Consider the following 60948-nt stretch of genomic DNA (forward strand, 5'->3'; position numbering starts at 1 on the left):
CAAACTTGAAGCAATAACTTCGGGTATTGCAAGTCACAGTTTTTTCGAACCAGTGCGCATCGGAAAAGATGAAAAGGAGAAAAGATCTTTCCTTAATTTTTCCTTTGCCAACAAAGGTCTCGATGGCGTAAACTTAGGCAATATTTTTCATCATAAATTAATTCAATCGAAAATAACTCCCTTTTGAAAAACCAGTCTGTACCAATCATTTCTTATACCTATATCAATCGTATTGCAACTAAAATTTTCAATTTCAAACACGTTTTGCAGGATCTCGATATTGACGACTTCAAGTCTAAACCTCATGATTGCACTTGTGCTATTTTCCAATTCACATATAATCGTTTTTACTGGTGAACTCAACATTGTTAATAACACTTCTCTACGACATGTGTTATCGGAAGGTCCGAAATATCGTGAGCCTAAATCCTTCAATTGGAAATACAACTTTCAAATTTTGATGGATTCAGTAGAGGATTATGCCAGGCAATGGGCTAAGTGCAAGAAGGAAGACGTAGACGCTCTTTCCGAATTGATTAAGGCAGTGAGGTAGTTCAGAATCAGAATCAGAATTAAGAAACTGAATGGGTCTATCAATGCCCATGCTACGTCAATCTTTAAAGACCCAAATATTGCAAAACACCTATCGTACCTCCGTAACAAATGTGTTGTTGTCCCCGCAGATAAAGCCAAACAACATCGTGTTTGTGTGTAAAACTCATTACATTAACTGCTTGATAAACGAATTAGGTATTGACAATTCACTAGGAAACTCAACATATACCCCCACGACACTTACCAATGAGGAAATTCTGGATAATCATAGGTCTGTTCTATGTTCCTTTGGAATTTCTAACAAAAATGAAGAACTGGATCTTCCATCACTGTATTGGATACGTAAACTTCATAAGTGTCCTTACAAACAACGATAAATTGCTGGGTCTTCCAAGTGCTGCACGAAATCTCTTTCTAAATAATAAACATCTATTTTTTTAAGCAATCAAAGACGGGCTTCAAAGTTATTGTGAAACTGCCTATCCTAGAGCTAGCGTGAATCAGATGTGGATACTTTAATATTCCAAAGATATTTTAGAGTCCATACAATTTAACTCTTTTTCATCTTGTAACAGTATTAAAACATTTGACTTTTCTACTCTTAACACAAGTATTCCACCTTCCAAACTAAAAGGACAAATTGAAAGAGTTGGTTTTGCTTTGCTTCATAAAAAAGAATTGCCAACGTAGATACAAGTATCTTGTCTGGGGGAGGAATACATTTTACTTTGAAAAGGGATCACTCTGATTCAAAGAAAAAAATCTCTGAAACTGATATTATCAAGATGCTTGATTTCTTGCTTGACGACATATTGTTTACGTTCGGATGACGTGTTTGTCAACAGACTGTCGGCATTCAAATGGGAACAAACTGTGCCCCTCTACTTGCCGACTTATTTCTTTATTATTATGAGGCTGATTTCATGCAGGAACTTCTTAAGGAAGAAAGATAAGAATTTTGAAATATACTTTAACTCTACTTTCCGCTATATAGATGATGTTATTTCCCTAAAAAATTCAAAATTTGGTGACTATGTGAAACGCATCTATCCCTACGAACTAATGATAAAGGATACTACAGATACAGTTAAATTTGCGTTCATATCTTAACTTACATCTAGAAATTGACAATGAGGGTCGGTTGAAAACAAAACCTGAACACCTGAATACGGGGTAATTATCTCCCAATTATTACAATATTCCCGTGCTTGCATTACCTATTATGATTTTCTTGATAAAGGGTTGCTGCTCACAAGGAAGTTATCAAACCAATGTTCCAAATGGTGAAATTGAAATTATCCCTTTGTCAATTTAATGGACGCCATCACAAGTTGGTTGACCGTTATGGAATAGCCATTTCACAAATGATATCGGATATATTCCTTGCGTCGTATCAACTATCTCCTTCCCTTTCATGAATGTGACCTACCGAATTAGAGTATTTACCGGATTTGTGATTATATAAGCAACACGACGGATGCCACATGTTGAGAAGGATCTGATTACCCTTCCGGAGCATCTCAGATCACCCCTTGTTTTTGGCGGGATTCGTGTTGTTTATTCGTTAGTTTTCCATGTTGTGTCATGTGTATTATTGTTTGTCTGTTTGTCTTTTTCATTTTTGGCCATGGCGTTGTCAGTTTATTTTAAATTTATGAGTTTGACTGTCCCTGTGGTATCTTTCGTCCCTCTTTTTTAACTGAACTGCATACGACTCGAATTTTTAATCTCTCAATGGGTCAATCATCTTTTTATAAACCATTAAAAAGGGATATCTTCTATATTATGCTTCCTTAATTCAAACAATTAAGCTAAACCTTTCAACATGGTTTGTGTACGTGTTGCCAGTCAGGAGCCTGCATTTTAGGGATTGTCGTTTGTTTTTATCTATCATCTGTTTATTGCTTTAATATTGTACACAAGTAAGCCCTCTATATTTCTTAGATGTGGTATAAGTGCGAATGAAACAACTCTCTCGTTCATGTCGTAATTTGTAAAGGTCAACTATTATAGGTCAAAGTACGGTCTTGGCTTGGCCTTGGCTCACATACATGTAGCAAGCTTAAAATGGCCCAAATAATTAAATATGTATAATCATTTAAACGGGAAAACCAATCTATATAAAAAAAGAACCGTGAAACACTGATGAACATCATCATCAACGACAACTAATGAAAATTAAATTCCTGACCTAGGACAGGCCAAAACTAATGCAGCAAGTTAAGATGCTTTATTAGGTACACACATTCGCCCTTATCTTAAACAATAGTGTGACATCCCATCACAAACAAAACACACTGTAAAATATAAATTGTAATAGATTTACTCACTAAAAAAAATTTGTTTGAATTGTTTTACATTTCTCATTATGGCGACATAAATTGGTTGTTAAGCGGTTATACATTTTGATGACCTTTGGCGTCTAATGAAAAATTGTGTTATTGGACATTATACCGCTTCGTTATATTTCAAAGTTTAAGTTCACAAATAAAGTCGAGTCAATAAGAAATGATTAACACGTACATGAATATCTGCAATAAATTAGCCTTTTCAGGATCTAAAGCATCATGGGTAATTTCATTGTTCGTTCCCCATAGTGAAAACAACGTTACGTCATTGGTTGAATTTCCATTGTTTATAACTTTTTAAACCAATCAAACCGCTTTGGTGAACTCTTTTGAAAATATTACCCAGGATGTATTAGATTTTGAAATGGCTAATTGGTAGAATGAGAAACTCAATATTGAGTGGATGTTTTATTACATATGAGTCATACAAAAATAAGGCAATATAATAATTCAAAAATTGGATTGACCAGGTTGTCTGCATAGGCAGATGTCGTCACAGAGTAATTTACTAATAAAGAAGAATATAAATCAACCCTTTAATGTCCTTGATTATTACGACAGAGAATATCACAGCCATTAGTTATAACACATTTTGATATCAATAGCTTGATAAAATGCTCAAATTCAGACATTGACATGTCTTTTCCTGTTGCAGATTACCAAACTCCGAAACAGCGGTTACGTCCTCTTTACTACGCTATGTTGACTTTAATGACAGTTAAGCGAAGCAACGTCACTACTGTTTCGGAGTTTGGTAGATTACCTTGCATACATTTCCACATATCATTATTACAAGCTTTTATGGCGTCTCTCGATTTCGCTGTGTTAAAAGTGAAATTGAAGAAAACAACTTTTTCAACTGTATATTTTTCTATTATATTTCTTGACAATGTGTGGTTAGTTAGTAAGTACTAAGTACATTTTATCCGGCATGATATATATACAAACTTACAAATCAAATATTTGACAGAAGACACTTCAAAATAAAACATATGCATACTGTAAAAGTTAAACATTTATGCATACTTTTTTTTTTTTTTTGGTCGGGTTGCTGTCTCTTTTACATATTCCCTATTTCCATTCTCAATTTTATCATAGCAAGCAAGCTAAAAAGAAAATCAAAGCATTTTTTCCTTTAACTAAGCACATAAATAAAACAAAAGCAAACAACAAACAGAACACTGAGGACAAGCAGATTGAACATGTGAGACGACAGGGCTGTAAGGTAATTACTTATGTTTTTTGAAAGGCCCATTGAATTTTGATTAGAAAAATGTTCTTAAAATGGCGGAGTATTACGTCTTGAAAGTCACGCGATGTCTGCATTGCTGTGTTAAAATAAACGTTGCAAAGTATAATGGCATGCAAATAAAAACTTCCTATTTAAAGGTTCACTTGTAATGTGCATGCCTCCCATTCGACAAAAAAACGATCTTTAAAATGGAGTTTAGATTTTGATTTAATTTGTTATTTTTTGTTCTTCGTCTTTATTTGCACAATAACATATACAATAAGCTACGTCAATTGTTGAATAGAAAGTAGTTATGAGTCAGGTGAAAAAAATCGGAAATAAAAAACGCAAAGTTTGTTAGAATTATTGGGATTTAATTCATTCTGATTCTAGAGGTAAAATTCTAGATAATAAATGCAAGACATACACCTGTTGAAAGTTTGAACCTCACATCAAATTGGTTTTTATCATTAGGGGGCAAAGAATATGGCTTTGACCAGTGTGAAAATCTTATCAAATGTATTGCTTGCATAAATGACTTAGCGGTAGTAGTATTAAGATATAAACGTCTTGGTAATCATGTGGTGACATGTGCATTTGTACATGGACAAGATTTACCAAGATTTATGCTTATTTCAATATATGCATAGGGTTTTATAGACAAATTTTACACATTTAAATATTCTAATTTAAATAAAAAGAAAAGTAGAAAACTTCACTTCATGAAGAAGTTAGCGTTGTTTCTTTATATTGATTGGCGTCACGATATTTAAAACTGGGGTCGATATTCACACATATAGGAACACACGTCATCAGGATTGGCATTCAACCAAATGTAGTTCAAATACCGAAACATAAGGATGACGTTAAATTTTCCGCTTGGTTCACCTTGGTGCCACCTGAAAAAAAACATCGTAGTTCCATCGTTGTACTTCCATTTTCCTTGTGTTTTTTTACCTTGTATGCATATTGCACAATTATACACTCTTCCAATGTCAGCTAAAATAAATGTATGACTGTATTAGTTATAGATTAGCAAAATACATTTTTAAGATGTTTTTGTATAACCCATGCAGGACTTAATTCAGTCGATGAAGCGTATTTAAAATATCATGATGATAATAAAAACTAACATGGATATAAATAAACAATATCAAAATGTTCAGGCTTTAATAGAACATGTATTGAGGTACGTTAATCTAAGATACAATATGTGTTGTGTCTTATACTCTTAAAAGCATATAATGTTCAGAAACAATCTTATATTTATGCGTAAACACGTTACAAATAAGCTACGAAGTCACAGTAAGTGCTTTTGTCAGAGTATGATTTAAAACTTCAAAAACAATTTTACTTTACTGCATTTTAGCATCCGTCAGCTGGTACTATCTTTTAGGTTAACAACGGTCGGTTATATTGATAATTTAGAATCTTCGTGGAGGCTAGAGCACAAATGTGGCATTTGTATTAAGGAGTCCAAAAGATTTATCGAATCCGAGCGTTTATTTCTGAACAAGGTCATAGTTTCATCTTTACATTATACTTATTTTATTTAATATTATGACCAGATTAATGAATACAATGGATCATTTTTGTATTAAAGACTTTTTTCTGTTTGTCTTTTTCATTTTTAGCCATGGCGTTGTCAGTTTGTTTTAGATTTACGAGTTTGACTGTCCCTTTGGTGTCTTTCGTCCCTCTTTTAAAAGATATTTTATTTTGAAGTATTAAAAACCAATATATAAAACTTTCAAACATTTATAAATATTTTTTTGTTACATAATAAGATACTTAGTCTGATGACAAAATCTATGTTTGTGAACAGACGGTACATCTGCCTAAAAACTAAACCTCAGTGTGTAATTCTAAAGCCACATTATCGTTAGACATTACATAAAACATGCGACGAATAAACATTTTTATTTTACAATTTCAGTTTTATATTAATCAACCTTTCGTAATTTTGACCTTATACCTAATTGCCTCAAAATGAATTTATGTCATCTCCTATACATTTCTAGGACTATCATTGATTAAACGCAAACGTATGGAGATCATTTATATTTCATATAAGGCTAGTAGGCTTTTAAGGAACGTCGTAAAGGTTTCAGCAGACGATTCATAAAGAACGATTGAAATGTATCATAAACCCATTTGAAGCTTACAAGTTGATATTGTTGGTATTTGTTTATAATGTATAGACCAATGAAGTTATGTTTTCAATGCTAAAGGTATGGAAGACTTGATGTTAAGATAGTCGATAAGACACAATTGTTACATAGTGTGCTTGTGACATAATGTGATATATATGGAGTCAGTAAATTTGATATAGGGACTAGAGCTTCGCAATCACTCCATAGGGAATTCACTGACCCTATATATATATATGCTATATATAGTACAGGTTCGTATATAGATCGTTAGGTTGATTTTTTACGGCGCTTTAAATATATATATATATATATTCATAAGTACGTCTGAGTCAGTGACAACTCTATAACAGATTTATCCATCGGATCGCCATCAATGATGGTGATACATGGCTGTGTACATAATGTACAAATGTATATACAACTCGTATAAACATCAACCCAACAATGTAAGATCTGTAAATTTTCTTTCGCAAATTTTTATATATTTATATACGCATATCGTGTAAGGTCACTAGTTCGATAGTGACTGGTAATAATAAACTAAATATCGTTATCCAAAATCAATTTAAAATATTGTCCCGAGGTAGTTAGTTCTCCGCCATATGAATTACCATTAGGGTTGTTCCACAGTTAAGCGTTGATAAGATGAATGGTTCAGAAGATGTTATTCGAAAGTATTTCCTGCTGCTTAAAATTTTATCCCTCGCTTTTCAATATTAGAATTTGAGCGTTTCTGATGAAGGTAAATTCAGAAAATCGTTGTGGACACACACAAACCTTTAACGTGTAGTTTTCATGCTTAGTTTGTTATTACCTGTAACAAGTTTGATATAATCTTGTCTTTCATCAGAATCGATACGCATGGTCTCACTTCCTTGACACAAATCATTCGTATGAACAATGGATACTTCAATTTGCGCTTCGAATTTATAACACAAGTCCAGTTCTCTATAATAGAAGAAGCTGACCAAACAGCGACCGGAACCTGGTAAAATATTTATTCACTGTAAATATTATAAAATAAAACGAAATAAAATAACACGTATACCTGAAATAATTGTTAAAGCAGCAGATATGTAATAAAAGATATTTATTTAGAAAAAAAAAGAAAATGAACGCCATACTAAACTCCAAATTGTACACACAAGAAACTAAAAGTTAAAATAATACAAGACTTACAAAGTCCAGAGGCTCCTTAATAGGACAGGCGCAAAACTGCGGCGGGGTTAAACATGTTTGTGAGATCTCAACCCTAACCTATACCTCTAGCCAATGCAGCAAAAAAATGTCTTCATCACATCAATATCAGGCAAAATCTTACCCGTGAGGGGTTTAGTATCATGAACAAATGACCTAAATGAGTTTGAACATATTAGTTTTGTATTAAGATTTGATCAATAGGATATCGATATGTTGTTTCCTACAGAGATATATAATAATACAATGTGTATAAATGTCTCTTGTACTGTTTTAGATACACGAATAAGAATTAACATAATGCGTTATGTAATGACCCCGGCGTAGCAAGATAGCAGATGTACTAACGTTGGTTGATATTCATCTCCTTATTATTAAAAAAATCAACTAATTTGTAAAAGATAAACAATTAAAGTTTGTATCTTGTGTCAGATTTTGTTAAAAACAAACAACAAGCTGTGTATTTCTGTTGAGGAAGTTAGAATTAAAAGCATTTACTAAGAATTAGTTTACAAAACCAAATACGCCATTGGCTGGCCGGTTAACAATTAAACAATTATATTCTCATATGGTCGACATCAGCATATGGTCGAACCATTTGAGTATCTGTGCATGGTACATATACTAGTACTCATATCGTCTAGAACATAAACATTGTAAATAGAAGTTCATGTCTGGAGAAGATTTTCCGTCCGTTTTTTGTTGACTATATATATAATACATTAATACCCTTTATAAACAAACTTATCATATATACAAAGATCATGTTATGCTTTACAACACTTGTGCTTTTTGTCTTAAAATAGACTCATCCAGTGTACACTCGAATAAAAAACGTTAAATGGCCAAATAAAGAAAAAAGTCAAAAAAGACCGCAGTGCACATTATTACTTAATATTTCGAAAAAAAACGAATGTTTGCCAACAGTTGATTCTAAATAATCTTAACAAAGATAAGCCATGTCAACACAGAAATGCAGACTACATGGCTCGTGATACACACTGGAAGAAAAATTCAATGCTTGTTGATACACTCAGTACAGTATCAGTAATAGGGTGAAAATTCTGTAAACTATAGAAATTATAGAAGATTACTATTAGACTATTTTCCGGATTTGTAATCACATAAGCAACACGACAGGTGCCACATGTGGAGCAGGATCTGCTTACCCTTCCGGAGCACCTGAGATCACCCCTAATTTTTGGTGGGGTTCGTGTTGTTTATTCATTAGTTTTCTATGTTGTGTCATGTGTACTATTGTTTTTCTGCTTGTCTTTTTCAATTTTAGCCATGGCGTTGTCAGTTTGTTTTAGATTTATCAGTTTGACTGTCCCTTTGGTATCTTTCGTCCCTCTTTTACTAGCTATATGTAGACTTACGTTCCTGTGAAAGGTAAAATTTCCAACCTTTCGATGAAGATGACATCACAGTATAGGTGAATGGATCTGAGTGTAAAAAACACATTCCTGTTATATTGTTGTAGAAAAAAGACAAACAACGCGCATTGGACAAACATTTTATACCGCACAACCCTACAGATCTAACAAGATAGGTTCCAATGGCGTTCTCTTCTTCATACTTGTTGTCATATTCAGGTTTATAGTGCGCTGAGATCAATCTAATTCTTGGTTCGCTAAGGACCGCAACGAACATCGTGTGCATACATAGAAATATGATAGATATATCCATTCTCCTCAGTACGCAAAGCATTCCGATATAATTTCCTCAATTGTTTCTGCTTTACATACTTAGCTGGTTATTATACAATGACGTCATATAATGCGTAGAATGTGTTGATTGGTCTTTTCAACCTAGGAAATAATCGAAGCTTTGTTTCAAGAAGAAGAAACAAATATTGAACGTAATAACAAAGAGATTGATGATGTGTCGTAATCATATGACTGGTAATTCGAGCGACAGATAGTACACATATTGAATGGGAATATTAAATGCTGTTCTTATGAGAATATCGAAGCTTTTTACAAATCAGAGGAAAACTTTCAGGCGACTGACGATTAATGCACTAATTTCAGTGACAATAATTTCTTCTGCAAATCATACATTTGTTGCAATTATTCAAAAATACAGTCAAACCTGCTAAAAAGGCACTCTCTTTTAAGCAAAAAACTACCTTGCAATGTTTCACTCTACAATTGTTCTCATTTTAGATTTTTATTCGCTTATAAGGTCAGTTTTCTCAATTCCAGACACTGAAACTCATAAACAGTTTTGCTTTTTAACAGAGTATTCAAAGCATGTCCTTATTGTTTTTAATTTATTCCTACGAAATCATTTCGTCTAGGATATCATAAGTTAAAAGCGTTGAACGTTCAAATCCACATTACTCATGAAAGTCAGGATGTATGAAGACATGTTACAAGGTTTTCCTAGACATCGGTTCGAACCCAATAAAGATTTGTTCGAAAGACAAAGGATGTCATGTCGGGGCCTTAATGCTGTATGGGTTTTATTCATTGTTTGAGTCCGTACGGTGACCAGGCCTTGTAGTGATAAAACCTATCGAGTCTGTTTTTTGTACTCATACTCCACAATCAACCAATCAAAATGTTTTGAGCATGATTTTTGTGCTCCGAACACTGAGCAAAGTTTTATGACTTCAGCCTTATAGTTGTCAATTTCTGTGTCATTTGGGCTCTTTGGCATTACTAACAAACTAATCCTAGTCCTGGTATCTATGATGAGTTTTTTACAACCCCTGGGTCGATGCCACCTTTTGTGCTGACATGAATTGTCATTGATATGGTTATATTTATAAATTTACTGTTTACAAATGTTTGAATATTTTGAAATACTAAGGATTTTCTAGCTCAGGCATATATTACCTTAGCTGTATTTGGCAAAACTTTTAGGATTTTTGGTTCTCAATGCTCTTCAACTCCGTACTTTATTTGTCACTGATGAGTCTTTTGTAGACGAAACGCGCGTCTGACGTATATACTCAATTTAGTCCTGGTATCTATGATGAGTTTATTTACAACTACTGGGACGATGCCACTACTCGAGGAGGTTTATTTCCCCGAGGGTATCACAAGCCCAGTAGTCAGCACTTTTTGTGCTGACATGAATTGTCATTGATATGGATACATTTATAAATTGACTGTTTACAAATTTTTGATTTTTTTTTAAATACTAAGGCTTATCTACCTCAAGCATAGATTACCTTAGCTGTATTTGGCAAAACGTTTCGGAATTTTGGTTCTCAGTGCTCTTCAATTTCGTACTTTATATGGCATTTTTAACTTTTTACGATTCGAGCGTCACTGATGAGTCTTTAGTAGATGAAACGCACCTCTGGCGAATTGTCATTGATATGGTTATATTCATAAATTTACTGTTTACAAAGTTTTTAATTTTTTGAAATACTAGAGATTTTCTACCTCAGGCATAGATTACCTTAACTGTATTTGACAAAACTTTTAGGAATTTTGGTTCTCAATGCTTTTCAACTCCGTACTTTATTTGGCATTTTAAACTCTTTTGGATTCGAGCGTCACTGATGAGTCTTTTGTAGACGAAACGCGCGTCTGGCGTATATACTCAATTTAGTCCTGGTATCTATGATGAGTTTATTTACAACCACTGGGACGATGCCACTACTGGTTGAGATTTATTTCCCCGAGGGTATCACAAGCCCAGTAGTCAGCACTTTTTGTGCTGACATGAATTGTCATTGATATGGATATATTTATAAATTGACTGTTTACAATTTTTTGAATTTTTTGAAATACTAAGGCTTTTCTACCTCAGGCATAAATTACCTTAGCTGTATTTGGCAACACTTTTAGGAATTTTGGTTCTCAATGCTCTCCTCAAACTTCGTACTTTATTTGACATTTTTAACTTTTTGGGATTCGAGCGTCACGGATGAGTCTTTTGTAGACAAAACGCATGTCTGGCGTATATACTCAATGTAGTCCTGGTTTCTATGATGAGTTTATTTACATTGCAACGCAAGTCCCTCAGATTTTCCCCAAACAATTATTGCATTACAGGCACGACCAATGTTTAACAAACAAGTCCGAGAAAATACGTTAACAAAAATCAACTGTATACATTATCTCTTTTAATCTTAACACAATGTATTATCACCCCTACTTTTTTCATTCTAAAACAAACTATTGCTTCTTTAAATCAAGTAAGATGGTTACTACAAATCAACAATGATTTTTTATATATAGATTAGACCGTTGGTTTTCCCGTTTGAATGGTTTTACACTCGTAATTTGGAAGCCCTTTATAGCTTGTTGTTTGGTGTGGGTCAAGGCTCCGTGTTGAAGGCCATACAATGACCTTTAATTGTTTACTTTTATAAATTGTAATTTGGTTGGAAAGTTGTCTCATTGGCACTCACACCATATCTTCCTATATCAATGGAAAAAACAACGTATTAAACACCAACATAAGAATATCAAGCTCCTGAATATAAACAAGCACACACAGAATGAGGCGAGATAAACAATGTACGCTTGCGCCAACATATAGTTTGTAGTGTATGCCCACAACATAATATGTTATATGTTCGATGCTAAAATGCTGTGGGCTTACATATATTGCTACGCGTGAATATAAATATATTCTGAACAAAATTCATTTTTCAGTTTTTTATTTGATAATGCTGTCTACCATCTCCATTTCAGTGAGATTTATCAGTCTAATAATTGTATACGGTTTTATTTTGACACGAAGTTAGATTACATAAAAACCATCTTACTTCCGGCAAAATTTATTCAAATTATTGACAATTTTTAAACTGACACATGAAACAATATTAATCTGTATTCTGACATGAGGATAGATTACCGAAAATCATCTTTGTTGTCGTAAAATAGCATCAATTATGTACAGGTTTTTAATTGGTACCTAAAACGATATTCTGGAAGCTTATTCTTAATATAATTCATTGATTATACAATGCGTCACATGTTAGTGTTAGTTAGTGAAATTTTCGTTGTAATCATTGCAGAAAACATTTCGATCCAATAACAAATTGCTGTCTTTTGGACAAAATTTAGTATTTCTAAATTCAATTGTGTTTTTTGTTAAAGTATGATTGGATCAATCAGGTTTAATATGAACGGTGCAACAACTCTCCACCAAATTAAATAGAAGTTGCCAATAGATAGAAGAACATGTGGTGTGAGTGCCAATCAGATAACTGTCTATATAAGTCACAATTTGTAAAAATAAACCATCATAAGTCAAAGTACGGTCTTCAACATGGAACCTTGTCTCACAACGGACTGCAAACTATAAAAGACTTAAAATTTATTAGTGTTAGGTCATTCGAGAAAACTTACGGTCTAGCCTATAATCGAGAAGCACAAAACATTCACAAAACGACAGCTACTGAACATCAGATTCCTGACAGGAGCAACCAAAAGCACCGAGTTTAAACGTTTTAATATGTACATATCCTTCGCCCTTATCTGCAACAATAGTGTAACATCACAACATAGAAAGACACACTATAAAATATCAATTGAAATAAGTAAGCTAAATCAAAAGACATATTAACATTTATAATTTAGTAAGCATACACAGACCCAAAAAAAAAGATCTAGGTTGCATTTCTGTAAATATTGGCAATGCAATTTCCCATTGTAACTCCTTTTACGGCAAAATCTGTACCACTTTAACTATGAAGTTTTGAAAATCCTAGAATTTAAAGTTCAAATGTTTTACAATTTTGTTCAAAGGTCAAAATATAGGGCTGTGCGGCTTACTTCCAACGTTTATTTGTCCTGAAGTTCTGAGAGTTTAAACTAACACTACATTTCTTGGCAATCCTCTCCTTGACTGTAGGCCATCTAGACATCATTAACGTATTGTCAACAACTCTACCCTATTAAGGGACAAAATCTATAGAAAATTTATGTTATTTGCGTTGTCGAAATTCTTGATCAACTAATTTCTGTTTTAGTAAACATAAATTACTTTGATTGAAATCCAAAAAGTTACTACAGACCAGGCATGTCACAACGTCCAACTGTGCACATACATTTAGGAGAAAAGAGCAGTTGAATATAAATAATTAAAAGAAGTGGTTAAACGTTCTTGAGCTTTATATGGAACAATATATCTTACATGTCTATATTTTTGTTCCTGCATATTATAAATGTGTTCATGTTATGTTTAAATTTGAATCTACATTGAATTTGACTCAGTTCAGTATTGTTTAAAATGATGAAATATAATAAGTTGTGTGCATTTTATGTTACACCTGAAAACCAATTATTTTTTTTCATGTGTTCGTTAACAAATTAATAGTTGCGCGTAAAAAGTGTGAACAAAAATATAGAAAGACAGCATTGAGATGCAGACTGGCTTTCTTTTTTTCTACTTTTCTGTGGAAAGACCATTTTTATTTATTCTGAATATTATTAATCTCTTCCGCCAAATTTTTTTTGCAATATGTCGCTATGATATTTCTTATATAGTATCATACAGTTTATGCGCTTTTCACTCATATTTAGCCGAATAATTTTCTTTGTAAGAGTCATCATCTCCCCGAACACTGTTTATAGAAAATGCCTTTACCAAGTCAGGAATATGACTGTTGTTATCCATTCGTTTGATGTGTTTGGACTTTTGATTTTGCCTTTTGATTTTGGACTTTCCTTTTTGAAATTCCTCGCAGTTCAGTATTTTTGTAATTTTACTTTTTCCTTGTAGTGCCTACATCTCCTTTGTAATCATAAAAGAAAGCGACACATTTATTTTATAAAACTACTCATTAACCATATCTAATATCCAATAAGAACCTATGGTCTTTTGATTTGAAGCCCTTGGTTAATGACCTTGAACTTGAAATCAAGGTAAAATTGTTGTTCCAGATTTTGACATCTGTTTTACCTCACATATATACATGATAAAGCCATTTGACTTTTTGTCCTACGTAACGAGACAATTGACCACGAAAAAGCCAACCGGAAGTAACCTTGTGTAAACCGAAAGTACCTATGGTTTGTAGTTATTCAAAGTTAAAGTATATTGAACAATGCATTTTTGAAATCATTATCAAGTATACTATCAAATAAACCCGGAAATGTCATAAATCAAACTGGAAGTAACAATTTATCTCCCTTATTGATAAAACAAATTGAGTAGAAACCATTTATTTTTGGGATCAGTGAACAAAAAGCTATCATTTCACGCTGGATATGTTATTTAAAAGTGAATTTTCATAGTAGTTCTATCAAAATTGATCTTTAAGGTTGGGAAGACCTTCAATACAGGTCTCTGACTTCACTTTACTACTTCGTAGTATAACGCAATCAGAGAACCATATTTTAATCAGATTGGTTTTATCCAACATATCCTTTTAAGAATATTGAAAGTATTTGGTAAAAAGAAAAATTCAATACAAACAAATAGCCATCAAATTCTAAATCTTTACAAAGAAAAAAAGTAACAAAAATTCCCAAACTAGACGATAACATTAAGTCAAATGATATCAAAATATTAACTCATATTCTAATTGATCAGTTGAAAACAAACTGACAATGCCATTACAAAAAAGAAAAACGATTTAAAGACAAATAACAATACAGAAACAAAACATTCGAAACTAGAGTAACGCTAACCCTATTAACAACAAGAGTTGATCTAGGGTGCTTCGGTAGCAATACAGATCCTACTCATTTTTTGTCAACCGACGTATACTCTGTGATGTTCAACCAACTCGTGATGACGACTGTAAATTTTTCAAGGGAAAGATTTTAACATTTTCAATTTCACTATTAGAAATTCTTAGTTCAATAGATTGTAAGCAGCATTCCGCTATAAAAATAAACACCGTAGGAAATGCAAGCTCTGTACTTTCGTATCAACTGGAAGATATATACATGTACTCAGTTGCTATATAGATTGAAGAAATGTAAATAAACTCATCATAGATACCAGAAATAAAAATTTTATATACGCCAGACGCGCGTTTCATCTACAAAAGACTCATCGGATACGCTCGAATCCAAAAAAAGTTAAAAAGGACAAATAAAGTACGAAGTTGAAGAGCTATGAAGACCAAAATTCCTAAAAGTGTTGCCAAATACAGCTAAGGTAATCTATGCCTGAGGTTGAAAAGCCTTAAATTAGTCTTTCGAAAAATTCAAAATTTTGTAAACAGTACATTTATAAATATAACCATATCAATGACAATTCATGTCAGCACAAAAAGTGCAAAGTGCTGACTACTGGGCTTGTGATACCCTCGGGGACATAAATCTCCAACAGTAGTGACATCGACCGAGTGGTTGTAAATAAACTCATCATAGATACCAGGACTAAAATTTGTATATAAGTTGCTGTAACATTTACAGGATCTAATAAATGATGAACTGAAAGCTACACTGCTTCATGTACTGTTTTGCAACACTATATGTCAACTAATGGCAGTACCCCAAAAACAAAATTATTTAGTTAGACTATTGGATTATTTGAGTTTGAAGACGTTGTATAAATAATATACATTTTTGAAATGAAATAAGCTGTTGTTACAAGTATTGCAGATTTATATATATTTGATGATGTTTGCGTATGAGTGTGCTCAACTGGTTTAGACAGGTCCATTAACCTTCCAAATATTTGTTCTAGGAATGAAGCAAGGACGCAAGCGACTATCTCATATCAGTTACTAACGATTGTAATAAATACAGATCTTCATACGCTACATTTGATACATGTACAATCAGCCAGTATATCACTTTGTAAACACAGCAATTTGAAATATATTATTTAAGAAGTTAGCGTCACATTGACAATTATACACATGACCGACAGTTCCACACCGACCAAAGCAGGATTTTTTCTAAAACAAAATATATTTAGTTAGCCAATATAAGCACCATAATTATCAGAGACTTTTCATTTGTGAAATAATAATTGGACCTCATTGAAATATGCGTGTTTTGTTTTTAATAGAAAAGGCATTTCAACATTGAAATAAGGGTTAATCGTTTGATTGACTGATTCAATCCTTTTAAAATCACTATTGTACAAATACAAACGGGTATTAGCATAAAGACCTAAAAAATCTAATTGCACGAGTTTGCATTCTTTCTCTATCTAAATGTATGTTGATATTGCTTATATGACCGTCAGTGATCTTTAATTCGATAGTCATTTTCAAAGATTATTAGATGGTGTATAGATGTAAATAAACCTGTCTTGTAAATTGATTCTTAGAATTCTTGTAATTTGGATGTTCGTTTGTGTATGTTATAATAAATTAAATATGAGTATTTGGGTCAAATAAGTCAACATGAACTTGACTAATAATGTCTCTTACATGTCTTAGAATGCGTGATTGTTTTTATCTTTTGTGACGTTGATTGCATCCCGCGAACATAGAATTATTTGTATTGAGTTGATTGAAACTGTAACACATCGAGTAGGGCTATAAAAGCGTTAAAATTGTTTTCATCTGTTAATTTACTTAGAATTGTCACCATAATTTACATAGGATTGTCATTATAATTTATCTAGGATTGAAATCATAATTTACAGAGAATTGTCTTCCTAAGGAAGAAATCACCTAAGGTGTATTTGATTTAAAAAATGTAATTTTGAGCGAAAGACGTTAAATTTCCAGGAACCTGTATTGTTTTATTGACGACATTAATGACACTCTACGGAAACGCATTGTCAACTTCATAAACAAGGCGATATACGGTCACCGGAATCCAATTTGATGTATGCCTTTTTGTGCTTCTTCGTTACATATGTTGTTTTTATAGTGATGCAAGTATGTTTGTTTTGTTCAAACTTTTAACGACAAAATTATTTTTATGTCTACCTGTACGAATTTCAAACGCGCATTTTTACACCAGCAATGAAAACCTTCTTTCCTTTACGGGTAGACTTTATATACATAAATTAAGTGGTACAAGAAAAGCAAAATGAGTATGTTAAATTTGACGTATGCCTTTTTGTGATTCTTCGTTACATTTGTTGTTTTTATAGTGATGCAAGTATGTTTGTTTTGTTCATACTTTAACGACAAAATTATTTTTATGTCTACCTGTACGAATTTCAAACGCGCATTTTTACACCAGCAATGAAAACCTTCTTTCCTTGACGGGTAGACTTTATATACATAAATTAAGTGGTACAAGAAAAGCAAAATGAGTATGTTAATTTTGATGTATGCCTTTTTGTGATTCTTCGTTACATTTGTTGTTTTTATAGTGATATTAAGATGATAACACAATAATGACTGCTGTACCCCTATTTTTGACATTTTTACTCTTTGAGTATGTTTGTTTTGTTCATACATCGTTGACAATGTAATGGAATTTGATGCGACTGTCATACAAGTGAGAGGTTTAGCTAGCTATAAAACCAGGTTCAATCCACCATTTTCTACATTAGAAAATGCCTGTACCAAGTCAGGAATATGACAGTTGTTATCCATTCGTTTGATGTGTTTGGACTTTTGATTTTGCCTTTTGATTTTGGATTTTCCTTTTGACTTTTCCTCGGAGTTCGGTATTTTTGTGTTTTTACTTTTTGCAAAGAGTGTCGACGTTTCTTCCTTCTTGCGCTTAGCCTATTGACTGGCATAATCCGCGACTGAATCCATCAAAAGTTTGATGTTCTATTTCCAATTGATGGATTTAGGCTCACGATATTTCGGACCGTTAGATTAGACATTTCTCAGGGAAGTGTTATTGACAAGGTTGAAATCACCGTTGATAACGTGGCCAGCCGTATTATATGTAAATTGAGAACAAGTGCAATCAGAAGGTTTAGAATTGAGATCCTGCAAAACGTGTTTGTAATTGAAAATTTTAATTGCAATATGTTTGGTATAGGTATAAGAAATGCTTGGTACAGACTGATCTTTTCAATAAGGCGATAATTTCGATTGAAATAATTTATGATGAAGGATATTGCATAAGTTGGCGTCATCGAGACCTTTGTTGGCAAAGGAAAAATTTAGAAAGGATCTTTTCTCTTTACCAATGCGGACTGGTTTGAAAAGTCTGTGACTTGCAATATCCGAAATTATAGCTGTAAGTTTGTATTGGTTTGAATGAGGGTTTGTAACAGTTGATTCCAAACATACATTTAAAAAGAATGGCGATTTGAAAGGGGTAATGAATAAAGTTTCGTGCGAATGTGATGAATACCTAACGGCTTTTGTATAAATAGCAGCAAGTCATTCAGAGAGACATTATGCTGCGTAGGTGATGTATAATGACGATGGCCATGACTGGGTCTACGTCGAGGAGTAGAGTTAAGAATAGTCATTACATTCTCCGAGCTACACGAACGACTAGATAGAATACCTATACAAACAATTTTGTAATTGCGACCATATGGTGTCGCAGTTCTCAATTGTCTTATCCAGTAGTACTTTTTTGTCTACGAAGATGCGTTGTATGATGAGAATTGTTAGTCATGTGATACATGTTTTTTGATCGTAACAATTACAAGAGGTTTCTGGTAACGCAGTTCTAATGCTATAACATTTCTTACAACTATAGCTTTAGTGAAGAACATCTTTGAATACTAGTACGCAGTTCCTAAATTCATCTTTATACTTTTTAATATTGTTGAGATGCATAAATTGAATAGAACACGGAATATCTATAATTTACTTTGTTTTTTGTATTATATTAGAATTGTATAATATTTTTTTTGTCAAGTCTTTAATCATAAAAATTTGAAATAAGCACTTTTCTGCATAAAATCGACTCAAAACCACGTAGACTTGGCGACTGATTTATAAACTCTGAATATCACTTGAATATAACAAATCTCAAAATATACCACATACAACAGCATCCCAGATGCATCAAACACAAACATTGGACTCCTCACTTAAACATACACTGTTGAAATATATATATATAGACAAATATGTGAAAACAGTTCCAGACGATAAACAACAAAATTGAGAATGGAAATGGGGAATGTGTCAAAGAGACAACAACCCGACCAAATAAAAAACAACAGCAGAAGGTCACCAACAGGTCTTCAATGTAGCGAGAAATTCCCGCACCCGGAGGCGTCCTTCAGCTGGCCCCTAAACAAATATATACTAGTTCAGAGATAATGAACGCCATACTAATTTCCGAATTGTACACAGGAAACTAAAATTAAAATAATACAAGACTAACAAAGGCCAGAGGCTCCTGACTTGGGACATGCGCAAAAATGCGGCGGGGTTAAACATGTTTGTGAGATCTCAACCCTCCCCCTATACCTATAACCAATGTAGAAAAGTAAACGCATAACAATACGCACATTAAAATTCAGTTCAAGAGAAGTCCGAGTCTGATGTCAGAAGATTTAACCAAAGAAAATAAACAAAATGACAATAATACATAAATTACAACAGACTACTAGCAGTTAACTGACATGCCAGCTCCAGACTTCAATTAAACTGACTGAAAGATTATGATTTCATCATATGAACATCAGGCACAATCCTTCTCGTTAGGGGTTTAGTATCATACCATCATAACATATATGAGATAGAAAAGAACGCATATTTGTGTTAAAAATGTATGAATAAAGATAGTTGAAAGGGCTTTCAACTCAAACATGATAAAGATTTTTTTTTAAATTTCAGTTGTTTTTTACGGCTTGTGATGGGATAATGGTAAATCAACAAGATCAGCAGGTCAACCAATCGCATTTCAATTAAAACGAACGAGCTTTAATGTGGATTTGTCAGGTGTAAAAAGCAATGGAAAGTTCACAATAGCAACAAATGGTGTATATTTTGTATCAGCCTCGATAATAAGTTCGACAGACAGGGCATTCTTTTCAATAAATGATGGGTCGTATACAATGGTGTATGGATACACTGCTGAACATAATGGAGTGAACTCATATGATCACAGTGGTACAGTAGCAGTCGTACGATACTTTATCATGTGACATCATAACCTTAGTTCCATGGAAAACCATGTACATAGAAAAAAGTTCGAGTAGGGTAGCAGTATATTGATGACGGTCAATTAAAAACAGCGCTTCGATTGCATTGAATTTCAAAGGCTGGTTAATAATCATTTCAGATTGAGTCAATAATTCGGTCATGACAGGTTTTTGCATTAACCTGTCTTAAACTTTGTGTTGATAAATTCACAAATTATTAAGAAATTAATGTTTAAACTCTCTTAGACAAGGGTGAACATCGATGGATTTGCCTGCTTCTGGTAGGTTCTTTTTGGTTCATAGAGTCGGGTTGGGTTTTTTTTACCCCATTTGGGCATTACCGCGCAGCACTATAAATGCGTAAAAACACCAATAAATGGTTCAGAGTTTAACACATGGATTTTTTTGCATAAATCAATACATTAACAACGATTCAGTGTATTTTAAGGAAGTGTCTACTCTATTTCTGTGTTAACACTATCTTCTAATGAATTTCTTGTCTTTTTTCAAATCAAGGAGACGATAACTGTGTCTATATAGTGGTACAACTTGGTGCTACTCTTTTCTGTGATTTGTACACATTTGTACATTGTTAACATATGTTACAAATTATATGTATCTTGAATACGAAAATGTGTTTTGCTAAAACTTAAAGTATTATCATATAAAGTTATAGAAAATATATCATTGCTGTGAACGCACTGTATAAGATTTAAACATGTTTAAAATTGCATATAAATCATGTACACAATTAATTATTTTTTCAGGTTTGTTAAGGATGTATTCTTCTGAATTTTTAGTCTCGTTCAGTCCCGTTGAAATCTCGTTCTTGAATTATTTCCATAACATGTGATAGAAATGGAAAGTATCAATGATTTTTAAAAATATTATAATCGAAAATGAATCTGTGACAAAAATGTGTATGTACAATGAATGGTTTTTGAGAAATTCAGTTTTCAAATTTTACGACAAATCAAGTCATTTTTTTTAGCCAAAATTTGGAGAAGATGGGTGAGGGATATAAAAAAATTATTTTACAAGAATTATGTACATCCCATATCATTTTAATCTTTCTAATTTCTTAGATATGTATCTTTTTAATAATTTATAAAAAGAAAAGTTGAAATAATATGCGTTTTGTTCTTAAAACTGAGAACAAATCACTAAAATACAAAATTGACAGCATGATAAATTTTACACAAAAAAAGCGTCAAAATATGATAAAACTTTCTGATATTAACACCTACCTATAGTTTTTGTAGGTAAAAATTCTTCAGATTGGTCCACTTCATCTTTATAGAAAGTATAGAAAAAAGTTTGATTGTGGAACTGTGATTTTTTTACGATAATAAGCCCAAAAATAGGTAAACAGCGATGAAAAATGGGAAAATCATCAAATTGGGCATTTAAAAAGACCGTAGCAAAAAAAGAAGTGCACCACCATATGATTTTCTCTTCACCAATTATTTTGTTAAAGTCTTATAAACCCAAAAATCAGGTTAAGAAAAAAAATTAATTCTAGAAATTTTTGGCTCCTCAGAGGTGTACATCTTTAAAACAGGGTAAGAGAATGCCGAAAAATGGGGAGTTGCCAATTGGTATGTGAAATTTATATATTTATCACTTTCTATCGTACATTCTAACATTCGAACTTACAAAAACTAGAGTAACGATTCTTATCAATTTTTGCAGTTCACATGTCTGTAAGGCATAATGGTAAGAAACATTAAATGAGTGTTGGTTGGTCCTTTCACATACTTACTAATTCCTTTAAATATTGATGGGAAATTATGGTAAGTTTGAGATAGAAAAAAAGTATTTGAGATAAGTGTACTTTAGAGGTGTAAACGTGTTTCTACACATGGGAATGTGGTACAAACAAGCCGCCTTGTGTACCAAATACAGTACAATGTGGTGTATAGGTATGTTATCATATATTATATACAGTTAACTCTCGTTGTCTCGAACTCGGTTGACTCGAAATTTGTGATGAGTCGAAGTTTTCACGTGGTCCCGAACTTTGTTCCATATAAATTTATGTTATTCGACTCCTGATGAGTCGAAATTGGATGTGTCGAAATTTCGGTTGAGTCGAACTAAATTTACGATCCCAAGGTTAACAAAAGCACTCAAAATTCATTATTTATCTCGAACTAATACACATGTGTCAAAACATGACCTCCGGCATTTAAATGGATTGAAGAGTTAATCTGACAATACACGTGTAATTAAATTTCCAGTCACTGACCACTGTATTGATTTATGACATGCTATTTCCACGAGTGTTTACCTAAGATTATCTTTTATAGAATTTTTATAAATAATTAGTGATACATTGTTAATGTTCATTAAAAAGTATTTAAAATGTTTACAAAACAATTAATTGTGAGCTTGGGTGTGTTATAGTAGTCTCAGGTATAAAGTAAGGATTATGACTTCCGTTGATGATCACCTAAAAACTACTCAGTCGGCGTCTTTAATCTCGTTGTATTTTCTTTTTTTAAAAGAAAAAGTGAGATAAAACAAAATGAAGAGGAATCTAAATTTTCTAAAGTCATTTGTATCCAAGAATAAACAATTTTGTCAACTTTAAACGACCTGAATAACGAAACTATCGATTGGAAATTTCTCTCTTGGATAAAAGCCATAGGAAACAATTGTAACTGAAACAATTAAATAAATAAACAATTGTTATTATAATAACGAAAAACCATGACATACAAATACATCGATCTGATACCAGAATATCGATCCCCTTCCCATATTCACCCGGATTTATTTTAGCTTTACCATGTTAAGCAAGAGTTGTGTCCCTTGTTCAGTCAAACTTCCGGTTTTCGTTTGAGTCGAACTATGTGTATCTCGAAATATTTCTCCGGTCCGGCTGACTTCGAGATAACGAGAGTCGACTGTATTTCATGATAACAGGGCCATATGATCTTTTATTGGAAAACCGATGCTATATCGAAAAGGAAATATGAATTATAGTTGAAACCAAAAAGGGAATAGTAAATATTCAGCACCTTTTAATAAAAAAAATTACGGAGTTTTACTTTGCGTTTTGCGTCTGTGTTTTTTATTCTAGATTGAATAGAGCTTTAATGGGAGGGTTAGTATCGGCCATGTTCAACCCATCCTCATATTTTGCGTCTCTAGCCTTAGTTTCTCTTCTATTCTCCGTTTTCGATCAACTAATCTATATGTTTTGTGACGTTCATTTTCACTGCAGTAGTAAACTTTTTGATAGGGGCTAGCTGATGCCGTTCTTCAGATGTAGGATCTTCCCGCTGCAATGAATACCTATTGGTAATTTTTAGCTGCTTTCTGGCCTTTTTTTGTGATATCAATTCTTTAACACGTTCCTTATTTTAATTCGGAAATATAATTTTACAAATAAATCTCAATTCCTAATGTACTGAACTAAATTTTTTAGAATAAGAAATATTTTTTTTTTTAAATTAATTTCCCTAGACTATACGTGTTGCAGTGATGCATCGCAGTAAAACTGTTTAAAAGTCTGTGAGATAAAATAGTTATCAAAGGTACCAGGATTATAATTTAGTACGCCAGACGCGCTTTTCATCTACATAAGACTTATCAGTGACGCTCATATCAAAATATAAATAAAGCCAAACAAGTACAAAGTTGAAGAGCATTGAGGATCCAAAATTCTAAAAAATTGTGCCAAATACGGCTAAGGAAATGCCCGGGATAAGAAAATCCTTAGTTTATTCGAAAAATTCAAAATTTTGTAAACAGGAAATTTATAAAAATGACCACATTATTACAAAAATCGTGTTTTGTTTCACGTGATCTTTTATAGTGTTCCTGGTAATGACAGTTTTCCAGAGTGCATTTTCATATGTCAGGTAATGTATGCATAAGAGAAAACGCTTTCCTGTCGACACATTCGGTCTCGCTGAAGAGTTTTTGCGAAATCCACTTAGTTTCTGTGTCTTGCCTGTTTTGTTTGAAAATCATAGCTGTACCATTCTATACAAGATGTTTAGATAATTATTGTAGGCATAACAGTTATATGATATCGAACATCTCTTGTCTAAATAAATGATCTCATTTGGAAACCTTAAACCATAGTTACAGTGCAGGACTTTGATAAAATATTTTTTTATTTGCAATGACTAATTTTAATTAATTTATATCCTTACATTGGTTTATTTTAAAAAAAAAACTTTATGTCGGTCACAATATACTTATTTTGTTTTCGAGCAAAATGTCTCTTGAATCAATCTTTTTCCTTGTGGTTCCAAAAAAAAATAATTCCATTTCTGTACTACTTTATTTTTTCTAACTTGCATTGTAAAACCATTTACATCTTCATTCGTTTCAAAACACATTCGACAATTTCTAAGGCAGCCTGTGACCAAATAGGGATTGTTCCAGAGTTGAAAGCATTATTTGCAATATAGATATCGTCGTATTTTGAGGGTTGAATCATCTGTTTTTCAACTTCATTCCAAATATATCCAGGTTTCCAAAAATTCCAATCTCCTCCCCATGGATAATTCTTCCAGAATACAATAATACCATCAACTGGGTATGGAATATGCTTTAGTGGTATTTGATATATTTCTGATAGATATTTGTGAGCAAAGCAAATTGTTTCATTTCCTGGTTTAAAAGTATAATCATTGACACCAGCATTCCTATTGTCCCGTCTTGCCAACTCGAGCCATACATCTACATCTTCATCAAGATACATAGCATTTAATACAGATTTGTGTGTGTATTTAGATGTACCAAAATCATAAGTATGTCGGAGAGGTGTATCTGATGCAATATAGTTAGTATTTAAGTCTTTACGTCTCCACCATGGGTAATCATACACTAGAAATAGCTTACTCTTGTTAATATCTTCAGTAGAATCTGTTAGTAATTTCCGTATATGTGGTCGATAAAGAACGTCCCAGTCCAATTGCTTTAGACCAAGTCTGTTAATTCCAAGGATAACCTTTTTAGCACAGTGTCGTATTAAAGTATTGTCCTGAAAAAGAGTTGCGAATAAGATTTGAACAATTGTTAAGACAAATGCATGAATGAATGATTTATTATTGAATTTATACTAAGCGAATAACTAACGCAATGTTCAACACGAGCAAGTGGTAAATTTCTGTTCTCTTCTAACTTCAAAGTTAAGTTCAAACTATAATAAAGCCTTAATCTGTGTTGTTTCTTTCAATCAATCTAGATTAAACATCAAAACGAAAATACCTTTCACAAATGACAAAATCTAAAGCTAAAAACCAATCAAACGAATGGAAAACAACTGACATATTCATAACTCGGTACAGGTTTCCGTATGTATATATTGTTTGAATAAAATTAGTACATACAACTACTCACATATCAGTTGTTTTAAGAAGGAAATGATAGCATTATTTGATAACTCTTGATAAAACAGAAATAATGTTGTAAAACTTCAGCAAAAGTAAAAACTCAGAAAATGCAAAATCTATTATTAATCAGCTATTGGAATGATTAGGTAATAAAATGAAATCCTTACCTTTCTAATATTTGTCTGTCCATTAATGGTGTCGGTACCTTGGAAGAAGAGGTCATACTTGCCATCAAATCGCTTTTTTATAGCTATCAAGTTTTTATTAAGATGTAGGGAATGTCTGCAATATATATATATATATATATATTATTAAGTCATTTGGATAGAAATTAAATAACATCCATACTAACAAATTTCAAAGGGTCAAGCGTCCGTAATCATTTTAAAATAAGATTAAATGATTAACGTATAGAAAACACACAGATTTAAAGATGATTAGGTTAAAAATAATTGAATGTCGATTCTAGTGCAAGCAGCATTTATCTTTCATAATAAAAGGATGGATTAATAAATAATATTGAATGGACAAACTTAATTGTTGTTTTATGAACAAACAAATTGTACAAGGAATTGTAATTGTTTAAATCAAAATTTTTTCTTTGGTGCATAGTTGTCGCATTTACAAGAGTATCACATCTTTGTACTGATGTATATATAAACAGAATAATTTTTGTATTTTCTTAATGATGAAAATCAAAAGTGAAAGTTTTAAATCGTGTTAGTACAACTTATATCTTTGATGAGTTTGTGTGCATGTTATATTTATTCAAATACAGATAAAAATACAATAAGAAAAGCAATTTAAAGAACTCAATTTCTCTTTGTTCTCACATTTATAAGATTCAAAATAAAAAAAGCAAAATACAATATATTAGACTTGAATAAGTATACTTTTTACTAGCTTGAAGAAACATATCGACGAGTCTTTCTGGTAGTTGATTCATTCCTCCAGTAATAGTATTGACGATTGGTTTCGTTGGAGGTGATGTTGGGAGAGCTACAGTAGCACTTGTGTCTGAGCCTTGCATCGAATTAAATCCATTAAGGTCATTTAGATAATTATAAACTTCTTGGCCACCGTATTTCAGATAAAATGCTTTGACACTGCAAAAAAATAGTTGATGACTTATAATAACGTGCTTTATTCATGTTATTATATGATATTATCTAACTTAAAATTACGTTTGGTGCTGGAATGTGTAATACAGGTGTACATATGTGTATTCGAATTAAACATTGAAAACTTGTGTCTGTGGTATCAGTTTTCATTATTTTATCGTATACCTCTCTGGTTTCTTCAATATTATTTGTTTTTATATCTAAGTTCGTTCTTTTTAAATGTTATCTCCTTACTATGTAAACTAACAGTTAGAAACTTAGCATTGGACTAGATATCCCTACAGACCGGGTTTTGACTTTCGTTGTTTTCATTGTGTTTTTTAGATTTCGTTTCCAGTTATTAATATTAAATTCGTTGAGGCTTCCCTTCGATTTATTTTCTGTTCATAGCCTCTTTTGGCCAAAAAATTGAAAATTAGGATTATTTGAGGCGGAAACGAGTTTTTTTGTTATTTCGTTGCTTTCCTCTCATAGTTGTTGTGTTAACCTCAAGTTTAGTTTGTAACCCGGATTTCTTTTCTCTCCGTCGATTTATAAATAAAGGCAACAGTAGTATACCGCTGTTCAAAACTCACAAATCCATGGACAAAAAAACAAAATCGGGGCAACAAACCAAAACCGAGGGAAACGCATTAAATACAAGAGGAGAACAACGACATAACACCGAAACGTAACACACACAGAAACGGACTAAGCATCAGACAAAACACCACGAGAATAACAAATATAACATGAAAACCAAATACATGAATTTGGGATAGACAAGTACCGTGCCACGTCTTATCTCAATATCTCAAAAATAAGAGAAAACACAAACGACTCAACGTTTAAATGCAACACACACATAAACGAACAATAATATAACAATGGCCATCTTTCTGACTTGGTACAGGACACTTTTAAAGGGGAATAAAAGTGGTGGGTTGAACCTGGTTTTGTGGCATGCCAAACCTCGCACTTTAATGGCAAAGTTAAATATAACATTGAGATGACAACATAATATTACAGGAGTACAATACAAATAAATAGGAGAACATATTAGACAAAGAAAAACATGATTAATAGAGAACAAAAAGCATCAGGTTTAAAATTCAATACGCCAAAAACGCGCCTTGTCCACACAAAAATCAACAGTGACGCCCAGATATAAAAGATCGAAAGTGAATAAAGTACAAAGTTGTACAGCACTGAAGATCAAAAGTTGAAAAGGTTTTGCCAAATACGGCATTGTTTTTATGCCCGGGATAAGAACATCCTTATTATCTAGAACAATTCATGCTATTGCAAACAGTAAATTTTAACAAATGAATATGAAAGAGATATACATAATGAAACTGAAGTTTTAACTAATTACAGAAAACTGAACCCGAATACATATTGCTATTAAAGTTTAACACAGAATAGACACATCCGAATCAGTCCAGGCGTCAACGTAATTAAAAAAATGTGACGTCACATACGATGGCGAAACGGCACAAACGTTATGTCACATTTGAATTTATGAAATTTAGAAACAGCATGACGTCGCTATCAAAGTGAGATAGAATTAGGATTGACTTAAGATTACACTAGAACCAAACACTGATAATTCATTTAAACAAAATGCATATTGCAATACTTATTTATAGCAATTAACTGTAATATATATATGTCCAGTTTGTTATAACATTCTCGAACACCACTATACTGCTGTTGCTTTTTTTGTTTTAATTTTAACTCCATTTCCAAATGATTTGTGTTTTAAGTAATCGTTATAAAATACCTACCTTTGATCATTGAGATAGACACCATCCACAGTTTTAACATTGAACTTTTGACTGGCAGGGTCATTAAAGTACTGCACGTTTGTATACTTATTAAACAGTTCTCTAAAAAAAAGTTACATGCAAGAACATTAATGACAACAGTTTTGCTGTAATAGTTATGGATTTCGATAATTGAAAGCAAAATCACAAAAATCTAAGAGGAAAATCTAAACGGAAAAAACATAATCACATAGCAAAATCAAATAACAAAACACATCAAAAACAAATGGACAAGAACTGTCATATTCCTGAATTGGAACAGGCATTTTTAAATGTAGAAAATGATGGATTAAACCTGATTTTAAAGCGCTATCCCTCTTACTTTGATGACAGTCTAATCAAATTCTGTGATACTTACAATGATGCGTGAACTAAACAGATAAATAAATAAAATAGTCAAAATATGGGTACAGTAGTCATCATCGTGTAACAATCTTAAAAGAAAAAAATTAACAGAACCCAAAAACATCAATCTACAAACACATGCATCGATTCGCGTGTCTGACATCAGAAAACTTTATACGTCATATATATTTGTCGTTCAATGTATTTACTAACAATTTTAAAATTCCCCAAAGGGCAATGTTAGCATAAAGCGTTAAAAAGTCAAAAGTATGTTAAAATTAATATCAGAAATAGACCGAGATTTAAAATAGTCCAAAAGTTATAAAAAATGTATAAGAATCCACAAATAGTTCATTCCTCTACGCAATTGAATAATTTTGACGTATGTGGTTCAACGTATTTTTTAATTCATAATAGAAATATATATAATAATGACATAAAATAGAACAATATCATACTGACTGGATCTTTTAAAGTACAGAGTCAAGTTATCAGAACCAAAGAAACCAAAAAATGTCGCATATACACAACAACCCGACTATAGAACAAACCACAGCAGGAGGTCACCAATAGATCTTCAATGCAGGGAGAAACTCCCGCACCCGGAGGCGTCCTTCAGCTGGCCCCTAAACAAATCTCTATACTAGGTCAGTGATAATGGACTTCATACTAAACTCAGATTTATACACAAGAAACTAAAATTAAAAATATTTAAAGGAGAAAAAGAATAACAAAGCCAACAACAAACTCAGAGTTTCGACTAAGTGAGGTACATTTCGTGATTTAAAATTATTGTACTGGATACTGAGATGTGCATGAACATTTACTAGTACTACCCCAGTGTTCAACATTCCGTTAATAATATCAAAATTACCGCTCAGGATTTGCATAGCACCAATCGGCGATCCTTTTATTAGCATCGAGGCAAAACTAGTCCGTGCAACACATTATTATTTTAAATGTAAAACTTTTTATATCTTTTTCAACTTTTTGTGATTTGAGAAATATCTAAAATATCAACAAAGAAATAAAGTGTTTATATATGACCGAAACAAAACGTAGTGAACCTTTTTCATTTACTATTTCATAGAGACTAACTGATTTGATATACAAGGTGAACATTTTAAATCTCAAAATTGATTTTTTTCAGTTTTTTGGATGTCCCTTTTTATTTGCCTTTCAGCTCGGTATGATAACTCTTATGTTTTAAATCGTCATGTCTAAGAAAACGCTTTTCAATTTACAGATTTTTTTTAACTCACTCTTTCCAACGCATTATTAATATACCTTTTTAGTTGATCTGGAGGTTTTAATTTAGATGGACGTAAGCCGTATGGTGTTCTAGGTCCTCCTGCTTCTTCAAAACGTAAATGATTACCTCTGAGGTACATCAATGTATTTGGCGACTTTGCAAGGCCACCTAATTCAAAAATTTCTTGTGCTAAGCCAACATCACAAATAGTCTTGTTGAGCAGTTTGTGGACTGAAATAAAATAGTTATATTAGAATGTAAAATTAGTTTATCTAGTTTGACTAAACTATTTGGATTAATAGCAATTACCGCAAAAAAACACGAACGTATCAAACAGTTTCAAACGACATACAAATGGTTGGCATATTAGATTGACCTTCCTAGGAAAGCATAGATTTAAATTTTGCAATGTTAAATGTATTCAAATTTCAGGATATAAATAAAAACAAAATTTCTAAGTTACTTAGTTAAAATCATCTAAAGTAAAACGTGCGCCCATAGATTTAGAATATTGATTGAAAATTTATAAATGATTAATATACACAAAACAAAATACTTTTTGCTTAAAGTTTGGTTTCGGTTATTGTTTAGGTTAGTTGGATGTTTTGCAACAGTTAACCGCGCACTAACGTCATTATATAAAAATAATAATACTTATCTTAAAATAGACAATTGCATATACCTAGTTAGTATTCCTTTTGCAATTTCAAATTACAAAATCGTTCTTGAAAAAAATGAGTTTGATGACAATCATCAACTGCACATTCATTTGACAATGTTTGGATTGTAGAAATAAGTGTCATTAAAACATATATCTACCTTCTGGGTAAAATCGCATTGCACCGAGTTCGACATTTATATCAGGGGCTGATGGGAAATGATAGGTATTCAGTCTACCACCGATTCTGTTGGAGTACTCGTAGATAGTTATTTTTTGGTCAGTATGACGCAGTCTCCATGCAGCATACGATCCGGCTATTCCACCTCCGACAATAGCTACATCGTCACAATTTTCATCTGTAATGCATTGAACAACAAATGATTATTGACCGATTCTTCTTTCTTAATTTAAAGTTATATACTTTGCATATTTTAGACACACGAAACTATATATTTTGTTTGTCGTAACCTAAATCCTGTCCTCTTCAGAAATGCCTGCATTTGTATAAAAAAAACTGCAGGAATTACAACCATTGAGACACATATGCATAGACGGAAGGAAAAGTGTGTGTTAGAACAAAAGTCTCCGTACGCCTTTAAAATGCAGATTCATCGTTGGGCATGTTAGTGTTTTAACGCCATTTTTTATCGCTACTTTAGGACTATTTCGCAGTGGTCATTTTTCTATGTTGAGGAAGCTCCAAGAAAATCCACTGACCTTCGGTAGGAAAACTGACAATACAAAAATGAGAAACTTATTATATCGTAGTAAGCAATAAGCAGCAAGATAAGAAATTTGTCAGATAAACGCTTTGACAGAGAAAGAAAATTGATAAGACAGACAGAAGCAACGACAACAACTGCATTTTAACTGATGAATCATGCTATCTCAATACTGAACATGCATGAAGTATGTGTCACTGAACGTTAAGCAACCAACAATCAATCAATCAATCAATTAATTAATCAATCAAAAATGTCAGTCGGTACAACTTCGACAAATTATGTGTCAAGAGGTCTTATGAATATTGACAGAATGTAGAATAGTATGTGTTTATATTTGAAAAATAAAACATGTTTCTTTATGTATTATAAATATAACTAGAGGCTCTCAAGAGCCTGTATCGCTCACCTGACTCTACTTGGGTTTTTTAAATCATATAAAAACAGATAAAATTTGGCTACAAAATAACAACAATTGGCCAGCACCTCATATAAGGAAAGGACTATTCATGGTATGTTTGATTTCATTCAATTCCGTGGTTCTCTAGAAGAAGACTCTTCTATGCATTTTCCATAGGGTTCTATGTTAAATTAAGTCCCCCCGCTGGCGTCCATCTTGGATGATGGATCAGCTACAAAGTAACAAAACTTAGTCAGCATCTCATAAGGAACATGTATGCAATGTTTGGTTTCATTCCATTCCGTGGTTCTCTAAAAGAAGTCCTTTGTATGCATTTCCCACAGGTTCCTATGTTAAACTAAGTCCCCTGCTGGCGGCCATCTTGGAGGATAAATCGGCTACAGGGTAACAACACTTGGTCAGCACCTCATAAGGAACAGTTATGCCATGTTTCGTTTCATTCCATTCAGCGGTTCTCTAGAAAAACTTCAAAATGTAAAAAGTTAACGACGACGACGACGGACGACAGACGACGAACGCCAAGTGATGAGAAAAGCTCACTATATATTTCAAGATTTCATCCTTAATTGATAAAATTCAATATTCAATAGAGCAATCAGTTAATATTATTTACAGTTTATGACTTGCAAGCTTTGTGTCATATTGTAATCAAATATCTTAGATACAGGCTGAGCCTTTTGCTGACCACGGTCTTATTAAAAACTTACAGTGAAAACAAAGATCTTCTTGTTTGAAAACAACGTTTTATATTCAAATATTTGAGCCTTGAACATCACTGTAAAAATAAGTTGTCCAGTACATACCTGATGCCGGAACATAAGTAACGGTCATGTTATTATATTTCTATCAATTTTGATTATTTCCATGTATTTATTAATCCAACACAAAATGTTGTTTACAGCACTTCGTACTTTTGATTGATTTTAATTGCTTGCATTTAATATCACATGTGCTAACCCTTCCAGATCTTTTATCACATGTGCTAACCCTTCCAGACCTTTTATCTCTCTTTTTAATATAGTGAAACTTTTGAAAGAAATAGTTTGCACGGCCTAGCTCACACCTTAAATGATTAAAGATTTTTTTTGAAAACGTTATTTTGTTACTTTATCTACGAATATAGAACAATCGAATAGAAGTTAAGACATACTTACAATAAGTTTCGTAAGAAGAGCATCCACCAAGATATACTACTATCAACACAGTCAGAGTTAGTGCTTGCATAATGCTTTTTAAATAGAAATATAAAAGAGTAATATGAAATAAGAACGTTGTTTCATAGGACAAGGGCGTCAGCCCTCTTTGAATGAAATTCGATAATCAGAAACGTTAATACAAAAAAAATCAATAGGGAGTTACGTCAATAGATAAACACAGTTCACGAAAGTTTTATGACGTGAAAGCGTCTTTGAGTAACTGGTCGACGTGTGGATGAAGGACGGACTGGCAAACTGCCGGACAGCAGAATACAATTTCACATTTCGTATAACAACGTAAAAAAAACTTTACACAGTTTTTATACAAAACTGTTATACCAGTTATTACTTCTGAAATCAATAAAGAACATTAACCGTTTTTAAAATATATAGATAACATGTTATTAAGATATGTCTTTTAAGGTAAACTCTTACCTTTTGAAACACACCCCCTGTTAATAACTCAGCTCAAAGCAAGTGTTTGAATATAATATAAAAACATAACATTATGTGTAATTATTCGTTTTAACGACGGGATACTGCTGACCTACCATCAATAGATAGAATGCTTTAAACCAAGTCATTTGATAAAAATTAATAATGAAAAATTGGAGGTAACAATAGTTTACTTCATGTTAATATCTTACCAATCACCAATCAATTGGGAAGGTACACATCAAAGTGATATCGTTAAACATAGTTAAAATTATAAAATACGATAGAAGCGGGACGCAAGAGTCGAAATACTATTGCAGATATAACATCTGCAACTTTCTAACAATTGCAATCAAGTTGTTTGGAACATATTCACCTGATAAGAAATTGTAAGAGAATACCGAGGGGCAATATAAGCTACACTTTGATGCAGGAGTTAAAATAATTATTTTGTAGTTTGCTAGACAGTTCGATTTTTTTTATTATCTAATTTTGGCTTTAAACCCGTTTTGAATTAAGGGCCACTAATGGCAAACTGCACAAATGAAGCGTTTAATATTATGAGGTGTATTTTCAATTGCACAAATTGTAAAACAGACAAAACTCCATTAAATCATTATTACTATAAATGTCATAAAGATGATCTACGAGCAACACAAAGAAATAACTATACATATTTATTTATAAAGGTGTCATAACAGTAATTATTTCGAATCACATTAAGACCATCTTCCTATTGTATGATAAACTACAGAAAATTGTCTTAAGGCATGTTCTGTGAAATCTTACCTTTGAAATACAACTAGTGTTTTCAATCGTTCTGAAAGAAGGCAATACGTATACATGAAATAGATCAGGCAGTGTCATAAATCGTTTTTACTATATTCGATACTGTTTCAAAATATCAAGCCGTCAAAAGACTATTATAAATTAAATTATATAGATAAGAGGTTAAAATGCAGAAAAATATTACAATGGTATGACTTGTTTTAAGATAAAATCAAAATATAATTTGGCTGGAAACGATTTTCTCTACAATTTTCATACGCCTAACATTGTTATATTTTTATTTCAAAACCAAAGACAAAAGGTAACAAATATTTTATCAGACTTCATATATGTCAGCTTCAAAACTATATGTTGTGCGATTATAGAAAGTAAATAACAGTTAGTTGGCAAGATTTTCCGATTACAATACATAAATAAAACTACAGTTTTTTTTTAAATCGAATAAAACGTCAAAAACAAGATAAGCCAACTTCAATAAAATCAAATGAGCACTGACATATATAAGTTAATGTAACATTCTAAAAGCAAGCATTTGGTATAACATTAAGGTATCACCGACAAATAAATAATGTTATGTTTAGGAACAGTTATTTATCATATGTTCAGATCTCATTAAACCATTATAAAGATACAGATCACGAAAATAATGACAAACTAATTGAATGGTTTCAAATTCAAAAAAAAGCTTCACCAGCGAGTGTAAGAGGATTGAACATGAGTATGCGTCCTATGCTCTTTTTTATTTAAACTTATCAGGAAAGATCAAAGCGAACAATTTTATAGTCATGGAAGCTCGAAACAGATAAAAACCAAACAGGGCTTAAAATGATGCGTCGAATTTTTTTACGGTAAACTTTGCCCGTAGAATTTGATACCTTAGTTAGTACATTATTCAAAATGTTAATTCAAATTGTTTTAGAAAGGTTTGGTATATATAACGTCAGTACGTATACCGAAATTATACCGAAATTTTATATGCAGATATCATTCTTGTAATACTTCAAAAACAATCAGAGAATATTTGCCTTTTTAGACAATATAAATTTCATGTTTTGAACATATATTCTTTAGGTGAAATCTTACCGTTTGAAACACAACCCGTATTTCCAATCGTTCAACCTAAAGTGAAGCAGATATATATATATAACCAAAACATGTTGTGTAACTAATCGTTTTTTATGATTGAATGGACACTGACCTATTATAGAATAGATTACATTCTCAAAATCAAGCCATTTGAAAACAAAAGTTAAGTATTAGCAAAAAATAAACCCTTTGATGTTTTAAGTACTTCGTTACTGACATGATTTTAAATGGTAGAGTTGAGGACTCCATTTCAAGTTTTTACGGACGCAGCCATAATTGTATTGAATCATTAAAGTCATATATGATCAAAGATAAATCAATTAGTCTTGGTATCGTGCATAATGCATTGAATCAGCAATGCATTGATTATATAGACACATATTCAAATGCTAATAAGGCCAACACTTTTCTTTTAATTTTAGGAATAAGAAAGTCTTTGAAAAAACCCATTTTGATATGCAGTTTCATTAAATCGATAACTTTAAGTAAGTAGCTATCAAAGGTACCAGGATTAAAATTTAGTACACCAGACGCGCTTTTTGTTCACATATGACTCACCAGTGACGCTCAGATCAAAATTGTTACAACGCCAAATAACTACAAAGAGCACCTAGGACCCAAAATATGAAAAAGTTGTGCCAAATACGGCTAAGGTAATCTATTCCTAGAATAAGAAAATCCTTAGTTTTTCGAAAAATGCAAAGTTTTGTAACAGGGTTTTAAAAAAAATGACCATATGATTGATAATCATGTCAACATCGAAGCGTTGACTACTGGGATGGTGATACCCTCAAAATCGCTGTTCATAAAACAATAGCAACTATGCTATACATTTATATTTTTCATATTTCTTGTTATATGTAGCCTTAACCAAACAAAAATGACGAAAAGTAAAGTATGCAGTCTTCTTCTTTAAATGCGTCATTAATGTGGCTTTCAAACAGCTCATTAGAGATCCACTGATGGGCATGGCGTAGAGAAAACACTTACATAGAGTGCTAAATATTGAACGTGGCAACTTTGATGTAAAAACCTTTCACACAAAACAAATACTACATGTAACTACCATATGTCTTTTAAGGTAAAATCTTACCGTTGGTAACCTAGACCGTTTTCTTATCGTTTCGGTCAAAGTGGAATGTATATAGCTCATTGGCACTCACATCAAATCTTCCTATATCTATATTTAATTCAAAATTTCGCAGACAGTATCTACATTTATATGAAACTAAAATATGTTTGAAATTCTGTAAGGATGCTGTGGGGAAATAAAGATAACACTTTGAATCAGGAGCTATTACCAAATAGCAATATGAAAATAATAAATTCAGAAGGCTACATTTATTTTGAAATAATTTCATGCAAAGATATCCCCTAAAAGTAAGAAATTAACCTTTAGATGTTATCATGACCCTCACGGGCTAAAGTAGCGTTGGTTTTTATCGAGACATTCATACTGTAATCGAAGGATAGAAGTGTATAAGCTGGTGAAATTGATTAACGCCTGAATATGAGCAATTTGTGTATTTAGTTTTTTACATTTTCAATAAACAATGGTAAATGTTATTGTATATAAATCCCGTGCTTTTTTATTAATATCTTTTCACATATATATATACATCCAACATTTTCCGTATGGTAAGCGTTTGTGCCTTAAAGTATCACTTAAATACTTCAAGAATACTTTTCTAGAGAAAATGGCAGTGTCAATTCTGATTTCATATTATTCATTGTCATACACAAGTCTTCAAAAATTTCCGATAGAAATATGAAATGAGAAACCATTGAAATGGTTACTATTCAAATGTTATGTACCTTAAAAGCTTTTTTTCCTACAAGACACTAACAGGGCATGTTTCAGATACTTGAAATGGTTATTTGTAAAACCATTTGAAGTATAAAAAGATATAAGGCTGATATTTTTTTCCGTATTAGTACAGCCAATGGACATATGTCACTGTTGGTGGATGTGTTCTGCCAACAACCATCACTTACCCGTAGTCAGCACTCCCTTGTTCACATGAATTATCATTAATATTTGTAAATGTGTAACTTACGTGGATCTAAATGGTCCTCATCGTCGTACTTTCTTTGGCATTTAAACTTTGTTCATTATGAGTTTTGTAGAGACTACATTTGTGTTTGACGTACACAACTATAAGCTAGATATCTTAAAAAGATTTTTTTTCTAACGTTTTTGCTTTGAATTTTAAATGATTTTTGAAAACTTGCAGAATACATTAGTGTTAGTTGTGACGTTTTCGGCTTTAAACGTCAGTTTTTTCATTGCAACTTCTGAAGTGAGTATTAACCAGACAAACTATCAGTGTTATATCTTTTTGTTGATCATGAACTGTTAACTGTTTCAAACGACCACTCATGTTTTTCTCCGTAAAAGTGTTTTGAGCAAACAACATACGATTGTTTAATGAATATACTTAAGAGATTTCATTTAAAACTCTAAATGAGTGTTTATTGACAAAACTGTTTTATGCTTACTGTTTCATAAATCGTAATCTTTTCTGAATGTTTTTTGACAAGATTTTATAAGAGTTTTCGTATTAAAACGTCAACTCCGTGAAATGAGTCGACCCATTATTTCGAAATTGACATGTCTTGCGACACTTTTTGATTTGCTGATACTCACAAATGCTCGATCAATACGTTATATCCAAATGAAAATGGCAAACTTAAAAAAAAAACCTTCAATTTATGTTACGTCAGGTTTATGCACAAAAATCATTCCTTAAATTTCGCTAAATTTTATATGAACCTAGATTTATGTTTTTTGCATGTTTGTTTGCTACATAGATGAACACTCGTCATTTTGTAATTTTATGAGATTGGATATCGGAAATATATTGCTATTTTATTGTAACTAAGTAAAAACACCCTCAAATTTTGTTTATGTGTATGAAAAATTTTAACTTTGTTTTTTCTCTCTCTCTCTCTCTCTCTCTCTCTCTCTCTCTCTCTCTCTCTCTCTCTCTCTCTCTCTCTCTGACTTTCCCTCCAAAATAGACCACGCACTTATAGCACTATAAGTGAATAAAGGTCAACATATGTCACACGTTTCTATCCTTGAATGTCATATCATTAATCTCAATTTTTCAATTTTATAAAGCGGAATGTTTTTGATTGTATGTATTCAGCATAAAGAATTACTTTTTTGTCAGGGGTTAGCTATTTAAGAACAGGATTGTTATGGTAAATCTTTTACAAGGATTAAATAATTCTTACAGATTGAAAGGTTATCTTCTTTATTTGTTATTTGTTTTGCTCGCTAAGATCGTGACATATTCCATTGCTTCAAAATAAATGCTTCGCCATATGCCGAGTTGTATTATCAAATAATCAAAATTATAAGGCTCGCACCACTGGGTCGTTGCTACTTATGGTGGACGGTACGTCCTCGAGGGTATCACCAACCCAGTAGTCAGCACTTCTGTGTTGACATGAATATCAACTACATAGTCATTTTATTTAATAAATTAACTGTTTGAAAAATATAAATTAATTGAAATACTTAGTTATATATGGCATGACATTCTCCTATTTAAGAAATTATTTACAGATTGACAATAAATTGATGTAAAACCGACCTATCCTATCTTTATTTTGGATATTTTTTATCATAAATCTCAACAGGACGCGCCAGTAAACTTTTTTCTCGCATAAACGTTTGATTGAGATTTGAAGGTTAACCTGGCGTGGAAATAGTGAAATGATAGCTCGATTTTTTTAGAGGCCAATATGGTTTAATTTTGTCACAATATGCTAAGAAATATTAATGATGACTTGTTCACTTTCAAACGAATAATTTCATCTCATTGAATCCGTATTCATGTGAAATTCCATTTAACACTGTGTCTTAAGATTTATAGCGCATGCTTTAAACGTGTTGAGTTATATAAAGGGAAAGAAGGCAACATTGGAAGTGAAACAAAGATAAATCATTTGATTCAATATTTAGATCCAAAAAACATAATTCTTATACAGATAAAACGATGATTTGTAATCTGCCATATAAATTAACAGACCTAGAACAATCCAATTGCACGAGTCCACTTTCTATTAATATGTTTATTTCGGTATGTATCGCCCATATGACCATCGGAGTATTTCGAATGTCAACTAAATAGTTAATTTGATGGCGTCTAGATTAAAATACATACGAAACAAGGGTACATATTCCCGAGCCATGCCCTTTAAATTGTTATTATTAGACTTTTTAGACATTGAATAAATGTTTTACATTGTCGTTAGTCAAATATGGGAATTTGAATCAAATCGGTTAGCATGAATTTGACAGCTAGTGCCCTCTTCAGCTCAAACACCATTCGTTCCCAATATTTATAGTCATCTGGATTTTTTTGTTAAGAAGAAGTTGAAGGGAGTTCGAATAATTTTATTAACAATATATACAAAAGTGTATTCAACACTTTAAAAAAAATTGCAGTGCGGTTGATACATGCAAAGCAGGAGATGTTTAGTTGTCCACTTCTACTGAAGTAAATGATTTGCTAATTATGCATATTGAATGTCTTACCTTGATTTGTGTTCTTAATTTATTTATGAGATTAAAATATTGGTACAAAGTGATTTACAACATATCTTATCATGTCAAGGATCTAATTCTGAAATGTTTTTGTTCTATATTTGTCATATATTTCTATTTTTGAATGTCATTTAATTAATCTTAACTTTTCAATTTTATAGAGCGGAATGTTTTATTGTATTTATGTAACATTAAAAAATTGCATTTATGTAACATTGAACAATTGACCTTCTTTTGAAATAGTTTTTTTTTCCTAGAGAATGATCATTGAATTATGTCACTAAGTACAACTACGTCAATTTTGTCATGTTTGTAAAAACGATAAAATATCTCTTCAAAATGGAAGGATGATGGGTTTTTTTTTAATTCTTTTTCGCTATAATTCTGCAATATAGTAGTGCGTTAGAATAAATGCTTCAGCGAAGGCATTGTTTTATTTAATATTCATGTAGTACTTTTTACCGCGATGGTACTCAAACTGTGATCGTCTATTTGAAGTGTGATAATTTGTTGCTAAACTAACAGATTTTAAAAATTCTGAATAAAAATACTGTGTGTTATACACATATGTGTTTATCTGCAGTGTAAATTTAAGTTCAAACATCATTATTTTCTGTAAACAGTGTCCCAGCATTTGTATAGTATTGTTTCAAGAAAACTTTTTAGGAAGCTAAGATAATTTTATCAAGAATTTAGACAAAATGAAAATCGACAAATGGATTCATGACGTATACCCTTAGCAAAGTTCACTTAAATAAGAGTTCATGGATGCCATCAGATCTTGTTTGTCACATCGATTCGTCTTCTTTATCAATTTGAAATATTTTAACATCGGTAAATACTGCTGCTTTATTTTACCTCACTGTTAAACTATATATTTGTTCATGTGAATGACAAGATTTAATACTTTCTGTGTTTAACTATCAAAATTGAAACATATTTCTTTGTTTGAATGTCAAAACATAAATCTCAACAATTCGATTATATAGAGCGGAATGTTTATATTGTATGAATGTAACATTGAATTTTGAGGCAGTTTTTTTTAGTTATTGAATTATGTGATGTGATACAACTTTAAAATTTTGATAGTTTTGAAGAAAAAAAAATGAAATATTTCTTTAGGATGGAATGGCGAATTTCATTCTCTATTATTGTTCTTGTTTCTGATAATTATTTGTGTATCAGTGCTTGTAAATAAATGTTTCTTCAATGTTTTATGAGATATTTTTGAAGTACTATGGTCAATGCATTCTATTCAGTTTTGGAGTTTGGTTTTGAAGTTTCAAAGTTAAGTTACTCTCTTTGTACTATCGTATTGATTATCTATACTTATAACAAGATTAATGTTTGAATTGTAAATGTTATAAAGGAAGACATGCTTGATTAAAGAGTTGTAGATGTGAATGGAAGTGTTATAATAGGAATTTAAAAACAACTTAAAATTTATCTTTGATTATTGCGCTTTTGCGGCTAAATACTGTTAATAATATATAGTGATAAATTGTAAATAATTTGATTATTCTATCGAATTGTATAGAATAAATATTATCTATTAATTCTATAGTTAATAAAGTCATAAATTGATAAAGCCATCAAATATCCTAATTAATATGTATTTGTTGTTAGTTGTGATATATGTTTAGGATATGTTATTTTCGGTTTTCATATGTGTCCTGCAGGTTTTCACCGTGTTGATGACGCACCATGTTAGAATCAAACCGATTTGATTTGATTTTATCGTATTTCACGCCTTTACAAATACCTGCGAGGTAAATTAAGGAGTCAGCTAAAGCCCGTCATCGGGTGCAGAATTGTCTATGTGTTAAAGACCCATATGGCCAGGTTTCTGTCTCTTTGACACATTTCATATGCCATTCTTCATGTTATTTGCTATGTTTAATCTATGTGACAGTCCTTGTTCATTTGTTTTTTATGTGTTTTGTTAGTTGATTTTGACATGTGATTCACGAGGGGGGGGGGGGGGGTAACTTCGATATATTTTTGGTAGGGGTGTGCCATTTTTGCCTCAAAAAACGTACCCATTTTAATATAACATTCACTGAAATTTAGTACCTATAGTTATATAAATATTTAATAAAGAATGACCTATACTTATATACAATATTAAAAATATGACGTTAAAACTTTATTGAAGATCAAATTAGTAGACAAATAATTTTCCGGGGTTCATTTGGGAACTTATTCGAAAGGTGAAATTAATAATTGACCATTAATAATTTAAGATTCTCAATAGCATATTTATATTTTCCTCTAAGTTCAGTATTTTTGTGATTTAACTTTTTGCATATTTTTGCAAATGTTTTTTTAGATAATGTAGTTTATTCTTGCTTTGCAAATATGTTGGGTTTTTTTTAATTTGGTTTTCAAACGTTAACACATGACATAAATTTGTCGAAAAAAACTCACATTATCAAGTGGAAAATAATATTAAAATATGACATGTCACATCAGTTTTCATACAAAAATGGGTCAATCTGAGTTATAGAAAATTGAACCATGTATTCCATTGCAGAATCTTTTGTTAACCTTAAACATTAATTTTGGTGTTTATAAGCAGCACCTTTTTTTTTTTTTTTTTTTTTTTTGTGTTTTTATGAGATATTTTGAAAACTTAAGTTGGCATTGTAATTATAGCTTTCTAACAGGGGGGAAAGGGTAAACATTTGATTGGTGATTGGTTATTTACAATGCAATGTACACTGTATTAATGAACAGGCTATTCTTTTACACGTGATTTTACTCTGTATTTTGTTATTTGAAACATAGAAAAACTTTGCGCAATGTTTCGGATAATTTTCAGATTTTAAAGACTAACAGACGAAACACAGTGGTGATCAGAGTCCTATTTAAGGAAGCTGTACCGGGTGTACAACTACCTTTCGAAAATAAATACTCCATCGACATGAAACTTAAGACATTTAACAAAATATATATTTTTCGACATGGTTTATTGTTATGGTAACTCATCTTATGTAAAAGTATGAATATAATTTATGACTGAAAAGCTTTTTCCTGATTGGAAGCCAGAGCAGACTAATAATGGTTTGTATTGTATTACTGTAAACCAACTTATTTTCGCGAGCGATTTTTTTCGTGAATTTCGCAAGTAGAAAAATAACGCGAATATTAATCGTCGCGAATTTTTAAAATTTAGATCACTTATTAAACTACACTAAGAAATAAGAATATTGCGAAATTAAATAGGTGCGAAAATAAGTTGGTTTACAGTATTTTGTTCTTTCAAAGTGTAAGTCTCCGATGAATCTTTTGTAAACATTTTAAATGATTACGATATTTCAAACTTTCTGACAAATATTATATAAAATTGAGAATGGAAATAAGAAATGTGTTCATTAACCCGACCATAGAGCAGACAACAGCCGAATGTCACCAATGGGTATCCAATGCAGCGAGAAACTCCCACACCCAGATGAGTTCTTCAGCTTGACACTAAACTAATATATATATATATATACTGATTCAGTGATAATAGACGTCATACTTAACTCCGAATTATACACAAAAAAAATAAAATTAAAAAACATACAAGACTAACAAAGGCCAGAGGCTCCTGACTTGGTACAGGCGGAGAAATGCGGCGGAGTTAAACATGTTTTTTTAGATCTCAACCCACTCCCTATACCTCTAGCCAATGTAGAAAAAAAAACACACAATAATATGCACAGTAAAACTCAGTTGAAGAGAAGTTGAAGTCCGATGTCAGAATAGGTAACAAAAGAAAAACTAAACAAAATGACAATAATACATAAATTCAGAAAGGACTGAATACCAGCAGTTACTGACATGCCGGCTCGAAAACCCAATTAAAATGACTGAAAGATTATGTCTTCATCATTTGTATATCAAGCCCGATTCCTCCCGTTATTGATTTAATATTTTTACAATCATAAAATATATGAGAAGAACATAACACGTGTCATGCCAACAACTGGTTTTTGAATAAATGTGATTAATTCCGATGTACAGACCCTATAAGTGAATCAAATTTAAAGCCATAATATGCTATCGTTAATGTCTGACATCAGTACCGTAACTATATCCTTTCTTAATAAGTTTGTTTAAAGGTTTTGTTAGCTTTGAGGGTAAATACTGACATTTTTGTGCTTTGTAAAGAATATTTCCTTAAAAGACTCGATGTGAAATACCTAAATTATAAGATGTCTGCATGTTGAGTTATATTTTCGAATGATGTATTATTTTAAAATTCACTTGAAGACGCTTTCTTACTATTTCGCTTTATTCTAAGGTAACTAAATATCTGTTTACACAGCATAAGGAAAACGATACTGAAATTCATTTCACATTTATTTCAATAGAATGTAAGAGTATGTAGTACGACAAAACTGATTTATTTTTTTATTGTACGTCGATTGATTATGTCTTATAATGACAACACTACGCTACCAATTACATCAACAGTTATTTTTTTTTAAATATATCAGAAAATGCGTCTTGTATTAATAAACACAAACACGGACACGACTACAACGTAGTTTTCTTTTATTGAAAAGGAAATGAATATTGAAAATACTGAACCGCCTGATTATTTCCGTTAATGACAATCAAAATCGAAATCTAGTCATAAGGTGAAGTTGGAGACGTTTCATGAATATAGAACTGAATGTTATCGGCAAGTAAGTACTTATTTGATATTCCCGAAGACTAATATCATTCAGAATGTAAGACAAGCAAATTGAAGATATGATATAGTGTTAAAGATTTTTACATGCGTTAAGGTTTGAGTTTTCGTTTCTATATTATGTAGTTGTGAGAAAGAACTTCGTGTAATAATATTTGTTATCGAAATTATTGAACCAATGCATGAATATATACTTAACTAAGTCTGTATGGCACGTGGTTTTTTTTACCTTTATTACGAATCGATATTGTATTACTGACAACTATTATTTCTTTGATCACAGGTGAATTAACGTTTGAGTAGATTGGCGAGGTTTACATGATCGCGACATTAAAAATCCATGGGCACATGGGGCGGGTGAAAAGTAAGTGAACTGATAGAGCCAATTTTTTTTTTTTTAATTTTCATGCTTTCCCTTTTTTAATAAATACCTTTCCCTTAAAATTATTGAATGATTTTGTGTATATAATTTGTTTTTGAAGAATCATTTATTAATAATAACCTTCCATTACAATTTTTTTGTATATTCCTCCGTCGACCAATCCTTTTACGTACTTGCGCTGTGCAGTGGCGGAAATTCTGACTAGAGGTCTCATTGTTGATTACATGCATACGCGAACACATCGCCGAATAAGATTAAAACAATGCATTAGCAGTACATTAATGATTTTGATGAGAAAGAAACTTAACATACGTAAAACTTAAAGTTTAAAGTTCAAATTGATATGAATATTCGAATCTGTTTAATTTTGAGTTTCATATGACTTTAATTGTACAGTTATTAGGCAAAAGTGAGTTCCCACTCAAAACATGTCCTATCATTTCAACTAAAATCAATAATTTTCAAAAATTTACGAAGTAATTCTATGAGCGATTCATTTTTATAAAATAGGTAAAATGTAGTAATGTTTCAAGTTATATTGTTTATTTGTCCATGATATTATATGTATTTATGTTAATTTTCTAACAAAGTGAACTCAAGGAAAAATGTTTCTTCAAAAGTTTGATATGTTTCTAACCAAATTAAAATTGTAAAAGTTTGAATTTGTGTTTAACCCTTCAGATAAAGAACACAAACCTCACAAAAATTATGACAAAAAAAATTAGTAAAACTTTAGACATGTCAAAAGGGTACCTATTTTTAAAAAAAGCCGATGAACACAGTGTCTTGCCTACTTTTGCTGTTAATCGTTATAAATCAGGGGAAAAATCAATTACATTATTCCTCTCGATACAATGTTCAATAAGAAGCTTCGGAACAAGTTTAGTAAAAATCCAGAATAGTTAATGAATCTAAAAAATGTTTTAAAACCTTTAACTGCAGACTGTATGTAATATTAACTGGAAGAAAACCTAAGTTCATTTATAAGTAAAATCGGGATAAACAGGAACAAAATTTTAATAGCATTTCCTTCTAGATACTAGCTTTTCATCATAAACAAGCTTCTGTCCAAGATTGAAACAAATCCAGGATAGTATAAGAAAGTTATTCAAAAATTAACCAAACCACGGATGAATGTATCCTGGCAGAAAAACTTAGTCCATGTATAAGTAAAATACGAAAAAAAAAATTTTTTACACAATTTACTTCTGGATAATATCTCATGATCATCTACATGATAAACAAGCTTCTGTCCAAGTTTTGTACAAATTCAGAAGATTTTAAGAGAGTCATAAAAACTTTAACCCCTGAGTGAATATTTGTGAGAACCGTCGCAGACTACGACGACGGAATATAGAATCGTTCTGTCTTTCTTTTTCGACTAAAGTCGAAAGCTCTCATCAAGTTTCTTGATTACAATTTTTTGACAAATATCGATTTTAGTTGACATGATTGGATTTTTTTCAAATGGGTATTCACTTTTGTACTTTTATAGTTGTCAAACATGATATTTACAACAGACCATACTGACGTCGGACACACAAATCAATGAATGTGTTTATAGATAGGAGATGTTTTTGTGTTCTGTTAAATTGTTCCTTTTAAAATTGTTATACAATGATGACTGATGTACCCATATTTTGACTATTTTATTCATTGTGTCTGTTTAGTTAACGCATCAATGTAAATATAACGGAATGAGACTTTCATCAAAGTGAGAAGGTTAGCGCTATAAAACCAGGTTTAAAAAGTAAGATAAAAAAAATACTGAACTCAGAGGAAATCCACCATTTTCTACTTTTCTACAGTTCTTGTATTTTTGTGATTTTACTTTTTACTTCTTTCTATTTTAATTATGTTAATAATTAATTTATTTTCATTATCAAAGCTATAGATAATTATTTAGCAAGACATTCGGACATAAGGTAATGTCAAATAACAACGTATATGAAACTATGAACAAAAAAGGTATAATTAAAAATTTATGTTTTAGATTAATATTTGCATCTAAACTTGAACAATGATATGGACCATTTTGATAACATCGATTCTGGGCACGATATATTCCACGTCGTGTCCAAAGTATTGTACATGCATTTTTAGGAACCAAATAACAAGAAGATATACTGGGAATTGTACAGGAGGAAAGATGACTTATATACCAAAATTTCCTGAAAATACTACGGATATTGTTTTCGTCAATAATTATTTATACAACTTATCCAGAATAACATTTAGGAATATCACAAGACTGAGCATAACTCATTTAAATATGCAGGAAAATAGGATAACAGTTATTGAAAAAAATGCGTTTGGAGAAATGAAACATCTGGTTCGATTAGATATATCTAGAAACAACGGAACTAGCTTGGGAGATGTACGAGATAGTCTAAATAGCTTACCGAAGTCAAGCATCAAAGAACTGGGACTAAACCATATGCTTTGGCGTACAATTGAAAATATGTCTAGTATATTTAACGGTTTAAATGGAAGCAAAGTTAAAAATATTGAATTGAGCCATAGCTACTTATATCCCTTTAATGGGACATGGTTCATTGATCTTCCGTCCTTGCAGCAGCTGGACATTTCATGGAATTCTATAACTGATAATCTAAACTTGTTTGGACTCTCGAATTTGACACGATTAAACTTAATAGGCAATTACATCAATTATGTTCCAAAATTTTGCGATTACAAGTTATACAACCTGGAGACATTACTTCTATCTAACACTAAACTAGGTACATTAAAGCATTTTAAAAACCACACTAGATGCTTAAACAGAGTTCATAGCTTATTTTTGAATGGAATATCAATACCAAGCATACCTAATCATGCATTTTCTGATTTGCCGTCCCTGAAAGAACTACAACTGATGAAATTGTCAGCACAACTGAAGAAGATAAATCCACTAGCATTTAACAGCTCGTCTTTGCGAAAAATAAAATTTTAAAGATGTGAGGGGTTTCTTTTCTTGAACTGGTCTATTATTCAGAGAAAATTTGATCCAGTACAAATCTTTAAACACTGTCCAAATATAGAATATCTAGATCTATCTCACAACGTAATACAATTTTCGGTGGAACAGATCAGAAATATGTTTACACCATTGAAAAATCTGACAGTGATATAGCTGCAATATTTAAATTTAGCAACTATACCAAGAGACTTCTTTTACCGTTTTCCGGAATTGCAAGAAATACGCTTAGATCACAACATAATACTGCCATGGAGGGACGGAAACTCTATTTTTCATGGATTAACAAATCTGACTAAACTGTATATACCAAACAATAAAATTGGGATGATTACTCCTGCTTCTTTACCTGCTAATGTCACTAAAAGTCTCCGTATATTAGATCTGACAAACAATCAGTTCATATGTTCTTGTGACCTTATGTGGTTTAGAAATTGGATGAAAAATACCCACGTGGAAATAATTGGAAATAAAAAGTACAACTGCGACGATGGTACGAAATTAACAGATTATAATCCAACTGAGACTGAATGTAGAAACATCATTCTTATTAGCACGGCTGTCATTGGAAGTACTTTTTGTATTTTTCTTTTCACTACTGTTATCGTCTACTGTTGGCGTATTCGATTCCAAATTTATAAAATGCGGTCACGAGCACGTTATTATCAGCAAGTTAATGAAGAAGATTTTAAATATATTCTAGCTCGTAGCAAGTTATCAAAAGATGGTACTGTGTCTATATTGCCAATTCATTTTAAAAATATGAATGCAGCTTTATACTCCTTGATAAAACTGTCAAGTTATGCTGCATGGAGTAAAGACGAAAATGCCTTAGAACTTTTCTGGGATCAGATAAAAAGTCATGTACAATAATCATTTTAATAAATAATCATATTTAGCGTTAAGAGTGTACCTTCCTATTATACTTTTATAATACGTTAGGTAGTCAATTAACTCATTAAACGTATTTCATCTGTCCAACATCAATTATTTTTTACTTATTTGTGACCATTTCTTTGCAAAAAAAACATTTACTTAGTACGTGAGAGAAATATAAGCTTCAAGGCGCTTACTTTTGTCCATATGGTTGATAATTCCAAGGTGCAAAACTCTATTGAATGTTGGTCGGCAATGATTTGCAAACGTCTTTGAAACATTGCTGAAATTTTAACTATCTGGTAAGATTTGTTAAACAGGACGGAAAACACCTGGTATTTTTAATATTTGGCAATGTAGAAATGGTGAATTAAATTTCGTTTTATTGCTAGCTAAACCTCTCACTTGCATAATGCAAAAAAAAAATATTAACCATTGTGTGTTAACAAAAACAAAATCAGAAATAATAGATAAATATGTCAAAAATTCGGGTACCGCATTCAATTTATCTTATCATCCTGATCAATATAACAACATACAACTATGTCAACAAATTAAAACAGTACCTTTTCAATCGCCAGTTTCGAAACAATTCTTAAAGTTCTATGTACTTTTATCACATTCATTTTGTTTAAAGAAACTACGTGGTTATGAAAGTGTTGAATAACTATAAGAAAACGTTTCCTTGATCGTCAACAGCTGTTAGAAAAAGAAAAAGGTAAAATCACAAAAATACTAATCTCCAGGGAAAATTCTAACCAGAGAGTCCCTTATCAAGTGGCAAAATCAAAACCTCAAATATATCAAGCAAATGAACAACAACTTGTTACATTGCTGACCTGGTACAGGCATTTTATGAAGTAGAAAATGGTGGGTTAAATTTGGTGTTATAACTAGTTTAACCTCTCATATGTATGACAGTCACATCAAATTCCATTATATCGACAACGATTTGTGAACAAATAAACAGACATAATAGGTAAAAATGTCAAAAAATGAGGGCACAGCAGTCAACATTGTTTTTTTTAATCTTAAACACTATAACAACGAACAACTATTTGAATTATTTATTTATTTTATTTTTTATCGCCGGTTTCAAAACAATTCCTCTAAGTTATATGTTTCTCTTTTTGTCAAATTCATTTTGTTGTGCCTTAATTAAAAAAACCAGAGTGGTTTAGAAAGATATGAATAAACGTAAGAAAAACGATCCTTGATCATCAACAACTGTTAAACAATAGATCACTCGACCAGATATGTAATGTAAATATAAACTAACATAACAAAAGAAAGGTTCAAAGTGATATAAAGTTTAAACTGCTTATAAATAAATACAGGTAGATCCTTTGAGAGCAGAAAAAAAAACATAGAATGAAAACTATTTTCAAATTATTATATTTGGTGTGAGGTATAGATATAAAGATCATAGATTATATTACATGTACAAGTGTACAAAGATCGTTTATTATTTATAAAGATAGATGTAGCATGATTATTTAAAATGGGAGGGTTTTTGTCATTTGTTTTCCCCGACAAATGAGCCTGTAAAAATCCAGGTGTTCCTTAGTTGCTTCCTTGGGCAACTTAGGGTTGATGTAAGAAGTGATTATTAATAAAATATGTTTAAAATTTAAAAAAAAAAAGAAACCTTTCTCACTTTTATAATAATCAATAAAAATACCTTTTAACCTTGAAAATCTACAAAACTATTAACTATGTTTTGAAAAAGGTACTTTAGTACAAGGAAAATTTATTTTATAACTGCTTTAAGAAATAATATAAATTTATTACTTCCTTACAGATCATGGTAATTATTATTTTTAAAGGGTCATAGTAACAATTGCTTCGATGATGTCAATAGTTTATTACACAACAATTAAGATATATCAGTAACATATAAATTGCTATAAATCAAAAGAAAAGGAGGCCATATGTAAATAGCTACTGTCGTTTGTGCAACTTGGTCTTTTCATTAATATATGAATTGTGAAACATTCGATTGTCACCAAAGAGAGGAAACAAAATGCGGAAGGGTCATTTAAACTCGTTAGTCGAAAATAACCTGACAACGATATGGCGAAACAAGACAATAACAAACAGAAATAATACACAAAATACAAAACTTCAGACAAAGCAACATGAACTCAACAAAGAACTGGAAAGCGACCTCATGTGCCCCGGAAGTCTGAGTAAATTCTGCTATACATGTGGCACCTAATCCAGTATACTAAATATAATGTAATATCAAATTACAATGAACTTCTTTAGAAATAGAATGACAGGTTTTTTGACAAGTTTTGCTCATCAACTTTCTGTTCCGACACTGGTGACGTTTTATAAAGTCCGAGTAATAGCTGCAAGCTCTTGCACTTGAATACGTTCGGAAATATATATCAAAATCAAAATTTGAATTGTCTCGCATGAAGAGAGGCAATTAATAATGGGGTGTTGTACAGCAAGAGACTGCATTTCTAGAGTGTATAGACAAGCAAAAAATGACGATTGGGATACATGTCATCTACATGAGATAATCAACAGACGTTAAAGCACCGATAGAATGGTCTGTAAATGAGAACCATTATAAATGCTATATATTTATATAGATTAGACCGTTGGTTTTCCCGTTTGAATGGTTTTACACTTGTAATTTTGGGGCCCTTTATAGCTTGTTGTTCGGTGTGAGCCATGGCTCCGTGTTGAAGGTCGTACTTTAACCTATAATGGTTAACTTTTAAAATTGTTACTTGGATGGAGAGTTGTCTCATTGGCACTCACACCACATCTTCCTATATCTATATAGAATAAAATTGTACATTAGAGTTGGTGAAATCGTATATGTGTTTTCTTTTTATCCAAATGAAGCTAGTTATTTAAAAACCATTGCCTTAAATGCATTATTGGTGCAAACGCGAGGCGCAATATAACAATGATACATTCAAACATAAAAACAGATACAGTTATGTCGGTCTCATATCTTGACTTACATCTAGAAATTGACAATGAGGGTGGGTTGAGAACAATACTTAACGCCAAAAGAGATGATGTCCAATTGTGAACTTTTCATTTTTAGGTAGCAACATTCCAGCAGCATCTGCATTCGGGGTATATATCTCCCAATTGAAACGATATTCTCGTGCTTGCACTTCCTACCATGATTTTCTTAAAAGAGAGTTGCTGCTCACAAGATAGCTATTAAACCAAGAGTTCCAAAAGGTGATGTTGAAATCATCCCTTTGTACATTTTACGGTTGTTGTCACAAGTTGGTTGGCCGTTATGGAATAACCGTTTCACAAATGATGTTTGTTTGTCTTTTTCATTTTTAGCCAGGCGTTGTCAGTTTATTTTCCATTTATGAGTTTGACTGTCCCTCTGATATCTTTCGTCCCTCTTTTTCAAGTGTATGCTTCTTCTCAGATTTTTAATCAAATACATATCTTGGGTTTTTATCAACACTATTTAGTTTAAACATATTTTATTTGCTGAATTAAAGCAAAATGGATTAGACACAAGTAAATCATACTGATGAAGTCTTTTCCATAATACAATATAAAGTTACAATAACAGTATAATATAATGGACATGCATATAAAACAAACAGTTTATACAATATAATACTAGCTTTCATAGGTGAACAAAGAGGAGACAAAGTAAAAAAGGAAAAAGAAAGTTTGAAAAATCGTATACTTCTGTGACGATGACTTGTGGATTGATGACAACGATGACGTCCTGTGACAGCAATAATAATATCAACACTATCTGGAATAAATTAAATTCAAAGATCAGAGCTAATCATTTGTATTTTCAAGAGGTATAACTCATAGAAATAGTTCATACACACTATACTAATATATAACAAAATATATATATGAAACACAATTTATAATTGCCGATCGCACACAAGACTAGAAGGACGCCGGATTTTATTATAATCTATCATAACAAACATAATACATTATGCAAATAATATCTAGATACATATAAACAATGCTTTCAATGCGAAATGAAGACATTGACTTCGTCTTGAACGAACCCACCGACCAGGAAAAACCAACAACTAAGTTACCTTAGTCAATACGGAAACCTGTGTCCAAACCCTAATGCTCGGAAGATCGTCTCGAGAGGTGAACTTGGACAATACTGAAAGTTTAAATAAACAAAAGTAAACAAAAATACCAACATATAGTACAAAATCAAGAAACAATCAAACAATAATGAACCTACATTAAATCTGAACTTGACCAGTTCGAAGGTGGCGAGAGAATAGTCTAATAAGAAAATCAACCCGCGAAAAATGACCATTCACGTGATCTAATTAATACCACGTGTCCATACATATATTTGAAAGAACCGTTTGTACAATAATTTTCCTCTAAACTTTGAAACGTCGAAAATTTTAATTCTATAGATCATTTTATTGTAATGGCTTTCATGTGTTCACCTCTTGCTAAATAATCATGAAATTGATATCGATTTTTAATATCAGCAATGTTTCGGCCAAGTTTGCAAACCAGTGGAAATCAACTAATTATTTTAAGTCAATGTTCTGGGAAATATTTACCAATAAAATTGAAATTTGCTTGGCAAGCGCTCTTAATCCGACCTTTTTAGGAGATCCTTATAAAAAGTTAAAGAACAAGCACAAATAAAACTTTTGATAAATAAACTTTATGTATAAAAATACAATATGTTGGTAAATCATTGGGCTCTACGTTTGATTAATTATTAAAATAATTATTGTACATGACTTTTTATCTGATCCCAGAAAAGTTCCAAAGCATTTTCGTCTTCATTCCATGCAGCATAACTTGACAGTTTTATCAAGGAGTATAAAGCTGCATTCATATTTTTAAAATGAATTTCTTCCAACATAATTGGCAATATAGACACAGTACCATCTTTTGATAACTTGCTACGAGCTACATTAAGTTGAAATAAACACCATTCATTTTTAGTGAAGTTGTTTGAAAGTATTGGTACGACAGTTTTACTTGAATTCATGTTATCAACAATATTGTCAGTAAACACTTTTCCTACTTCAAAATCCCTGTGAGGAATGCATAGCTTAACTCCTATCTCTTCTTCCATTTTAGGTATGAGATTAGTTTTGACCCATTTGATGTCCTCGTAACAATATATAACGTAAGCACTATATTTAAAATCTTCTTCATTAACTTGCTGATAATAACGTGCTCGTGACCGCATTTTATAAATTTGGAATCGAATACGCCATCTGCAACAGTAGACGAGAACAGTAGTGAATAAGAATAAACAAAAACTACTTCCAATGACAGTTGTGCTGATTAGTATGAGGTTTCTACATTCAATCTCAGTTGGATTATAATCTATGAGTCTCGAACTATCTTCACATCTATAATTTTCATTTCCAATTATTTCAACGTGGGTATTTTTCATCCAATTTCTAAACCACATGAGATCACAGGTACAAATGAAGTGATTGTTTGTCAGATATAATATACGGAGACTTTTAGTTACATTAGCTGGTAAAGATGTAGATTTTATCATCCCAATTTTATTGTTTTGTAAATGCAGCTCTTTAAGATTTGTTAACCCATGAAAAATAGAGTTACCGTCTTTCCATGGCAAAAGTATGTTATGATCCATGTGTATTTCTTGAAGATTTGGAAAACGGTAAAAGAAATCACTTGGCATAGTTGCCAAATTAAGAAATCGCAACCGAATCACCTTCAACTTTTTTAATGGCGTGAACATATTTCTGATCTTTTCAAGTGTAAATTCTAATACGTTGTGAGACAGATCTAGATCTTCGATATTTGGACAGTATTTGAAAATATTTGCTGGATCAAATAGTCCTTGACTGATAGAACCTCGAAAGAAAAGGAATCCATTACATTTTGAAAATCTTAGATGTTTGAGAGAAGAGCTGTTAAACGCAAGCGGATCAATCTTTTCCATTTGTGTTGACAATTGCATTAGCTTCAGGTCTTTCAAAGACGGAATATCAGAAAAGGCATTATTTGGTATGTTTGGTACTGATATTCCATTCAAAAAAAGATTTTCCAGTTCATTTAAACATCGAGTATGGTTTTTTAAATGCTTTAAAGTACCCAATTTAGTGTCAGATAGAAGTAATGTCTTTAACTTGTATAACTTTGCTTTACAAAAGTTTGGAACAAAATTGAAGTAGTTGCCTATTAAGTTTAAACGTGTTAGGTTCCAAAGTCCAGACAATTGTAAATCATCCTTTATAGAATTCCATGAAATGTCTAGCTGATGCAAGGAAGGAAGATTAGCGAACCATTTACCATTAAAGGGATGAAGATAACTATGACTCATTTCGATCCTGTTAATTTTACTACCGTTTAATCCGTCGAAAATACCAGACATATCATTAAGAGGAATCAAGAGCATATGGTTAAGTCTTAATTCGTTGATGCTTATCTTCGGTAGACTATTTAGACTATCTCGGATGTTTTCAAGGCTTATTCCGTTGTTTCCAGATATATCCAATCGCACCAAGAACTTCAAATCTCGGAATGCGTTTCGTTCAATAACTTTTATACTATTTTTCTGCAGATTTAAAAGAGTTATATTTAGACTTGATATATTCCTAAGTGTTATTCTAGATAAATTGTATAAATAATTATTGATGAACACTATACTCGTAATATATTTAGGAAATTTTGGTATATAGGTCAGTTTTACGGGCTTTCCTGTACATTCTCCGGTATGTTGACTGGTTTTGTTTCTATAGACGCATTCACAGTACTTTGGACATGATTCCGTATATATCGTGCCAAAAATAGAGGCAATCAAAATTAGGGTCCACATCATTTACGAGGTTTATATGCAATCATTCATCTGAAATATAAATATTAAATCATTTCTTGTCAGTCAATTATAGAATTATTATTTTTTTATTTACATAGTTTTACAGTTAGTATACAAATGTCTTTCTAAATAATTAACAGCATCTACAGGAAAATAAACAAACTGCAAGCTACATCAAATCGAAAGAATTGATTAAACCATTTAGACTGTTTCGTGATTGTCAACAGTGACAAATTTATTTAAAACTGTAAATTGAAAAAATCCGTAAGGGTTTCGCGGAACCCAGTGTCTCGCCTACTTTTGCTGTCAATCACAGGCTCAACAAAAATGAGGAAAATAATAAATAAAAATATTCCTCTTGATACTATGTTTTGATTGTAAGAAGCTTCTGTCCAAGTTTGGTAAAAATCCTGGATAGTTTATGAATCTGATAAATGTTTTAAAAACATTAACTGCAGACTGTATGTAATGTTAACTGCAAGAAAAGAAAAGATATTCCCTTTATAATTAAAATACAGATACACAGGTACAAAAATTTAAAAAAAAAACTACTTCTTGATACTAGCTTTTTTTCATAAACAAGTTTCTGTCCAAGTTTGGTATAAATCTAAAATAGTATAAGGAAGTTATTCTTTTTTTCAAAATTTAACCACAGAGAGAATGTGTTGTTTTCTGGCAGAAAATCTAAGTCCATTTAAAAGTAAAATGCTGAAAAAATAAATTTATTTTTTTTACAAAATTTACTTCTGGAAACTATTTTATGATTATAAACAAGCTTCTGTCGTATTTGGTGAAAAAAAAAAAAAAAAAATTTTAATTTACTTCTGGAAACTATTTTATGATTATAAACAAGCTTCTGTCGTGTTTGGTAGAAATCCAGTTTAGTTTAAGAAAGTGATTAAAATAAAAAAAAACACACAAAAAAACTACAGAGTGAATGTAATGTTTCCCGGCAAAAAAACTAAGTCCATTATTTTAAAAATAAAAAACAGAAAAAATAGATTTATGTTTTACAAAATTTACCTCTGGGTACTATCTTATTTTATGATCATAAACAAGCTTCTGTCCAAGTTTGGTAGAAATCCAGTATAGTTTAAGAAAGTTATCAAAATTTCAAAAAACTTTAACCACAGGTGGAATATGTGTGGACGCCATCGCCGACGACGACGGAATATAGGATCGCTTAGTCTCGCTTTTTCGACTAAAGTCGAAGGCTCGACCAAAAAGGTTAAACTGTATAGTACTTGAACAGCTAAATTTAACTAAAACAATCGTAGTAAAACATTCTTTTAAAAGAAAATCATTTATATATTATTTGAATCAATGTTCTTCTATTTAATTGTTGTCCTCTCTGTACTCTAAATCGCCGATATTTTCCCGAGTGTCGTTATCTAAAGTACGAGAAGCTAAATAATTAATATTGATCCTTTGAAAAACAGAAGCAATATGCCAAATCATTAAACAACTGATAAGTTATCACAAATGGTAAAGCATAGAAAATATATTACATAAATAACATGATTTTATCCATTCACTTACATTTCACGTGATCAACGACTACTTTGTGTTTATTGTTTACCATGGTCACAATCCGGTAAACTTCGGTAACAAATTCGAAAGAGAAAGGGCATTAGCTGTCAAATTCATGTTCACTGGGGTAAAGCTGATGACCGTAACTGCATTCACGGTCATCCCAAGATGTCGGACGAAAAATTAGGTCAGTATTTGTATTGTCTTTTAAGGTGTTTCTACATCATTTTCTTTACAAAGCATACATTGGTACGATGTAAATTTATAAAAGATTCACATGGAAGTCACAAATCTCTACCGAGGAACTTGTATAGAACGGGAAATTTGATTTGAAAAAATCGCTAAGATGACCGTAAATCATCTTTAAAATATTTTCAAGATGACCGTAACATATAATAAGGATGACCGTGATTGGTAAAATGATGACCGTAATTTATAAAGGATGACCGTAACTTATAAAGGATGACCGTAACTTTCATAGTATAACCGTCATGTATTGTCTCTGTTGATTGGTCTTCCATTTTATCTTGTAAGTAAAATAACAGAAAATGTTTTTAAAATACTCCAACCAAACTAGTGAAGGTGGGCTCCAGCAAAATAGATCCTAAAATAGTCTTGTATAAATAGCGAATTTCAAAAAAAATAGAAAAAATAATTTTAACAGAAAACAGAATTGGTTTTTTTTATATATCAAGACAAATCAAGATTTTATTCTGCTCCTCTGGAACCATACACATGGGCTCAATTACCGGATATTCATAATGTTTAAGGTTCATATGAATGAATTGAAAAATATGGCCGTTTTTACACACACATATCTATTTGAGAATTGAATGCTTCTTTTTGTAAATTTATTGGGGTGTAAAAGCGTTGACCGAAGTACATTTTGTATAAAGCGCGGAAGCGCTTCATTCTAAAAATGTACGCACGGTCAACGCTTTTACAACCCTATAAAGTTACAACAAGCTTTCAATACTTATAATTACATTTTTTTAGCTTGAATCGTGAAAACACGATTTTTATCCAGTTTTATTTAATTCACCTGTGCACTTTATTGTGGGACCTCGTGTCATCATGCATGATAAATTTTATTGTCTGATGCAATTGTTTACGGAATAACATGTGATGAGCAGTTAGCCAATCAGAATAACGTATTATAATGAAACAAACATCTAATGTAATTATTAAGAGAACAGACAAACTGATGCATCTAGGAAAGTATTTAGGATCATTTAGGATTATGTACCCTTTTGTTACTTCAATGCTTAACATGGAAATTTTATAGAAAATCCACAGCCTTTATCCTTGTTCTATCATATTTGGCAATTTGATGACCGATAGATATAGGATTATTGCATGCAGTGTTACCATTGATTTCCTTAAAACAAGTTTATTAATGTAGTTATGTGTTAGAACAAATAAAAATATGGACCAAATCAAGTACACCTTTTAGGGTGCGCTCGACTTTAGTTACTCTACACGAGGTATTTTGAAATTAACAGGTTGGTTAGAACTTTTTGTAAAAAAAAATACTAGCACATCATAGAAAAGCAAAAGAGTAATCTATGTTTCAAATTTCATAACAAAAATCTCTTTATTAAAGGCTGTGGATTTTCTATAAAAATCTTGGTATATTTGCCACAAAGTACTCTTTTTCTATTAAATGCAATGCAACAGTTAATAATAATGCTTTGCATCAAGTTTCCCCTAGTATATGTTTAAAATGGACTGTATCTATTATTCATTATATCTGTAGTTTTGATACAATTGATGTTAAAAAATATCGTACAAAAATTGCTACAGAAGGGTACATAAACCTTAAAGCATGGCAGGACTTTTAGATATGTAAAAGTTATATAAAGTCTATGTTTGAGAAAAAAAAACACACTTACCTGGTTTTTGAGTTGCATTTTTTTTTAAATATGCAGAAAATAGCAAAATAAACAGACATACGAGTTTCATTTGATACGTTCCACTCAGTTACACAGTTAAAATCACCTATTCATTGGTGTCCATTTAAATCAAAACTACTCACAACATCGATTATACTATTTACTATCATTTTCATATAAACTCAAAATACGCCAAATAGTTAAAAAGAACTAACCGAGCCTCTATTGCGACAAACTGAACAAAAAACAATGCATACAAATATGGATATTTCTTTCAATTGACGAAAATCCTTTTAAATTTAGTCATTCTTTATAAATTACGGTCATCCTAAACAATTTACGGTCATCTTTTAACCAATTACGGTCAGCCTTGTTATGAATCGCTAATCCTGTTACGGTCATCTCGATTACGATTTACGGTCATCCTAGCGAATTTTTCAAATCCAATTTCCCGTTTTATACACGTTCCTTGGTAGAGATTTGTGACTTTCGTGTGAATCTTTTATAAATTTACATCGTATCAAAGTATGCTTTGTAAAGAAAATGATGTAGAAACACCTTAACAGACAATAAAAATACTGACCTAATTTTTCATCCGACATCTTGGGATGACCGTGAATGCAGTTACGGTCATCAGCTTTACCCCAGTGATGTTCACCGATTTAACTCAAATTCTAATATTTCATTTTTAACATGATAAAATGTATATCCAAACCCCCAAAAATCTAAAAAAAAAAAAAAAATCTAAAAAATAAATAAATATATATATCTTAATTATCGTTGTTACCATATAAGAATTAGTTTTTGTGGATCAACCAGTCAATCAAATGATTTATCCTTATTTCACTTTCAATTTTGATACTATTTTCTTTTTAATAACACCACATGCATCATTCATGCATAACCCATTTCTTGCTTAGTTAAGGGTCATATGAAAGGGTCATTATAAAACGGTACTGATTGTGTTCACTCACTCATAATTTTTGCGAATATATACTGTGTTGTTGTTGTTGTTGTTATAAAAGTTCACATAAATACGAATTCAATGAGGTCAAATTATGTTGAATTTTATATTAAAAAAAACTCTCAACTGAATAATTTACCATCGATTGAAAAAAAAAACTAATGTACTATGTAACATTGAACCATCTGGCTTCTAAGAGTGAATTATGAATTCATCTTTGGTTTTCAATTTCTTTAAAGATTGACCAAAAAAGTCATGTTTAATATTTTTGCCCGTAGTTTATGTCCCATTGATAAATTAACAATCAACAACCACTGAATATTTGTATTTTATTTGTCGATAATGTATGTTAACGACTCGTTATAATTGTAAAGTACGTGCATTAAGGACTACATGTACATATGCATGCATTGTTTTAATAGCATTACAGCTAATGTCCTAATGCTTGTATAGTAAAACTTTGGTTGGTGTGCTTGCTTTGTTTGTAAATTGTTTATTCAAGCTTTGAAATTAAGATCTCAAAACAAAATATATGACATAGTTAACCTTTATATATCATATTTAAATTAAATTGGACATTATCCCAATATAATTGAACAATATACAAACAAAGCAAGCAAGCTAACCAAAGTCTTCCTCTACATGCATTAAGAAATTAGCTGTAATTATGATTATAAGAAACTAGTTTCATGACTTTTAA

At 31.6% G+C, this 60948-nt stretch overlaps 2 protein-coding genes across 2 annotated transcripts; both read right to left on the reverse strand.

Annotated features, from left to right (window-relative positions):
* Positions 1-24717: 24717 nt before the first annotated feature.
* LOC134727315 (aplysianin-A-like) lies at positions 24718-32902 on the reverse strand. The gene is made up of 7 exons (XM_063591693.1): positions 32875-32902; positions 31087-31284; positions 30303-30498; positions 28632-28733; positions 26638-26850; positions 25912-26026; positions 24718-25392 (listed from the first exon to the last, which is right to left on the reverse strand). The coding sequence occupies exons 1-7, from the start codon at positions 32900-32902 to the stop codon at positions 24718-24720; spliced, it is 1527 nt and encodes a 508-aa protein (XP_063447763.1).
* A 20881-nt stretch (positions 32903-53783) lies between these two features.
* LOC134727316 (toll-like receptor 13) lies at positions 53784-55367 on the reverse strand. Its single transcript, XM_063591694.1, has one exon. The coding sequence runs from the start codon at positions 55365-55367 to the stop codon at positions 53784-53786; it is 1584 nt and encodes a 527-aa protein (XP_063447764.1).
* Positions 55368-60948: the final 5581 nt, after the last annotated feature.

This window comes from Mytilus trossulus, chromosome 8, assembly GCF_036588685.1.
Source record: "Mytilus trossulus isolate FHL-02 chromosome 8, PNRI_Mtr1.1.1.hap1, whole genome shotgun sequence".
Lineage (NCBI taxonomy): Eukaryota > Metazoa > Mollusca > Bivalvia > Mytilida > Mytilidae > Mytilus > Mytilus trossulus.

Bases quoted from the DNA above. Each gene is read 5' to 3' on its own strand.
- LOC134727316 (XM_063591694.1), bottom strand. From the start codon at position 55,367: ATGAGTCATAGTTATCTTCATCCCTTTAATGGTAAATGGTTCGCTAAT.
- LOC134727315 (XM_063591693.1), bottom strand. From the start codon at position 32,902: ATGACCGTTACTTATGTTCCGGCATCAG. The intron at 31,285-32,874 runs GTATGTACTGGA...AATGCATTACAG, and splicing joins TACTTATGTTCCGGCATCAG to ATGAAAATTGTGACGATGTA. The intron at 28,734-30,302 runs GTATATTAATAA...ACTTTTTTTTAG, and splicing joins CCTCCAGATCAACTAAAAAG to AGAACTGTTTAATAAGTATA.